Source organism: Rattus rattus, chromosome 1 (genome assembly GCF_011064425.1).
Source record: "Rattus rattus isolate New Zealand chromosome 1, Rrattus_CSIRO_v1, whole genome shotgun sequence".
Taxonomy (NCBI): Eukaryota; Metazoa; Chordata; class Mammalia; order Rodentia; family Muridae; genus Rattus; species Rattus rattus.
This window is the reverse complement of record NC_046154.1, coordinates 32,068,459-32,125,355: the sequence shown is the minus strand read 5'-3', so window position 1 is coordinate 32,125,355 and position 56,897 is coordinate 32,068,459. Positions and strand designations below refer to the sequence as shown.

At 43.1% G+C, this 56,897-nt stretch overlaps 1 protein-coding gene across 1 annotated transcript; it reads right to left on the bottom strand.

The window, feature by feature from the left end:
• Window positions 1-1,162: 1,162 nt before the first annotated feature.
• On the bottom strand, window positions 1,163-41,791 carry Thrap3 (thyroid hormone receptor associated protein 3). The gene is given in 16 exon segments (XM_032898051.1): window positions 1,163-1,947; window positions 3,320-3,463; window positions 3,869-4,064; window positions 7,508-7,695; window positions 9,207-9,291; window positions 10,406-10,517; window positions 11,459-11,631; window positions 13,149-13,844; window positions 15,171-15,412; window positions 15,414-15,478; window positions 15,481-15,739; window positions 15,742-15,862; window positions 15,864-16,067; window positions 22,092-22,245; window positions 32,504-32,589; window positions 41,696-41,791. Coding segments are annotated over 14 exon segments (2,844 nt in total). The 5' UTR covers window positions 22,229-22,245; window positions 32,504-32,589; window positions 41,696-41,791; the 3' UTR covers window positions 1,163-1,725.
• Window positions 41,792-56,897: the final 15,106 nt, after the last annotated feature.

Sequence of the window (56,897 nt, the reverse complement as noted above, 5' to 3'; positions counted from 1 at the left end):
CGGGGGTCTAGTTGGATTTCTGACAACTACTGCAAATTCTCTTTGGGGAAAGGCAGGAAGAACCAACTTTTATTAAGGCCTGGCAAGAGTCTGAAGGTTAGAGTACACCCACAAACGGTTTACCAGCTGGGCTAGGCTCACCTGAAAGTCATCTTCTAGGTGAACATACAAAGGCCGAGCCAGCTGACTGAAGCCTTGACCCCTGCCCCACCACGAAGGAAGCCAAAGTCCTGGCTTCTGGCATGGTAGTTAGGTTTAGCTCTTGGAGGTGTCAAAAGCACAGAATGCAGACTCCAGACTCCACTGAGAACAAGAGGTGCTTCTTCCCTGAGAAGGAAGAACTTCTCCAGGACCCATCTACTACCCCAGGGTCACTCACACAAGCAACACACACAGTCCATTTACATCTGCCACTTCATTTATTGTTTTTATTTGCAGGAGGAGTTGAAACAAAAATTTAAGGGTGTTTTTTTCCTCTCCCCTAAACATGAATCATTCAAGTAAAACCAATTTAACTATTGAAATTAGCAAAGTAAAGGGCAGTATGCAGGGCAACCTAAGAGCGAAGGCTGAGGAGGAGGGGTGCAGTGGGTATCCAACAGATGCACGGATGCAGTGGTTCACCTGCTGGGGACATGACGCCACCCGGAAGGCAAGCACAAGAACCCTTTAATGAGAATGCCCCCCAACATCTGAAAATGTTTCAACCCAAAACATAAGGTTAAAAAAGAAAAAAAGGAAAAACCCAAAAACACACAACCCCACAGACCACCCAGCCATAACCACCATCCTTAATCATAGGCGTCTTTTCATTTTATAAAAAGATTAATAAAAAATATTGAAAAAATTATTTTCTCATCTTATATTTGTAAAGATAATAGAATTCAGAAGTTTCTTAGAAAACCCCGTCCAGAAACTGCCCTCCAGTTTCCACTCCTTTTGCTGAAGACCAGCAGGACTACAAAGTTCGGGATGCTGGAGCTGCTGGTGAGAATGGGAAGCCCAGCCCAGGAGAAGTCAGACAAGAGCAGGGTGCACGGGGAGGCTGGGAGCAACTCCATGTTGTGATACATGGCTGTGTAGAAAGGGGGACACGAGGTGGTCAGAAAGGCCTTAAACTCCTCCTTAACATACAAAACCGGCTGTACAAAGATCCAAGCAGTTTGGTCCCAAACTGAGGTGAACACTTCAATTTTTATTCACATGCTTTGTTTTCTCTTAGGAATCAAAGTTGCCCAAATTAAAATCTTTATGCTAATATTACTACATATCCCCCGCCCCCAAAAAAAAAAAAAAAAAAAGAAAAATATAAGGACTTTTAAAAACTCAGGACAGGAAGAGACTGAAAACCAAATTCCCATTTAGTTCCAAATGAAATGAAATTAAGAAAACTTGGTTTCTAATTGGGGGTGGAGTGGGGATGGGACGACAAAACCAACACAAAGTCCAAGCATCCGCATCCTTCTCCCCACCCTGCCCCACCCCACACAAACGACAGCGGGAGCCCAGTGTGCTCTGCTGGAAACATGGGCCTGAAGGAAGCTCGGTGGCAGCGTCCTCTGTCCAGTGAGACAGCACCAGGGACACACTCTGCTGTGGTGGGATTCTGTGTGGCTAGTGGTTTGTGGGGTGGGGTTTTCAGGATCTTCTTGAGGCTCCTTGTTTAGCTCCACCAGCCTCTCCCAGTGCCTTTCTCCCCGGCAAGGGCTCCATCAAGAGTGGCCCCTACTCAGCTGAAGGTTGTAAACTGTCCTTTTCTTCTCTGTTCTCTGTCCCACTCTCATCGTCTTCAATCTCCCCCTCCTCCCCACTGAACTTGTCATGGGCCCACTTGGGGCTGGTACTGGATTTCCTGAACATGAACCGGCCCCGCCCCCGGGGGAAGGCTCCTCGGCCGCGGCCTCGGCTCATCCACTTGTCGCTGCCCTCGCCTTCCCGGTCGTCATGCTGCAAGGAAAGAAGACGGGCATCAATCAGTGCTAGCCTCTACTCTGTACCCATCCACAAAGGCCAGAGAGCCCTCTCAGCCTCCTTTCCTGCCCTTCTCCCACTCAGAACTCCCACAGGCTCAGATCCAAGAATATCATTGGTGTCCCTAAGGAGCTCTAAGGACTAAGGCAATAGTGTGAACATCGCGACAGTAACAGAGTGATGGAACACCTTAAAAAAGCAGGAGGGGCTGGGGATTTAGCTCAGTGGTAGAGCGCTTACCTAGGAAGCGCAAGGCCCTGGGTTCGGTCCCCAGCTCCAAAAAAAAAGAACAAAAAAAAAAAAAAAAAAAAAAGCAGGAAGTTTGTTGGGTTGGGGATTTAGCTCAGTGGTAGAGCACTTGCCTAGCAAGCGCAAGGCCCTGGGTTCGGTCCCCAGCTCCGAAAAAAAGAAAAAAAAAAAGCAGGAAGACCAAGAGGCATCTCATTTAATTTTAAAGTCAATCATACTAACATATGAAATGGAACCAGGCCATTAGATAACAGAAGACATACCTGGGGCTCTAGCACTTTCAAACCTTCCACCCCAGGTTGCCCTCTTGTAGCACACCCCCTCTTCAGCTGTATTAAGGAGGAAAAGCAGCCTGCACCTCTAACAATCCCTGTTCCGACAGTCTCCACAGCAGAGATAACAAAGAGGTGAGTGAGTGAAGCATTCTGAAAACCTGTACAAACCACCCCATCAGTCTACTGATCAGACTCGGTACTTCCCAGTAGAGTGCCACACCCAAGAAAGTCTTAGCTCCTGAAGGTCAGGGAAGCTGCCGGCTGCCTCGGTAAAGAACAGAGCAGATTGGCAATGCTCCTCCCTCAGGTGGCAAACAGAAGCTGGGACTGGCCTTTATAGGGCCCTTCCTTTCACAACAACCCCACACCTAGGTTTTCTAGAAGCTTCAAATTGGCTCCAAGCAACTGGGCACAACCGTCAAGAGCCACGAGGGCTTGGATGAAGCTGCTGAGTCACAGCGAGGCCGAGTTACTGCCTAGGTAACCGTCCAGAGGGGCGTGGGAGCGATCCACAACTTAGGTGAGGAAAAGCCTAGACCTGCCTTTCTTATCAATCCACTAACAGAGGGTGACAGAGACTGTGGGTAAGTGAGGAGTCTAAGATCACAGGATAAGAAAGGTAACAATAACATCTCTTGCTTGTTCTGGAATCCATAAACACCTAAAAGCCAAAACTGACTGAGCCCTCCAAAGGCTGCACTATACTAACATATCCACAGTGCTCTAAGTCCCCACACAAATTAGACAGACCAATTAGAGCCTTCAAACGAGTCACTGTGTGCAAAAGGCTCTCTGCCCCTTGCTGGTTAGTCCCAGACACCTACCAAGTAATACTTCTTGCTCTTGGGTGTGTACTCGGGATCCCATTCTTCTTCCCGGCTTCTCTTTTGGAAATCATTGTTGCTGTTGTTGTTATTGTTACCAGAATAGTTTCCTCTGCCCCAACCTCTCCCTCTTGCTCGAAATTGCTGTAGAAATAAAAGCAGCAACAGGAACAGAGGTGAGCAGTAGAAGGTCCCTTCGTTCTGTTAGAACATTTCCTGACAGGGAATGGAAAGTTGTCTCCCAGTTAAGTAGTTAAGCTAGTTTCTACCCATTCCTTTCTCTGCTCTTCCCAAGTAGACAGTCCAGGGGCTATACATAGCCAGAGGTCTTCCTTTAAATAAGATCTAAGATACAGAGGAAAATTCTGGGACGGGAAGCTATAAAAGGAGGTAATTAGAAACAGAAGCAAGTGAATGGAGAAGCTTAGGGAACCAAAGAATCTACAACTGGATAGCTCATATCAGAGGCAAAAGAACGGATACTCTACTGAGATTTACTAAGGCCTAGGAGGAGCCGGAAGCGTAGAGAAAGAGGGAGGGAGCCCTTACGAAGGTTCCCCGAGCTCTGCCGCCTCTTTCATTCGGACCCACGAAGTCTTTGGTCCCCAATCTGGATTTGTCAAAACCTGTGGTGCTCTCCTCCCTCTCCTCTGCTTCCTCAGGGTACTCCTCTGCTTTGTAGGAGTGAGACGACTGGGAAGAGGAGGAGGAGGACCTAGACCGGTCTCTTGCTCTGCGGTGCTTCCTACACAGACAAAAAGAAGGAAATCAAGACAGATAACCACTGAGCAACCAAGTCATCACCAACCTGCTCACCCCACCCAAGTAGACCTGGGGCCTCCTCCCGTTCTCCAGTCACTTTCAGTGATACAACAGTTTCAAGGCCTGTGGTAAATATGTATCACACATACAGAACACAAAACAACCTTGGCCTCCAGTGTGGTCTAACACATGAATCAACAGAGAAGGCAAGCAGGCCTGGGAGTCACACGGGCTGGCTCTGGCTCTGCAGCAAAGCCCCTTTGTTGTGTGCTGTCACTACTAGTACTCAAAGAGACGCTGTGTTGTGGGTGGGCGCAGGGGGTGGGCGGCACATCTAAGGATGAAACACCTTACTGGTAAATCAAGTTTTCAACAAAGTGACCAGGGAATTCCATATTACTCAATTTATAGGTGACAAAGCTGAGCAAGAGCCTTGATTCAAACCAAATTGTAATTAGCCCACTCCTCACCACCCTGTACTGATCTCGGATAGGCTGTGTTAAGCCCAGAATTGGCAGCAACTTTTTCTGGAGTAATTTCTCTTCCTTTCCCTTCATTGGGGGGAGAGGATTACAGACTAGACAAACTAGATGACGATGATGACTAAGTGTCTACACACTACAGAATGGTGCCAACCCTGCCAAAGGTAACAGGAGTCTACTAAATGACTCTAAAGTGTCAGAACCAAGCTTCCAGATAAAGAGACCACAAAGTATTTCTCAGTTCTTCATTTATGAAAAGCACTTTGGGACTGGAGAGTTGGCTCATCTATTAAGGGCACTTGTTTGATTCCCAGCACCCACATGACTGCTCAAAACCACCGATAACTCCAGTCCTGGGGAGCCAACACCCTCCCTTGGCCTCCTTCAACACCAGGCATACAGTTGAGAAAAAAAGACTCATACACATTAAAAAAATAAATAAATAAAATAAATAAATAAATAATAAAAAAGGTACTTTGTCCTTTGTAACTGGCTGGTTTTGTGCCAACAGGACACAAGCTACAGCCACCACAGAAAGGAGCCTCAGTTGAGAAAGGCCTCTATGAGATCCAACTGTAAGGCATTTTCTCAATTAGTGATGAACAGGGAAAGGCCCAGCCCACTGTGGATGGAGCCACCCCTGGGCTGGTGGTCCTAGGTTCTATAAAAAGGCAGGCTGAAGGCTGAGTAAGCCAGGGGAAGCAAGTCAGTGAGCAGCACCCATCCATGGCCTTTGCATCAGCTCCTGCCTCCAGGTTCCTGCCCTGCTTGAGTTCCTGTCCTGACTTCTTCCAGTGATGGACTATAGATCTGGAGAGTAAGCCAAATAAACCCTTTCCACTCCAACTTGCTTTTTGGTCGTGGTATTTCATCACAAAAATAGAAACTCGTGACTAAGACATCCTCCTACTTCCTTCAGCCCCCACTTTAATATCTACTTATGAAAAGGAGAAGCTTACATTGTTGTTGTTCTCATGAACAGAATGTGAAAATCCAACCACTCCAAAACTCAGTGCTATTGCAATTAGTTTTGAGAAGTTGGGCTCTCTCAAGAGGTCCCAATTTGAGCCAGGCCCAGCACTCAAGAGGCAAGAGGCAAGAGGTGGAGCTCTGTTAAGTTCAAGACCATAGGTCTATCAAGGATATAAACCCTACCTTGAAAAACTAAACCCAAACCAAAACAAAAAAGCCAAAACAAACAAAAAAGTTTTTACCAATTGTACAGAAACACAGTAATAAGAAGAGTCACGTAATCAAATCATTTTCCTTTGACTAGTCACTCAAGCATTCTGTGCCCAAAGGAAGCCAAAGAGGGCATTTGTTGGCTCCTCAGGACTGGATGGTTCGGAGTTGTCATATGGGTATTGGGAAATGAGTAAGTGCTTTCTGTACAGTGGGGGGCTAGAGAGTGGCTTAGTGTTTAAGAGCACTGACTGCTTTTCCAGAGGACCCAAGTTCAATTCCCAGAACCCAAATGGCAGCTCACACAGGTCCTTAACTCCAGTTCCAAGGGATCTGACACCCTTACACAAACACGGTCAGGTAAAACACAAAGGCATATAAAATAAAAAAGTAAATAAACAGAAAAACTATGGAGTACCTGAGGTCTCTACTTCTGAGAGCTTAGTTCTTCTGACACCTTAGAGTCATTTAGAAGCCCACTGTTCCCTTTCATTGGTAGGGCTGGCATTGCCCTAAAAAAACCTGCTTAAGCAACTTATTAAAAGTTACACTGCAATTCATGGGTAGGCATACTTCAGAAAGAGCCAGCGTAATTACTTATTTACGCTCGTCCTGAGGTTTTTGTGGGAATTTACCCTCTTCACCAGTAAGAATGTAGTGTACATTTATCATCCCTACCTTGGGAGGTAAATGAGGACCAGGAGTTCAGACCACCCTTAAGCTGCTCTACGGTGAATGAAGCCAGACTGGGAGACCCGAGAAAAGCCTGCCAGTTCAAGTTCAGAACAGCAGAGAGGCTGCTTTTTGAGAAGGAAAAGGCTACAATTCTGCTGTTTGATGAATGCTGACCAAACCTGTAGAACCTTCCACAGTGCACTAACGCTGAAAGCAGCTCAGCTGGACACCTGCACGGTATGCGGACTTACTCCTCAGCACCACCAAAAAAGGCAAATAGAAATTTCATGGCACCGGCACACTGTTGTCCTACATAACTCAACAATGACTACTTTAAGAAATATTTGGAGGGGCTGGAGAGACGGCTCGGCAGTTAAGAGCACTGACTGCTCTTCCAGAGGTCCTGAGTTCATTTCCCAGCAACCACATGGTGGTTCACAACCATCTGTACCTCTTCTGGTGTGTCTGAAGACAGCTTCAGTGTACTCACATAAAATAAATTCTTTGAAAAAAAATATTTGGAACACTTCTTTTGAACTGTCTGTGAAACTAGTTTAAAACAACAATCCTCTCCTATCTAGTTCTACCTGGTTATTATTTTTGTTCAGCAATAATGACTTCCTAAACAGTAAGTCCATTGAGAAAATGTTTAATGAGAAAAACCATGTCCAAAAGATCTGTCAAACAACCTTTCCCAATGAATCCCCATACCATCCTTACCAGCATTAGTTTCTTACACAAAGCCTTCTTTGGACTAAGGTAACAAAACATTACCTAGATATAGAAGTTCTATTTGCAAGTTAGAAATCCCCTTTGACTATCACATGGTATTTAAGACAAAGCTGCAAATGCTTACATTCCTAACCAGTGTACCACAAGAGTCCAAAGGAACATGTGCTCTGTGCTCTCAGGTAATCTCAACACTGGAGGGGCAGAGTGTTTTGTTCCACATAGTAACTTCTAAGCCAGCCAGGGTTTTGTGTTCAGACTGTAGCAAAAGGCAAAACCAAACCACTACCACTAAGACAGTGTAGTGTGGAAAGACTTTACTCCAGAATCTAGGGTGTCAGACAGGGGTATCACGTACTTCTGCTTCTTTGATCCTTTGTGGGTTTTCTCTGTCTTTTCAGTTGATCTTTCTCTTGAGTGGCTAGAGTCTCTGGAATCCACCGACTCTCTTGATTTACCTCGCTTAAGATCTCTCTCCTTATGTTTTTTACGGCGTTCAATATCAAGGCGAAGATCAACAGGATCATCTTTGTACTTTCCTTCAGCCTGCCAAAAAAAATGTCAAAATTACGGTTTGGGGATCCAGAACTGCTGACTCACTCATTCTCAAATGTGGTTTCTACTAATGGAAGCCCTGGGGATCTAAGAGCCTCGTCCCAGCCAGGTTTTGTTTTGCTTTTCAAAAGAACAATCAAGGTGCTATCTCTTGAAAATGCTGTATGTGAATTTTTGACTGGCTAGGTGTTCACGCTGAGATGGCCAAAATCAATTCTGGAAGGTGTTTCTATTAGTTTTATAGGAAATGCTTACTTCTCTCTACCTAAAGCAGTTACCCACTACTGTGTGGAACTACCTTAAGGTATTTTAGGAATAAGAAAAGATAAAAAAAAGCAACATTGGCCAGATCACCTCTGCAATGGCCTTCAATAACACCCAGGGAAAATTCAAGAGGGCAAATGCCTAAGATGGCTTCAGGGACATCATGCACTGGGACTGGTCTAATAGAAACAAGCCCTCGCTAACAGGAAGCCGTCTACTCTATATTAACATCTTACACACATGAACCATAGACTTCCCAATGCAATAATATTTCACTGAAATTAATAGCAAGAATGACAGGAAGGTTTATTATTTTATCCACCTGTTTCTGAGAGGATCTAAGCCAATAAATAGACAAATAAATGACAACAAAGGACAAATGCAGCCACCGCTCCTAGGCCACTAGACAGCATCACTAAGAAGCTGGCTGTTGGAGGCATGGAGCACAGATTTCTGCTGCTTCACTAGGGCCAGGCATGTGGAGACAGGGATAAGGGGTCAATACTTTCAACCAAAAAGACAAATTTGTTTGGAAAATTTTAAAACAGCATTTTTAAAAAAAAGTTTCAGCAGCACAGAACAGCCATCTTTCATTTCAAATTTTAAACTGTATATATGAATGATGGTCAATAAATATTAAGATCTTAAAAATTCCATCCATTTATTTTACAGTAAGAGACTGCATGAGTTTAAACCTCTTAGTAACAGTGTTATGTGCACATCATTGCAAATATAGCCAGGCCATTTTAAAGTAACAGTAATTGACAGATGATATGGTACAATGTTAGGAAAAAAACAAAAAAGCGCACCAGCTGTTGAACACAGTCTACTGAGTTAAGATATGAATATTTCACTCTGCTCTGACATGCATGTCTTTCTGAAATCATGGTTGGAAATAGTGCATGTAGACAGTTGATTTGATAATACTTACAAGCAGAAAAATATCACAAAAAGTTTCTTCTCTCATCATGGGCACTTGTTCCAAAACGCCTCTCTTTTTTTTCTCAAGCTCACCTCAATAGACTCTGGGGTCATTTACCATATTCTAACCACTTCACAAAGGTTGTTGATACATTTTAATAAAAATTAACCCTTTGTAGTTCATTTTTAGAATTATGCCCATCCTTAAAAGAAAAACACAAACTTAAGTAGAGAGTAATTTAAACAAACACATTTCTGTCAAGTTCATGCCCAACGCACTCATTTTGTTGGAATTACTGATCAAAGCAACAGTTCACCTTGTAGCCAGGTTCCCGTGGACTTTTCAATTCCTCATGAGTCAAACCATGCTTTCTGAATGTACTGGGGGAAATGTCTATCCTCCTAAAATTAAAAGTACAGTAATTGCATACTATTCTACACAACAGTATTAGTCAACATTCTAGATCCTAAGGTATGTAATGGAGCCATAGATGGACATAATTACTTTTCATAGCTTATCTGTTGCCATGTATATATTCCCTCACTCATTCTCTCTCTCTCTTCCCCCTCTCTGGGATTAAGATTAAGTGTATATGCCTAGCTGCACTCTATCATTAGACCTGTAGCAAAATTACACCTTCTCACCCCACACAAAATAAATAATTTAAAAATAAGTATTCATAGCCAGGGAACGCATGCCTTTAGATCCAGCACTTGGGAGGCAGAGGTAGGCAGATGATCTGAGCCTGAAGCCACCCTGGTCTACTGAGTGAGTTCCACAATAACCAGGGCTACAAAGAGAAATTTTGTCTCAAAAACAAACAAACAAAAAGTATTTGTTTATATTTGTGTGTGCCTGTGCTGGCCTCAAACTCAAGAAATCTGCCTGCTCTGGCCTCCCAGTGCTGGGATTAAAAATGTGTATTGCTGGGGGCTGGAGAGATGGCTCAGTGGTTAAGAGCACTGACTGCTCTTCCAGAGGTCCTGAGTTCAATTCCCAGCACCCACATGGTTGTCCTTCTGGTGTATCTTAAAATAAGTGTGTACAGTGTTCTTACATAAAAAAATAAATAAATCTAAAAAAAAAGTGTATTGCCACGCCCAGCAGAGCTCTGTTTCTTCCCAATAGTGCTACTTACTAGTTTGCAAAGTAGATTCAATTTTAGATTCGCTTATAATCATGTCTACTATCCTGACTGCATATGTATGTTCTGTTTAACTCAGAGCAGTTCTCATCTTGAGAATCTAAGTACATGGGTCCATTATTTCTCTGTAAGACTGGTAGTTCTAGTGAGCTGACAGACCCCACCAGATGCTATTTCTAAGACTGTTTTTACAAACATGGTCTTACCCGGTACTTATCTGATTGATTACTAAGGACTTACAGATATGATCAACTTTATTTCTACACAAGATCTCCATGTGCCTGACAAATCCCCTAATACTCATCAATGTGAGTTTAGAATCAAGTGACAATTGTTTTACCACAACCCCAGTGTAAGGTTGAGGACCTCACCTGTGTATCTCTGGGCTTTTCTTAGTTTTAGCTGCTTCTTGTTCATTCCCTCTCTTTAGGTATTTAGTAAAGCGCTCATGCAATGTCATTCCAGAGGATCCAAAGTGATGCTCTGTAAGATTCAAAGAAATACATGAATAGGCTATCAGAGGCAGGTATAATGGTCAACTCCCCCAAGAACCTGTAGCCTCAGAGATAAACACAAGTACTCACACCTAAGTAATACGCTGGGAAAAGGAAGAAAGCAGCGGGTTCACAAACAATCCCATGCTGGGTTTCTAGTTTGTTCCGGTATCTTGGGAACAGGACACAAGGACAAAGACCCTGGTGCTCACCTCCCTTTGGGGCACAGGCTCAATGACTACTTGACTCTAACTCTAGATTGGGCCTGTAACCAGCCCAGTTCAGCTTTCTCAATCATTTATTGCTCTTGGCATTTCTCAGCCTGACCACCTCCATTTTCTCAGGAGACAACAGAACTTGGCAAAGACAGGTTGCTGTTCTTCCAGAGGACACAAGTTTGCTCTCCAGCACTCTTCTCAGACAGCTCCAAACCAACTGTCAATCTAGCTCCCAGGGGATCTGATGCTCTCTTCTGGCCTCCATAGGAACCTCCCATTCCAAACACATACATAAATCAATAGAAAAGTCTTTAAAGTCTTCATACTTTTTTTAAAAAGATTTATTTATTATATATAAGTATACTGTAGGTGTCCTCAGACACACCAGAAAAGGGCATCAGATCTCATTACAGATGGTTGTGAGCCACCATGTGGTTGCTGGGGTTTGAACTCAGGACCTCTGGAAGAGCAGTCAGTGCTCTTAACCGCTGAGCCATCTCTCCAGCCCTAAAGTCTTCATACTTTGTGTTGAGAATTTTGTAATCATGACTACAGATTGTTAGCATTTCAAAACACTCATCTCTATTAAAATATGGAAATCTCTCACTGAAAGTTGTTCCTTTAACCTAACCTATAGCTTTAAAGATCCTAGAGGCTTCCCATTCCCTTGTCATCTTGTTTTAGAAAGACAAATATGCAGAAATCAACTCACCTTTAACATGATGAACAATGGTCACTATGTGCTGGGCAAACAATTCTGAGGGGCTACGCTGCGACTGAGCTGACTGTATGTGCTGGAAAATGGAACGGAATTCCTGCTCCTTTTTGTTGCTATGGACTAGATCCCGACAAAGCTTTCGTTCCTGAGCCAATAAGCCACTGGGTCTGAAAAACAAATACATGGAGATCTGGTGTAACAAGAGATACACAGAGTCCGATTCTTTAACCATAAAAATATTCTAATTCTCAAGATAGCCCCCGCCCGCCCCCAATGTAACTCAAGGCTGGTTGTGAACTTGTGATTTTCCTGCCTCAGCCTCCTGAGTACTGGAACTGCACAATTGGGCCAGCCTTTATAAGCTTGGGTGAGGGTAAAGAATGCAGGGCATCAAAGCCAGGGCCTTTGTACATACTAAATATCTGAGTTTTCCAACATGGAACCACAGCTTCCTCTTATTTTGTGCCAGGGAGGGGAGGATGAAAGAGTGTGGAATACATAAGTAAAAGTCAGAAGACAACTTGTAGGAGTCATTTCTTTCCTTCCAGATCACCAGGCTTAGTGGATCTTGCTAGCCCCTCCTTCCTTTTTTCTTTAAGACAGTTCCAAGGTTTTGTTTTGTTTTGCTTTGTTTTGGTTTTTGAGATAAGGTTTCCCGGTGTAGCCTTGACTGTCCTGGAACTAGCTCTGTAGATCAGGCTGGCCTCAGACTCAAAGATCCACCTCCCTCTTCCTCCTGAGTGCTGGGATTAAAGGTGTGCAGCACCAACTGCCCGGCAATTCCAAGTTTTAAGCCTATCCACAAATGTTCCTTCTGTTCTCTATCACATTACAACTAAGGAAAGGTTGGTCCAAAATTCACTGAGAATCTTCAAGTGGGGAAGTATTAAACCTTAGTGACCGTACTTGTTTTAACACATACATCAAACAAAAATACTGTAAACGATCAACTAACTTGGCTAGGAAGGTCATTCAACGAGGCAACATAAAGAAGTGGGGCTGGTGAGATGGTTCAGTGGGTACAGGTGACAGCCACCAAGCCAGGGCCCACAAGGCAAAAAGAAAAACTCATTCCCACAAGATGTCCTCTGACCTTCTCGTGCATGCTGTGGCATGTCTGCCCCCTCCCCGCTTCTTAAGCAGAAGTAGCAAGAGTGGATGGAACGTGTGGCTAGAACACCACTCAGGCAGAGTTCCAACTAACTGGGCAGATTATACTAAGTCAAAAAGCAGTCAGTCTGGGTTCTATCATGCTTTCCTGAAGTTAGAGGAAGAACGGAAGAGGCAGAGTCCATCAATTTGAAGTTTTCTGCTATTTAATGGTGGCAAAAAATAGATTCTGGTGACCCACGTAAAATGGAGACACGGTTCTCAAGTGTCTTCATAGGTAAAAGAAACAATGTGGGTGCGAGTTGGTTTGGAGGGAAAACAGACCAAAATAGCTGCTCCAAGTTCCCAGAAACAAAGAAAGCCAGCCACAAAGGGCTGAAAGATCCTTTATCCCCACAATGCTCATGGGCCATCATCATTTTGTAAGCCATAGTCACTCTCCACTCCAGGGACAGATATAAAGGTGCTGGCACTGACGGGTGGCAGCAAGGAACCTTTCCATCCTCAGAAAGACTGGGTAAGGAAACTATTTAGGCCATTAGTGCCCTGGGGGTCAACAAGGAGCACTCCTCACCGTGCAAGGTCCTCATCGAAGGAGTCCATCCGGACATTGACCTGGGCCTCTCGAGTAATGGAAAAGGAAGACTTCCCTGAGGAAAAGTCTCCTTTGTTTCCCAGCTTGTCACGGCTCTCAGAGGTCTTCCTTGGGGGAGGCGATGAACTTTTCTCCTGGACTGCCTTGTATGCAGTCACCCGGAAATTCTTTTCTGGCACAAAGCCCCTGTGCCCACTTTCGCTCCTCTTGGACCCTCCACGTTCCTCCTTTCGGGATCTCTCTGTGAAAGGCTCCTCCTCCAGCTCCTCTGCTTTCCTCTGCTTTTCCTTCCCTGCATGCAGGCTCTCCCACTTGCCTGACTTCTCTTCCTCCTGGTTTTTGCTTGCACCGGCTATGACTTTAGATATAAATTTGGGCTCATCATCAAACTCAGGTTCCTTCCTTCCCTTACTTTTGTCCTTATCTTGTTCATCCATCTCCTCCTTGTGGAAGTCAGCCATCTTTTTCTCAAAGTCATCCCGGAGCTTATACCTTTTGGGTGACTGGCTGCCTCGGAAGGGCTTCTCAGTGTCCGTCTTGGGAGCAAATGGATCAGATTTCATTTTGACATCAGCATCAGAGAAGCCCCCTTTCTCCTTCAGCTTCTCTTTATCAGTATTTGTTTGTTTCTGCTCCTTATCCTTCCCATTCTCCGTCTTCTGCTCTTCCAGATACCTAGTTATAAAGACACAAGGGAGACACACAAGAGACCTAAGCCTCCTGCTCTGGTTTCAAGTCTCTGAGCAAGCATACCTATCTTTCAGTATTATCAGAACTGTCTACCTGTTCTTTTCTAATCATTTCTAACAATTTATGAGCTCAGCATTTAAGAGTCAGTGGAACTGTGCCTTATAAAAACAACCAAAAACCCAGAAGAGCAAGTTATTTAGGATACTGAAAATTATTTTTTACTTACCTGCAATGTGGTCTAAGGGGAAAACAACTAAAGTCTTACCCCAACTTTCACTCATTCATTTAAAAATCTGCTTTCAGCAAAGCAAACAGAATGTTCAACCTTGGACTGTTTTGATTTTATACAACTCACATTTGGAAATACAAGTCTCAAAAGAGACTTCAAATTTGCTTCAAGTCACCTAGAAGATCTACATAATGAAACATACTGTGAACACATAAAAACAAAATACTTGTTAATGGGGGAAATTATGAAGGAAGGTGGCAAAATCATTATTCTCCTAATAGAAAAGCAGGGACCAGACTCAAACCTACACTCAGTCCTGTCAAGGACTAAAACATATACTGCAAAGCAACCTAACTGCAGACTTAGGTAATTATGGGCAATAAATGGTCAACACGAATGAACATGGCAAAGAGCCACATGACTGCCAGCACCAGAGAACGTGCTACCAGGAGTAGAGAACTGAAGAAGGAACCTCTCGCTGAGTCTCTCCTGACTAAACAGTTCTGGCACCTTTCCTATGACCTCTGACTCCATCCAATCCACACAGAAACAATTCCTTATCAAACTCACTATGCTCCCTTCCAGGGTAACACAAAGCTTGCAACTTCTACTAGGACATATACCTGCCCTGTGTTTTTAAATAACGGCTCTCCTGGACTAAGCCTTGGCCTTTCCTATTTTGCTCATTCTCCTCAGTGTGGCTCTTTATCATGATGGACCAATGTGTATCAAAACATGGCAGATGGTAGAACCTAGAGGTTTACAGTTCCAGTGGCCAGTCATGTTAGCAAAGACATATTTTTGGTAGCTGACCCTCAAACCTCTACTATTTCCTAGCTTAGATTGGTAGAATCCAAGGCAAGTGTTTAAATGAAAACACATCATTGCAGACGAGTCTAAAGAAACTTGTACTACACTACATACGCAGGAAAGCTAGAGTTAGGCTGAAGGTTTCCTGAGGCCTTTAATGAAGAGTCAAGGAAGCAGGTATTACCTTATTGCTATTAATCAGAGCAGTAACTCAGGCATTATTATTGCACTAAGCTGCTGGCCACTTGGGGATGGGGAAATGAGAAACTTACCTTTTTGTGTAGGCTGCTCCTCCCGAAGCAGCACTCTCCTCTTTCTGAGATGAACCATATGCAGAGCCAGTGGCTGGTGGACTCTTACCCACAGGGCTCTTTTTGGATGGACTCAAAGACCCAGAGCCATGGTCAAACGGACCTTGGTGTGCTCCAGACTGATATCCAGCACCGCCTGACATAGATGAGCCCATCTGGGATGCATTAGAAAGAGGAGGACTAGGTTTGGGCACAGGGCTAGGGGCGTGGTGACCTTCGCCTAACCACCACAGACTGGAGGGGGGCTTTTGAGAGCTGGGCTTTCTCCCGGGACTCAGATCAGAAACCGAGGCCCGTGATGCAGAACCAGTGCCATAGGTGGTAGCATCTGGCCATGGCTTTGAGCTCTCAGACCCTTTTATATCTTGAGAGGTGCCTCCAGAAAATGTCTGCTCCTTAGCCTCATCTCCCTGGTTATCACCAGCTGCCTGAGATGGCCGGCTATCCTTGGAAGAGGACTTTTTCTCTTTTGTAGACTTTCGCTTAGATGATTCAACTCTGCTGTGGTTGGAGGGCGACCCGGGAGGACGTAAGAGCGCCTTGACCTGTCAGAGGATGACTTATCCGAGTTCCTAGAATGGCTCTGGACCTTGGTGAAGGGACCTCTTGGGGGACGGGATCGGGAACGGCCCGACGAGGGCTGTATGCTTGCCGTAGTTCTGCCAATTAGAACGGTAGTTTCCATAGCCACCTCGGTTATACTGGCCCCATGGATAAAAGCCTCGATTTCGTCCACGGAAGTAATAGGGCCTTCTGTAGCCTCTGTTGTGACCTCGGAAATCTCGATTCTGATATACTCTGGGGTGATTCCTTTCTCTGTTATGAGCTGGAGAATATGATCTGGAACGAGACCTAGAACTGCAGAGGAAGGGAATGGGGAAATGTTTTTTAAAGAGCATTTTCAGTTAAAAAAAAATAACTGCCAACAAAAGGTAACACTGCAATCCATATGGTTCTGTATATTTGTTTTCAGTTTTGTTGTGGAAGCAATTGTTCCCTCAATTCTGTAAACTAAAGACATACAGGCACGACACTTAGCAGGTGGCCACAGGTAAAAGCTCTGTGTTTAAGTGGGTACTGGTGACGGCTCAGGATCTCTGGCTCTAGCACTCTATTCTAGTCTCCGTGGTAGATAAAGGTCTTACATATGAGACCTGAGGTTGTAAAGGCACAATTGTAACAGCTTGCCATCAGACAAAGAACACAGCCACTGAAAAGCTCAAAAGAATCTGCCAAAATTAGATCAGAAAAACACAAAACACTACTTTTGTTCTAGAGACTGGAGATGGTTTAATTTAGGTCAAATTTCTGTGGCTGAACTTGATGATCTCACTGAGGTACCACAAGGTGGCACTATCTGACTGTAAGGCACCCAAGCACAGGGAGAGTCACCTCTCCACAGTGTGAACATCTTTCAACTCAGGGGCAAGGCCAGAACTGTTTTTTATTTAATACAGGGACTGTGATAGAGCCAAGGTCCACTGAGAGAACCACAAGGACTCAAAAATAAAATGCCTTAGACGACCAGGAACCATCAAAAAGGCCAAAGCCAGGGTGGTTTATGTCATCAGAGAGCAAAGAGCCTCAATTGAGAAAATATTTCCCTAAGATTGGGCTATAGGCAAGTCTGTACTATGAAAGACATTTTCTTAAGTAGTGATTGATGGAGGAGGACATAGCCCGTTGTGGGCAGGGCCATCACTGGGCTGGTGATCCTGGATTCTAGAAGAAAATAGGCTGAACAAGCCACATAACTAACACCACTCCATGGCCTCTGCATCAGCTCTTGCCTTCAGGTCCCTGGCCCATGTTAAGTTTCTGTCCTAATTTCTTTTAGCGACGAACAGCAATAGAAATATAAGCTAAATAAACCTTTTTGCTTCTCAACTCGCTTTTGGTCAAGATGTTTCATCATGCAATAGTAACCCTAACTAAGACAGCAAAGAAGTCAGAAATGAGGGTAGTCAGCAGGAAGTCTGACAACCTGAGTTCCATTTTTGGTTTGATCTGATCTCAAGGGCCCACATGCCAGAGAACCAACTCCCACAAGTTGTCTTCTGATTTCCAGCTATGTGCTACAACTAACTAACTAACACACTAACACACTAACTAACACACACACACACACACACACCCATAAATATAGTAATTTTAAAAAGTGGTTTGTACAAATTCACTTAGTTCTCTCCTCCCAACCCCCACCCCCACCTGTGGTGGGGCAGGGACTCAGGGTAGCCCTGGCTGGCCTGGAACTTGCTATGCAGATTAAGCTAGCCTCACATTTCCAGAGAGCTGCCTCCTCTGCCCACTGAGTGCTAATATTTAGGACATCTGATGAGATTCTTAAAATACCATTTTTTAAAAAGATTTATTCATTTATTATATATAAGTAGTTACTATTTTCAGACACGCCAGAAGAGGGCATCAGATCCCATTACAGATGGTTGTGAACCACCATGTGGTTGCTGGGATTTGAACTCAAGACCTCTGGAAGAGCAGTCAGCTCTCTCAACTGCTGAGCCATCTCTCCAGCCCCCTTAAATACCATCTATTCTGCCAATCATAATATTACTATTACTATTACTAGGGGATACTAAAAAAATATTATCTCTCAAGATATAAAATAAAATCCCTTCAGAAACAATAGCATAATCAAGGTATATGGTATTCATGTATGGAAATTGATAATGAAATTCACTATTTTGAATTAATTAAAAGTCTAGCCAGCCATGCTACTGCACACCTAGTAATCTCAGCACTGGCAAGGTAAGGCAGTAGCATCAGGAAAAAGAAACAACACCCAAAGCTACACAGCAGGTCTGAAGCCACTCGGACCCGTGAGCTACTGTCTCAGGAAACAACACAAAGGACCAGGGAATGGAGGACGGGTTCAATGGTTGGTTAAAAGGACTGGAGAACTGGCTCAATGGTTAGAAGAACTTGCTACCCCTCCAGAGGACATGATCTGGTTCCCCACACCCACAGCATTTCACAGCGGGTAAGCTGTCACAGCTCTAACTGCAGCTCCAGAGGATTTGGTGTCCTCTAGCCTCTGCAGGTGCAGGCACAAACACAAAACAGAAACCTTCTGTCAAGCATGTTAATATACACAAGTGATCTTAAGTTAACCTGGGAGGCCTGGGCAGGAGAACTGAAGCTAGAGGATAGTCTAGGGGATTTAGCAAGACCTGGTTTGAAGACAAAATTTAGAAGGGACTAGGGATATAGTTCACTGGTACAATGCTTCAGTTAAAAACATGGTCTTTCTAGACCGTAAACTTGCCTGAGGCTTTTGTGTGTGCACAGAACCTTACACACACTCAGCAAGCACTCTCCCATGGAGCAACACTGGGCCATGTCTGCTTTTGTTTTGTTTTTGAGACAGGTTCTGACTATGCAGCCTTGATTGGCTTCAAACTCAGAAATCTGCCTAACTCTGCCTCCCAAATGTTGGGACTAAAAGAGGACATGTGCCAGAGTGCCTGGCTACATGTGTTTTTAAAATGATAGTTCCTGAGGCTTGCCAGATGTCCAATAGCTCATCAGATAACCATGCCTGTCACTAGGCATTTCAACCCAGGGTTCAATCCCTGGGACACACATAAAAGGGGAGTATCAATTCCTGCAATTTTCTGACCTCATGCTAATTGTGGCACTGCTTGCCCATTATATATATGTGTGTGTGTGTGTGTGTGTGTGTGTGTGTGTGTGTGTGTGTGTGTGTGTGTGTGTATATGTCTCTCTCAATCATCTGCTCTTGCAGCAGACCTGGGTCAAAGCACTCATATATTAGCTTCAGTTCCAAGGAATCTGTCACTCTCTACTGGTCTCCAAGGTCACTGTATGTATATGGTACACAAACACCTACAGGCAGGCAATAAAAAGTAATAAAGATAGTGTCTTCTCTCCTATCTTTTTCAAGGTCTTGCTTTGCAAAATCTCTTATGATAATTCAGAATCAAAAATATTAAGGGGTAAATTAAAAAACAACTAATTCTTTAGTGCCCCATTTATTTGTTGTGTGTTGGATGTGTGTGCCAAGTGTATTGTGCACAGGTGGTCAGAGGACAACTTGAAATCAGTTCTCTTCTTCTACCTTGAGGATCCCAGAGATCAAACTCCTGTCTTCAGGTTTGATACCAAATTCCTTTATCCACTAAGCCACCTAATTCTTTAGTTTACCACATTTCAACAGTTTTTTTTTTTTAAAGGTTTATTCATTTATTATATATAAGTATACTGTAGCTGTCTTCAGACACCAGAAGAGGGCATCGGATCTCTTTACAGATGGTTGTGAGCCACCACATGGTTGCTGGGAATTGAACTCAGGACCTCTGGAAGAGTAGTCAGTGCTCTTAACCGCTGAGCCATCTCTCCAACCCCCTCAACAGTTCTTATTATGGTAAAGTGTTATTAATATTCTACTTAGTTATTCATTGCTATTAATCTCTTTCTGTAGTTAATTTGGAAATTAAGCTTTATCATAGATGTATATACAAGAAGAAACATAAAACTAAGTATAGGGATCAGACCTAGCTGTGATACAGGATCCCAGATATACACAGAATCTTGGAGACAGTAACTCCCTTTAGGAAGTGTTGTTTTAAGGATTTGATAACAGTATCAGGAGAAGCTGAAGTTCAGTTTAATCTAAAGATAAAACAGAATTGGTTTTCTAGTATTGTCCATTGTTCTTAGATCTATCTACACCATAAAGAAAAACAACTAGCAAAGATGCATCTAATTGTCAATTAACAGTTGCTATCTAAGCAAAATTTAAAAGTCAAGAATAAAAACTTACCTTCTATATTTTTCATTTAGAAACAGTAACAATAAAAAAGGACAGGCAGAGGCAGGCTATGGGAAGGAGTATGATCCCACTGAAGGAGATCCATCACCAGCCCTAAGGAGGGTGTATAATTCATGTTCCCATACTTAGGTCTACTGCTGCTCCTGTTACCAATTACTAGAGTAAGGGAGGACCCTGTGGCTCCCTGCAGCCAAAGCTGTAGTCACTAAGATGCAGAAACATGAGGCTGGCTCTGCAGACTGCAAAAGTATTTAAAGTCACTGAAAAGGATACAGTCTGAAATAAAGGGGGAAAAAATGAACTTTCTCCAATTCTGTAGACTCAGCAGTTAGTTAATTTAAAGGCATGGTTTCTCAAACTCTCAGGATACTTTCCTTATAGGAGAGGGAAAACAAAAAGAAACAACAAAAGCAAAACCATGAAATAGATAAGCCAGAAATAAAAAGCTGAGCATACAGTGGCAAGCTTAATCTGCTTCTTAAAAACAGAAGTCAGGCAATAGTCAAGACAAAAAGCATTATTTTCTAGGGACAAAAAAAAAATTCTTCCATAGTTTACAATCTCCTAGGTAACAAGATAGCACTTAAATTGGCTCTAGACCTACCCAACAAATTGCCTGTTTACGACAATGCTCCTTCATTCATTCTCATGTCAATCGCCACGACAAATGTGTAGATCAGGAGACAAGATCTGCCCAGAATTCCCGCTGTTTCAGAGTTGGTTGGCATTTTTCGATTTGGTCTGTATCAGTTCAATTTTGTTGTTTAGCTTTGGCTGTTCAGTCATACTTGGCTTTGAACCACTTATTTAGCTTCCATTTACCGAATTAAATTTTAAAATGGTATCTTTCAGAACAAAATGAGCTGAAAATGAAATTTAAGTCACCTAAATCAAGACTGTGTGCAAGGCAGGACTCTGTTCCATCCCAGGCCTGGACATTAATCTCTTGAGGGATAAACATAGAATCAGTAGGTTTCCCGTCCGTATTCATACATCCCCCTTTGTCCAAGCTCTGGTCTAAAATTAATTTTGAGGCTGACTTTTCACAGATTTCACTAAGATTTAACTTACTTTTTTGTTAGGAAAAGGAAGATTTTTTTTTTTGACCAATTACATGTTTAATGTTTAAGTACTGTAGAACTACAGAAGTCATCAAGAATAATGACTTTATCTAGAAAAGGTTTAGTTTCATAATAAATTGCCAAGAAAAAGATTCTAGGTACTACTTACTAGAATTTCTAAGATGGTAAAAATGATACAGTAATACCTTGCTAATTCAATTTGGGGGGAGGGGGGAGGAACTGCACAAAGATCACCTTGAATATTTAGTGGTTCTCAAAAATTCACAAGAAAAAAACTATAAGCATTAAAATCAATCCTTAGAAGAAAATTTAAACCTTTTAACCCCAGGATTCAAGAGGCTGAAACATAAGGATCTCACATTCAGTTCCACCCTGGATTACACCATCTGTCATGAAAAGAACAAACCACCATGCTTTCAATGAATGAGAAGCCTGCCTTAACAAACCATTCAAAGAAGATGCTGGGCATCTCCTGGAAACATAACCAAAATGGAGATGTTTATTGAAGGTTTGAAAACTAAAGTATTCATTTAAAAGTATTCGTGAAAACTAAAAAAAAAAAATCATTTTTATATTTAGCAAAAGAAAACTGTTGGTTTTAAGATCTGTTTTGCTAAATTAAATCAATTTGTTAGTGATCAGCACATTAGATATATACCCATGATACCTGGTAAATCTCTAAAGTTAACTGAGTTTAGTGGATTATGGTTTCTCTCCAAGGCAATGCTATTAATAATATTAATCCTTAGTTGTCCTTTCATTGTTGATAAATAAGTTTGAAATAAGCCTTCAAAATCACTTTAACAAAAGATAATCAGCTGCATGATTTTAACCAAGGAGTTTAGACACAAATGCTCTCTTCTAAAGTGAGTGGAAGTATAGGACTGTCAAACAGAAACGAAGCAAACAGCCTCGAATCCTACCTGCCCCATGACAGGAGTCATTCAAAACCCAAATCAATACAAACACCATTTCAGCACACCCCCTTACCTCAGCCTGCGCTTCCTTGAACGAGAGACAGATCGGCTTCGGGACCGAGACTTTGAAAACGAACGAGACCGAGATCTGGATGCTGATCTTGACCGAGAAGAGCGAGACCCAGACTTGGATTTGTTTGTTTTTGACATCTTGGAAGAGTTTACACCTAATGTTAAGAGAATTCAGTCAAAAAAATTCACCAGTTCTGCAAATCTCAACTTCTCTAAGCATTTGGGGTCATAGGGGAAGACACACAACACAATTATTTAAAGCCAACTCCTAACAAGGAATTCATGGCTATGTTCATAATCCAAGGACCTGGGAGGAGAGGCAGGAAAGGATGGTTTATGTAGTTACAGGCCAATCAGAGCTCCATAGTGAGACTCCAACTCAAAACCCAAAACCTTTCATTGTGTAGATGTTGGGGGCTAGAGAGGTGCAAGGATGCTGGTTAAGAATACAGAGGACGGGGTTGGGGATTTAGCTCAGGGGTAGAGCACTTGGCTAGAACCACAAGGTCCTGGGTTCGGTCCCCAGCTCTGAAAAAAAAAAAAAAAAAAAGAATACAGAGGACCGGGGTTGGGGATTTAGCTCAGCGGTAGAGTGCTTGCCTAGCAAGCACAAGGCCCTGGGTTCGGTCCCCAGCTCCGAAAAAAAAAGAAAAGAAAAGAAAAGAAAAAAAAAAAAAAAAAAAAAAAAAGAATACAGAGGACCTTAGTTCAGTTCCTACCACATTGTGGCTCGGCTCACAGCCACATGAGAACCAATCTTTGTATAAATGATAGAGGATGTGAAATCCCCTAAATTACAGTAGACTGTTTTAAGTTGCTCGATGAAGATGCTGAGAATCTATCTCAGGTCCCCTACACAAACTAGTACAATTTCACTGACTGGGCCATTCTCTAGCCCTAGACTAGATTTCTAGCAATTGGAACTCCAGGCCTCACACTTTCATGACAAATACTTTATTGATTCAGCCATCTTCCCAACCTTACTGATTTCCTAGTATCCATATTCTTTCTGTCTGTCTCTGTCTCTCAGTTCTCCAAGACAGAATTTGTACAGCCTTGGCTGCCCTAAACTTGGCTCTGTAGACCAAAGTGACTTCAAACTCTGCCTCCCCAGAGTTGGAATTAAAGGTATGTACCAGCTAGTCGCCATATTCTTCAGAAGAGTCACACTCAAGGCCAAGTATAGTAGTATATACATAATTTAATCATCACACTCAGGAAGCAGTCAGATCTCTGTGAATTTGAGGCCAGCCTGTTCTACATACAAACTCTAGATCAGCTATGGCTACAAAATAAGACCCTATGTCCCCCCAGGCTACAAAAAAAGACACGGTGTCAAAAAAAAATAAATAAATAAAATCAAAAGATAACTTGCATATCACATCTGGCTTTTATGTGGATTCTGGGGAGCCAATCTTAGGTTGATAGGCCTGCACAGCAAATACTTTCCACAATCAGCATCCTCCTGGCCTCCAATATGTTTATGATTTATTGAATGTGTTGGAGTGTGTTTTGCATACATGCCTGTATGTGCACAAGGTGCATTCCTGGGTATCAAGTGCCTTTGAAACTCATGATCTGGAGTTATAGATGGTTGTGTGCGACCATGTGGCTTCAGGAAACCAACCTGGTGGCGTATGCTTGTCATCCCAACACTGAGAAGATGGGTAAGAGGTTCAGAAATCATGTAAAGGTCACAAAATCCTGCCTGCACCAGGGCAAGCCTATAAAACAGAAACCCTAACTCAAAAAAAAAAAAAAAAAAAGGAGGAACAGAATGGAAATAAAAAAGGGAAAGAACCCACCAGTCAAAGAGCTATTTTTTGTTATTTGCCTATTTTTGTTATTTGCCTCAGGGTAGCTGAGTAGGAAAGCAGAGCTCAGGTGAAATTTTAAACATGTTTACTATTTTCTTTGTCTCTCCTGAGACTGTACTCTTACTCTCCAGAGTAAAAGGAAGAGGGGAAAAGGGGAAACAAGAGCAGGAACAGCTGCGGCACCTCTAGGGAACACTTCAAAGAAACACACCTACTCGAGTCAAGTTACAGACCTTTCTGACACTTCTGCAATTAAGTGGATGCTATTTTGTACTCTAAATCATATAAAAATGTTCAATTCTAGGAATTTACAATTTATAATATTCACATGTGCATTAAAGAATTTCCTCAAGGCATCATCCTGGCAATTTTACTGCTGCACTTTTTAAAAATCTACATATATTATAAAAACAAAATCACAAGCTGGGCGTTGGTGGCGCGTGACTTCAGTCCCAGTACTGGGGAAGCAGAAGCAGGTAGTCTCTGTATTCTGAGTGAAAAATGTGAGCTTAAGCCCAAGTACTAGTCAGCCACTAATAACTGATGTTACTCCAGCCTCTTGTTTAGCTACTGGGAAAACAAAAACAGACAAAAAAACCCCAAAAAACCCTCTTTCCTTCTTTTCTTCTCCCTAAAAAATATCAACACTCATTTGGTGATAGGTGAAACAATCTTTCTCACTGCTACAAAAGGGTAACTAAAGGTTGAAATCCCTAACTGGTACCAAGCAAGAATCTTGGCTCCCCAAATGAGAGCAATTTTCAGAAACAAATGTTCCACCAAGGGTTCCTGTAACCCTGGCTGTCCTGGAACTCATACTGTAGACCATGATGGCATAAAACTCACAGGTGTGCAGCACCAACCACTGACTGGCTTTTCCTGCCTTTTTAAAAATCTAGCCAATCTACCTAAAAATAAAGACACTAACCATCTAGGCCACTCATCTTCTGAATGCACTGAAATGCATGTGGGGCAATATACCTACAACAAGGGCAGGAGGCACCAAGCTCCTGGGAGAAGTGGTAAGTCATAGCTCTAAGATCCCACTGGTGAAGGACACCCTGCTGGCTTAGTTTCTAGTTCTTTCACATCTTAAACAACTTTTTCCACTGTTCACTTTTTAAAGGAAGGGACTATATCACTTCTCAGTAACTAAAAAGGTAGAAAAAAGTTCTTATGTATTTTCCATGGAGCATACAAGAAAGGCAGAGGAGAACTAATTATTTCAAGGCTGATTTTCTCATTAGAATCTAGGATTTGTATACCTTAATGAAAATATTAAACACCTTAACTGATGGTGAACCTTGTCAATTGGATGGATTTTAGAACTATCATGGAAACAACTCTCTGGGTATGTACGTCTAGGAGATTTTTCTAATTAGGCTAGCTGAGGTGGCAAGACCCATCCTAAATATGGTGGCACAATCCCACTGCCTTCAGTGAGAAAGAATAAAAAGATAAGCACAAGCACTCATTTCTCTGCTTCTGACCTACCTACTATGCGACAGACCCAGAGCATCCTGCTCCTGCTACCACATCTTCCCTGTTTAAGATGGTCTGTATCCCTGAGAACCATGAGCCAAAATAAACCCATCTGCTTCCTCCAGTTGGTATCCTTTGTTATTAACAGTTATTCAAAAGCTAAACTAAGAGCTGGAAATACATTGTTCAATGAGAAGAGTTCTTGTCTAGTATACTTAAGTCCAATGCCCAACATTACCAAACACAATAGTATCGCAAAGTATGGTATATTGTTAGAGGCCCAGCTTTATTATTCTCAACATTCCCAATACCAAGGCAAGAAGGCTGGGCAAGTTTGAGATCAGTCTGAATACAGAGATTATCTTAATCAAACAAACAAACAAACAAAAAAACAATAAAACAAGCCAGACGGTAGTGGCACATCTCTTTAGTCCTAGCACTTGGGAAGCAGAGGCAGGCAGATCCTGAGTTCAATGCCAACTGGTCTACATATCCAGTTCCAGACCAGCCAAGAATATAAATTTCCAAAACAAACCGACAAAACCTAAGTTACAGATTGGAGAGAGAGCCCAACCGTTGAGAGCATACTGCTCTTAGAGAGGACTTGGGTTCCAGCACCCACACTAGACATCTCAACTTTACAGTTCTGGGGGATACAATGCCTCTTCTCTCCAGGGACACCTGTACTCGGGCATACACACAGGCACATACAGTTTAAAATAAAATACATCTAAGCATTCTTCTCATCAATTTACCCAGACTCAATGAACACTGTCCTATGTATGCCTTATGTTTAAAATAAAACTGGCAAAGTTCTCTGCCCCACTGTCATTTAGGGCAGAAAACTGGTTTTGGCAATTATGACTTGTTTTGCCAAACAGTGGTAAAAACACCAGAGATCTTTTCCAAATTGCTTCATTTCTTTTGGAGTTTTGATTTGTTTTTTTTTGAGACAGGGTTTTTTCCTTGTAGCCCTAGCTGTCCTAGAACTCACTCTGTAGACCGCTTCTGCCTCTTTTTTGCTGTTAAAAGATAACACTAATTGGTTCATTGTGACACAGAATACTAATTGTGGGTCCACTTACTTTCCCAATTACCAACAAAGAAGTTCTTGGTTTCCAGCACCCCAGAATGTTATCTTTAGGGTATAATATTACTGAGGAGTACAGTAATATCTCTAAAAACAGAATTTTGGAGACAGATATATGCAAAAAAAAAATGTAAGACATAGGGACATGGGGCTGGGGATTTAGCTCAGCGGTAGAGCGCTTACCTAGGAAGCGCAAGGCCCTGGGTTGGTCCCAGCTCAAAAAAAAAGAACCAAAAAAAAAAAAAAAAAAAAAAAAAAAGACATAGGGACATGGGGGGGGAGGACGACGACAGGGCTGACCATCCAAAAAACAAGAAAAGAGCAAATAATTCACTTGCAGCTCTCAGAATGAACCAACAACTTGTCAATACCATGACTTTGAACTTCTGGCCTACAGAACTACCAGATACCAACAACATCTATTTAAACCATATTTTGTTACAGAAGCCATAACAAATTCAATAACTCTGTACTACCTATATAATTTTCTGGGATTTTTGTTTTTGTTCTTAAATGATTTATTCTTTTACTTTTTTCTTTTTTTCAGAGCTGGGAACCGAACCCAGGGCCTTGTGCTTGCTAGGCAAGTGCTCTATCACTGAGCTAAATCCCCAGCCCCTTCTTTTACTTTTTTATATGCATGCATGCCTGTATGAAGGCGTCAGATCCTCTGGAACTAGAATTACAAACAGTGTAAGCTCCCAGGTGGGTTGTTGAAATTGAACCCTGGTACTTTGGAAGAACAGCCATGGTCTTGACTAAACAGAAGCTTTGGCAAGAAAGGGAGGAGGTCAGGGGTTAAATCTTGCCTCTGTGAACTGATAGGTAGATCCTAATATCATCACTGTACAGGAAAATCAAGGTAATTAAAGTGTCTATAAAGCCAGTTGTGGTAGTATATACCTGTAAATTCTAATACTGGGAGGTGAAGGCAGGAAGATTTAGAGTTTAAAAGTCAGGGTATGAGACCTTGTCTCAAAAAAAAGAAAAGAAAGGAAAAAATAGAAACAAAAACTGTAGCTGGTCTTTGCTACTTTGTGGGCTGTCCTTTTTCCCACCCTGTATCCTCTAGGTTTCACCTCCTATCACCAGATAGGAAAGAAAGGATCTGAGAGAGATCCTTGAATCTAATCTTTCTTATTTTGTTTCTTCTTTGAATACAACTAACCACAACCTACCACTACCACCACCACAAACCACCCACCTGCGTTTATATACCCTCTGAAAAGTCCCCAGAATTCCAAATGTCACACAATCCCAGAAACTATATCTACAGTTGGCTTAAAACCATGCCTCTGCTAGAGCACAAGGGAGATCATAGTTAGATCATAGTCAGCTGCTGCAAAGCAGTCCCATAGCCCCCCACACCTGGGATTAAAACAAAAATACATTCTTAAAATGCTTCTATGTTTTTTAAGGAAACCAAAATTGTCACTATACAAAAACAAAGTAACAGGAGCTGGAGCACTGCTTAGTCGATAAAGCATTTGTCTTTCAAGCATGAGGACCTAACTTTTAGCCCCAGAAACCCAAGTTTAAAAACAAAGAAACTGAGAATGACTGTTTCTTGCTCCATCCAAAAGAAATAGCAAATAACATATAAGTTAGGTCAATTTAAATAATAAAATAATATCTGCATAATACAATTTTAAGGTTGGTTTTTTTTAGTGTATTTGTTTTGCTTTTGTATATATTTATGCTTGGGGCCCTTGGATGCCAGAAGGCATAAGATTCCCTAAAACTGGCATAATACTTTGTTATGAGTTGCTTTGTGGGTATTGGGAACTGGACCAGATCTTATTACCCAAGAGCAGTAAGTTTTGTTTTTTTTTAATTTTTCTGTATGTGTGGGTATTTTGCCTATATATATGCCTGTGTATGCATACCTACTGTCTGTGGAGGCCAAGGCCAGAAGAGGGCATTGAGTTCCCTGGAACTAAAGTTACAGATGGCAGTGAACCACCAAGTAGGTGCTAGGGATCAAACCCAGATTACTGCAAGGGCAACAGAAGCTCCAAACCACAGTCATCTCTGCAGTCCCAGAACAGTAACTTCTAAACTGAGGAACCATCGCTCTAGTTCCTGGCACCCAGTACATCTTAAACTAGGTTTTGTTCTAGGGTGGTTAGAGGGCATATTTAGAAACTTCCTTGAGGGGTTGGGGATTTAGCTCAGGTAGAGCGCCTGCCTAGCAAGCGCAAGGCCCTGGGTTCGGTCCCCAGCTCCGGGGGAAAAAAAAAAAAAAAAAACTTCCTTGAATTTCAGAGATTTTATTTATTTTTATTGTGATTTACTTAAGTAATAAGTGATCAGATATCTTCTTATACAAAGTAAACTGCTGTGTTCTTTATTGGCTAAACTGGCTAGTATTAAACAGAAGAAATATACTAAAAGAAAAGACCCGTATTACTAAGACAGATCAAAAATATTGATGGCAGCAGTGGCCCACACTGTGAATCCCAGCACTTGGGAAACAGATAGATCTCTGAATTCAAGGTTATCCTGGTCTACAAAGAAACCTCCAGGACAGCAAGGGCTATAAAGGGAAACCATCTCAAAAAGCCACCCAAAAAAGAAAGAAAGAAAGAAAGAAAGAAAGAGAGGAAGGAAGGAAGGAAGAAAGAAAGAAAGAAAGAAAGAAAGAAGAGGTCTGATGTGGATGGGCAGAAATCAACAGCAAGCTAAGGGGTCATTCATTTAAAACTTTCCTTACAATAATATCCCCAGTGTAAGCAGCTTGTGTATCTTCTCTAGATCTTCTCTAGAGAATTTACTCAATATAAAGGGTCTACTATGATATGATCATCTATGCAATTAATTTTTCATCAGTAGGGAAAGAGAATGAACTACAGAGGTGGTAGTTTAGACAATCTTTGACTCGCCCCAGAGGCTCCTCTCTATGTCCCTCAGCGAGAGTGATGGCAATTTCAGTATGCATTTTAAATGAGTATGCATTACCATGGGAATATTTACTCACTCAAAAAAACTTAGCTTTTCTGACTTAACTAATGGCCTATGGTGTCCTTCCAATTTTCATTATTAAACTAACTTGGCAGCCAATTGTTATATTAGCCATTTAAAAAAACTTCACCGTGTATGTATACACATGCACCTATTGCACGGTTGCCTACAGAGGCCAGAGCAAGGTATCTCAGATCCCCTACAAGTGGAATTACAAGTACTTATGATTTGTTCAATATGGGTGTTGGGAACCAAATCTGGTTTGGTGCAAGTGCTCTTAACCACTGAGCCATTTCTCCAGCTTTTCTTAAATAAAACTACTAGGTTCAGGCGCAGTGGGGCAAACCCAGAAATCCAGCTATTGGGGAGGCTGAAGTGAAATATTCCAAAGGCCAGTTAGGTCATGGTCTCTACAGTATATAATCATGCCCCTGAACACTGATATACATAGCCATTCATTTCTGTGGATTTTTATACAAAGCCTATTCACAACTGTATTAGGAGTGATAATATGGCAACTTGAATGAGAATGAGCACCATAGGCACAACTTTGAACATTTGGTGTCCCGAGCTGGTTAAACTATTTGGGAAAGATCAGGAATGTATGGTCTTGTTGAAGGAAGTGTGTCCATTGGAGTGGAGTTTAAGGTTTTAAAAGCCTGAGTCATACCCAGTGTTTGTGTGTCTCTGCTTATTGCTTGTGGATCTGGATATCAGCTCTCAGCTCCTATTCCAGTGCCATGCCTGATAGCTTGCTTGCCTGATAGCTTGCTTGCTTGCTTGCTACAATGTTCCCCACCATGATAGTCATGGAATATACTCTAATCCTTTGGAACCTGTGAACCCCAAATTAAACTCTTTCAAGTTGCATTTGAAAATTTTATATTTTTCCCTCCAGACAGGGTTTTTCTGTGTAGCGCTGGCTGTGGCAGTCCTGGAACTCTGTAGACCTGTTGGCCCTGAACTCAGAGATCTTGCTGCTTCTGCCTCCCATGTGCTGAGATTAAAGGTGTGCCCAGCAGCTTCACATTTTATACATTTATGTTTTGTTTTTAGGGTTTTCAGGGTACTGGGATTAGAGGCATGCACCATCATACCTGACTACACTTTTTTAAACATCAAGTCCTCTTCCTACAAGTTTATCACGGAGATTTAGAACAAGAAAAACACGTAAGAAAAACAAAACAAAAAAAAAGAAAAACACGTAAGTATATTTATTTTTATTTTGGTTCTCTGACACGGGGTCTACTCTATCTAGCTGAAGCTAGCCTTGAAGACCTTGATCCTGCCTACTCCCACCTCCCAAATGCTTAGATTAGCAGGCATGTATGATAATATCTGGTATGAATGTATTTTGTAACACTAATTTATCATATGTTTGTAACATCTCAACCATACTATTGTCTGGTCCAGTTATATTTTGTCCTTATCCAATCTCTGTACCTCTGTACTCGTCACCAATCCCTTCCTTCCCAAGCAGGTCTTGTTTTTGTTGTAACACAGAGGGGGGAAGGATTTGTACATGCTATATACACGCTCTAACACTAAGATATAGGCTTGATTCCAGCAGTTTGAATTTGTTTTTTTGTTTGTTTGTTTTGTTTTGTTTTGTTTTTCGGAGCTGGGGACCAAACCCAGGGCCTTGCGCTCGCTAGGCAAGCGCTCTACCGCTGAGCTAAATCCCCAACCCCGCAGTTTGAATTTGTAAAAGTATTTTTATTACTTTGTGGGATTTTTTTTTTTTGGTCTGCATGTATGTATATGCACCACATGCATCTCAAATTGGAGTCACCATATGGATACTGGAAACCAAACTCTGGTAAGTGCTCTTCACCACTGAGCCATCTCCCCAACCCCAGAGCAATAGTATAATCTCTTGGAGTTGTACTTGCTACCCAACTTTCTTGTGCTTTCTCTGTTCAAGAAACTAACACAGAAAGGTGCTCTTAAATCAAAACAAACAAAAAAAGAGAAAAAAACAAACAAAAATACCCAGAATAACCACGGACTGGCAAGACATGGCTATAAAATTCCATACTCAAAACAGATTAAAACAAGAAGATAGGAGAGTTCAAGTCCAGCTTGGACTACAAAAGATCCATCTCAAAGAAATCAGGAGGGAAAACAAAAACAAATCTGTGCTTATAGATTTAGTTTCATAGTTCTAGTTGACAAAACAAAGTTTTCCTTTCTGCATTTTTTTGGAGGATGGGGGAGTATACATAGTCTGTAACCCAAACTGACCCCAGAATCTAATCATTCTGTCTCAGCTTTCTGAGTACTAGATTTACAGGATCATATAAGCCATGTCCTGACTTTGATTTTTCTTTTTCTTATTTTGGTAGGAAGAGATTGGGTCTCCAACTCAAGCTATCCTAAAACTCACTATGTAACTCTTACTTTCATTTCCCAAGAACTCAGATTATCATTATAAACCTAACCCAAGACTTCTTAAATTACAGGGCTGGGCATGGTGGTTTATGCCTTTAATTCCAGCACCCAGGAAGCAAAGACAGACGATATCTCTCTGAGTTTGAGGAGAGACTGGTCTACAAAGAAGTTCTAAACAAACCAGGGCTACATAGTTTAACACTGTCTCAAAACAAACAACTATAGAACCCAGGGGCTAGAGAGATGAGTCAGCTCCCAGCACCAGTATTAAGCTGAGCATCCCAACAACACCTGGAATACCAGTGTGAGGAGGTGACAAAAGAACCTTTGAGGCCTAGTGAAACAACAAGAGCTCCAGGTTCAGAGACTCTGCTTCACAGGAATAGACCCGAGTAAAAAAGAGACACACCCAATGCCTTCTCCTGGCCTCTGCATGAACACAGGCATGTGCAGACACATGTGTACACACACATACACATTACAACATAGAATTGAGATTTAGAAATCTTATGGATTTAGAATGCTACTGGATAAAAATTCAATATAACAGGTGGGTGGAGGTAGGGGTGTGTTTTGAGACAGGGACTCACTATAAAGCCCTGGCTGGACTGGAACATAAATGTTCCTTAAAATGAGTGTGCTTATTAAGATTCTTTTACCACAAGCATTTACCTTAGAATTAATGATTCAACTTCAACTGTCTCCAAAAAACACCAGCAGCACTACTGGCTTCTCCAATTTACAGTCAGGGTATAACTCTGCAATGACAAGAAATGATAAAATGTCTACTACACCTTGAATCTATTATTGCTTAAAACCCACAGCTGGAGAGATGATTCATTTATTAAGAGTGCTTGCTGTAGTCAGTCGTGGTTAACATATGTCTTTACTCCTAGTACCTGGGAGGAGAAGACAAATAGAGCTCCAAATTTAAGGTTAGCCCGGTCTATACAGTGAGTACCAGGACAGTCAAAGCAATAAATTGAAACTGTATTAAAACAAAACAAAAAGACAAACAAACAAACAAACACCAAAAAACAACCTATCCCAACTGTTTGCTATTCAATCGTGGGAACCTGAGTTTGAATCACCAGCATGCAAATAAGAGCTGGGTGTGTGAATGTGTGCACCAGCATGCATGCATGTGGATTTCCCCAGCGTTAAAAGACTATCTAAAAAAAAAAAAAAAAAAAGGAGAAGGATGAGGAGAAAGAAGTATTACAGCACTAATAGAGGGATATCTATCTGCTGGTAATGCTAACTCTGAGCTGATGTTAAAATGGAATTCTATTCTTAAACTGGGAGGGGTGGTACCTGCCTAGAATCAACATTTATGAGGCTAAGATAAGAAAACCGTCAATTTAGAGTGAGCAAAATTCTGTCTCAAAAAAACTGGGGAGAGGAGTATACCTTCACAAGATGTAAGGGCACTGGATGTCAAGACTGGCCTGAACTCCCAAGATCCACAAAAGACTCCTGAAAGTTGTTTTCTGACCTCAACAATCTCTAGTCCCCCTTTCATAGATACAAGCACATGTAATAAAAATTTTCTGTTTCAATAAAGTGAGGGGGACTAGAGAGATGGCAGTTAGATCTCTGTGAGTTCCAGGACAACTATGGCTATACAAAGTACCTTGTTGCAGAAAAAAATAAACAAAAAGGTGGGGAGAAAGATGACTGAGAATCCAGTTTAGTAGCCAAGGACATAAGCAGCAGCATATTCAATCCCCAACAGTTTAAGCCAGGTAGATATGCTTACATGCATGCCGATAAATCCATCACTATGGAAACAGAGACAGCAGAGATCAGAAGTTCAAGGTCTGGGCTGGTGAGATGGCTCAGAAGTTAAGAGCACTTGCTGCTCTTCCTGAAAACCCAAATTTGGTCCCCAGTTATGACCCACACACACTATGTAGTCTGAAACAAGAAAAGTGGTTCAAGATCATCTGCAGCTACCTAGTTTGAGCTAACCTGGACTATAACACTATCAAAACAAAACAACAACGAAAACTAAAGAAACAAAGATTGAGAAAGCTGTCTAGAAAAATCAGACAACAAAATTAAAAGTGTATTTGCCTATTGTGCAGGATGCAAGTGTACGTCAATCTCTATTAACATACATACGCAATTCTTACCCAGAAAAATCAAAAGCCCATGTGTGATGGCTGTTCCTGGCTATCAACTTGACTACATATATAATTAACTAAAACACAACAGCTGAGCACTCATGTGAGGGACTTTTATCTTTTTTAAAATTATATATTTTGTATTTAGAGTTATGTTGTGTCTCCAGTCAAAGACAGCAGCAAGCCACCAACTATGTATGTAGGTATTAGGAACTGAACCTGGGTTCCCTGGAAGAGCAGACAGTGTTCTTAACTAACGAGCCAGCCATCTCTCTAGACCAGAAGAATTTTTTAAAACAATTAAGTCATTTAAGTGGGAAGATCCTCTTCTGATCTGATCTTTGAAATAGTTACACTTTTAATCCAGATCTTTTTTCTAATCTCCCTGCTGCACCCCCAAGACAGTCTCACTTTGTAGCTCTGGCTATTCTGGAACCTGATCTGTAGACCAGACTGGCCTTGAACTCAGAGATTCACCTGTCTCTGCCTCCTTAGTGTTGGGGATAAGGGCCTGTACCTCCACTGCTCAGCCCTGGTTGGAAAATTATTCACTGTAATAACTAAATCTAAATGCAGCACAGGACAAATGCATTTGAGAAGTTTTAGTGTGGTCCACTAGCACTACTTTGTTCTCTATCAAACAAAGTAGTAGGAGTTGGGGATTTAGCTCAGTGGTAGAGCACTTGCCTAGCAAGTGCAAGGCCCTGGCTTCGGTCCCCAGCTCCGGAAAAGAAAAAAAAAACAAAACAAAAAAACAAAACAAAAAAAACAAAAAAACCCCAACAAAGTAGTAAAAGTCCTTACTGCCATTTACTATTAAAGAGACAGAATGACTAGTAAGTGAAATGAGTAAAGTGTGTGGCTGTTTCATTTTAAGCTATAGTAAAGTTTCAATGAAATATTGATATTTTTTCTACAATATACATGCATTATTTCTATTACTGTCAAATGTATACATATTATTTTCAAAACAGAAAAGAAATGAAAAATATTTCTTCCAGAAGTTCCAAGTAATTTGTATTCAAAGGTCTACTGAAGCTAATAAAGTTCGGTCAGTTTAATCCTAGCACAGAAGGCAGAGGCCTTCTTCTCTGAGTTCCAGAACGGTCAGGGCTACACAAAGAAACCCTGTCTCTAAAACAAAAAAGCTGGAAAGATGGTAAAGTGCTTGCCCTGTAAGAAGATGCCCAAACCCTTAGAGGCAGTTATGTGCAGTTGTGAACCACCAAACATGGGTGCTGAGAATGTAACCTGAGTTCTCTTAACCTGAGTCATCGCACTGGTCCCTTCTTTTAGATACAGACTTTCACTGTGTAGCCTTGACTAGCCTAGAACTCACCCTATAGCCTAAGATGGCATTAAACTCTAAAAATCCACTTACTTCTCTACCTGTGGAGTGATGGGACCAAAGGCATGGACCACTCTGATCAGCAGAATCTCATCATTCTCAAAGTTTTGTTTTTCAAACACACACACACACACACACACCAACTTGCAGAAGTCAGTTCTCTCCTTTCACCATCTGGGATTTGGGGATCAGACTCTGATCATCAGATTCACTGGTAAGCACATTTCTTTCTTTGCTAATATTGGTTAAGGCTCCAAGATACTAGTTTTACTATCTTTGGTGCTAAGGATGAAAGCAAAAGTCTCCTGAGGTAATGCTGGCTTTCTCACAATGAAATTTCCCGAACAACTTTAGGAGCACCCTCATCTCAGTGAGCCACTCTATCAATTCTCCATAACTCAACTCTCTACTAAAATAGAGGGAAGTCAGTTATTAATCATTAACCTCAAAGAAAAAGAATTACTAAAAGCAAAGCAATAGCTTTCACAGATGTGTATTAATTTTAAAAATGAAAATTATCAAAAAACTCTCAGTGTCACTTAGAAGTTACCACCACTCCTGAATGTGTCCACTTTCTTTCATAGGAGCTTCCTGCCCCTTCTCCACGTAGTCACTCACAAATGATACTGTTTTTCCTTTCCTATCACCACCCCTTTCCTTTGGGCAGTTGCCAAGTCTTATGGCTTACCTGCCCAGTCATTTCTCTCATATTAATAAAGAGCAGTGTGAGCTGGGTAGCAGGGACTCACATCTTTAACCCCAGAGCCCAGAGGGGTGGCGGATTTCTGAATTTGAAGTCAGCCTGGTCTAGTCTACAGAGCCAGGACAGTGGGCTACAGAGAAACTCTTTCTCAAAACAAAACAAAATCTAATTCAAGGGTTTTTGTTTTGTTTTACGCAGTACTAGAAATTGAACCTAGAGCCTCTGAATGCTAAATAGGCTTTCTACATCCCAGAGCCCATTATGTTTTTTGTTTGTTTTGTGGGTTTTTTTTTTTGGGGGGGGGGTTGTCTTGCTATGCTTTGCTACCAGGACTTACTTCAGACTTGCTATGGAGGGAGGGCTACAAAAGGCCTTGAAAGAGATCATGACCCTCAGCTTCAGAAGCCATTAGAACTAAAGGCTATTCCCACACAAGGCAAGCTCTGGAGAATCTCAAGACAACCAGTCCAAACTCTTGGACGTGGCCTCTCCCTTTGTTTGGCCTTCTAAGACAGACCAAGCTTGCAGTTACATTTCAGATGCTACAAGCAAAGCAAAAACAAAAAACAGAGACTTTGAAAATAAGTCAGCTAGGGCAGATGACTATCATTTTAAAGGCACTGCCTTCTGGGGCTGGAGAGATGGCTCAGCGGTTAAGAGCACTGACTGCTCTTCCAGAGGTCCTGAGTTCAAATCTCAGCAACCACATGGTGGCTCACAACCATCTGTAATGGGATCTGATGCCCTCTTCTGGTGTCTGAAGAAATCGACAGTGTACTCACATACATAAAATAAATAAATCTTTAAAAAAAAAAAAAAAAGGCACTGCCTTCTAAAACTCCTTGTGCTTCAGTTCCAAAATAAAGTATTTCTGTGTTTTAGGGGACCCTCCCTTTAAAAAAAATCTTTCTAAAAAATGTTATCAGGCAAGATAGCACTTAGGAGGCAAGTGGATCTCTATGAGCAGGCCAGCCAGTTCTACAAAGTGAGCTCTGGGAGAGACAGGGCTTTGTAGAAACCCTGTCTCAAAGGGCTGTTATCAAGATACATTGTGAAAAAAATTTTTTTTTCAACAAAAGAAAAAATTTCAGAAAACAAAAGTTAAGGTAAATAAAGCCCAAATAAATAAAAGTCACCAAGGAAATAAGGCTGAACTCCTGATCCTGCTGGTACTTCTGCCAGGATCCAAAGCCAGCCCCACCATGCCCAGTCACAGAACATTCAGAGACCTGCATCACAAATGCAAAATGGGACAGCAAATTAAAATGCTTGTAATAAACAGACAAGTAGGACACTGCTCCAGTCAGGGATGCCCAACAGGCTGTGGTGAGAAGGTCTGTGGCAACCAGGAAAGACACGTCTCAATCACAAGAGAACTAATTTTTCAAGAGCTGCCCGAATCTATCTATCTATATATATATATCCCTTTCCAAATGCTAACAATTCAATTTTAACTCCATGTAAGCCAAACAAAACCAATCTAGAGACTGGATTTAGTCCAAGAGACTTAAATGTTCAACTACCACCATAAAAGGAAAACAGGTTCCACTGGCACCTAAGGCAGATGTCTATCCTATGCTTCCAATAAAGCACACTTTTTAATGCAAACCTCAAAACCACCTGTTCTCACACCAGACTTTCCACTTCTGCCACTAAAATAAGATCTATAAACAAAATCTAAAACGAGTAAAACGAGCCAGTTGAGCTATCCTCAGACAGTTGCCAAGTTTAAGGACAGCCTGAGCAACCAGTCAGTCTTTATAAAAATTTAAAAAAAAAAAAAAAAAAAAAAAAAAAAGACTACAGGTAGAGGTGGCACATGCCTTCAACACTCAGGAGGCAAAGGAAGGAGGAACTTTGAGTATGAGGCCAGCCAGGTCTACGCAGAAACTGTCTCAAAAAAAAAAAAAAAAAAAGAGAGAGGGAGAGAGAGAGGGAGAGAGAGAGAGAAAGGGGGAAAAAAACACAATGAAAACAAAACAGCAAATTAACTTATGTGAACTAACTTTTAGCTTCCTCACATCTTCAGGACAAAAGGAAACTAAGCATATCTAATTTCTGTGGCACATCATTTAATTATTTCTTCAAAAAAAGAAAAGTTTCTTTAAAGACTAATAAGACAAACTTTTAGGCCTTTATATTTTTATAGGTTATAATTCTACACTACAGGGTCTAAAGCAAGTGTTCTTTGGTGTTTAATTTACTAGGAGTTTCATCATAATTTTTGGGGGGTCAGGGGGTTCAAAACAGGGTCTCTGTATCGATGGCTGTCCTGGAACTCTATCTGAACCTCCTTAGCCTCTCACAAACCTAAACTTTTTTTTTTTCTTTTTTCTTTTTTCAGAGCTGAGGACTGAACCCAGAGCCTTGCGCTTGCTAGGCAAGCGCTCTACCACTGAGCTAAATCCCCAACCCCAAACCTAAACTTTTTGATATTCATAACTATAATGGAGACACTTCTAAAACTGCATAAAAATTATACAGAGATCTTTGCCTTCTTGAACTCTGAATCATACAGTAATAATATCTGGACTCTAGAGAACATAAAGCTAATCCTTAGTCTATGCTATAATTCTATCCTACACCTCTACCCATTATTCTACACCAGGCAAGTGCTGTCTCCAGCCTCTTCATTACCCTACAGTGCACTACACCGAGCCCTGCAATAATGATCTAACCCACAACCTAAGTCACAAATCTTTCCTCTTCATCTGTACCAGTGAGAAATCCCTTCACCAACCTCCGCATCTCTTAACTTACTTTAAAAGTCATGCCTGTCCTCCGTACTTGGCCTTCTTTAAAAAAAAGAAAGAGAGCAAGAAGGAAATCTATCCATTCCTGTGTGAGCACCTACTACTCCTTCCTCCTGAATACTCTCTGCAATACCCCACAAAGCTGGTTCCTCAATTGTCTCCCAAACAACTCAGGCCAGGCATGCGAACTCTAGTCCAAGCGCTCAGGAGAAGAGGCAGAGGCCAGCCTAGTGCACATCAGCTGCCAGGGAGGCAACTGGTGACCACACTGCCTTGGCTTCTTGCACGGTACTCACAAAGCCTAAACACATGCTGGGAAGATAGGCTGCCAGGCACTACTGAATCATTCACCCACTCAGAGTCAATTAGTTCACTGACCCTAGAGATTTATGAAGCAATCCACCAAAATCTAGTATTTGACCGAAAACATTAATTTACATTTCCTTCAATTTAGATCTCATAATTCTCTAAAGAGCCATGGTAGCATTCTAAAAATCTTTCCAATCTAAACTATATAAAAGCCAGGCATGGTGGCTGGTGTCCTTGAGACATCACCAGGACAGCCTAGACTCAGAGATCCTGTCTTGAGAAGGGGGCTCTAAAATAAACTTTAGTTTGAGCTCCTCAGACAGCCTAGTACCTCTTTTGTGCAAATCTTAGACACACTCCATGGGTTTCTTCCAAAAACTAACTAATACAAAGCAGATCACTTTTCATAATCTAGTTTTGGTTTTTGGAGAGAATATCTCTGCACAGGCCCAGCTGCCCTAGAATTAAGTAAACCAGGCTGACCTTGAACCTCTGTCTCTGCCTCTCAAGTCCTGGGATTAAAGATTCGTCCTACCTAGCCCAGCTCTTCGAAGTTTTCCTTTCTTCTGCTCGAAGGAAAACCAATATTTAAGAGTACTCAAAGAAAGCACTCAATCACGGAACTACACCCCAGGAATGTGATCCCTGATTCCACTAACTAATCCAAATTCCAAAATGCCCATACTTGATAGCAAAGAAATATACTGGAGCATTAACAATTACCAGCACCCCATTCAAACAGAACTGTACTTAGTCTGCAGACTAAAATACCAATCTTACTAAGTGCGATTATTCATCTCATCAGTCACCAACACTCAGGAGACAGAGAGGCCCTACCTAGAGACTACATCAGTCAATCTCTAAAACTAGAGATCCTACATGGGTACTAAAAGAATTGAAAAACAAAGAAATGATATTTTTAGTAAGTCTCTCCCAACCCCCAAGACAGATTCTCACTATGTAGTTCAGGCTGGCCTGGAACTCAGAAACCTGTCTACCCGTGCCTTGGTATGATTAAAGACAAGAACCACCACACCCAGCCATTCAGCCATATAGTAACCTTCAACCAGTTCTTTTTACAAAATTTAATCACACCGCAGAGTGGTGGGCTCACCTTTGGGAGGCAGGAGGCTGGGATCCTCTCCAGCCAGCCAGAGATAAACAGTAGGCCCCTGTCTTTAAAAAGACAAAACACACACAAAACAAAAGCAAACAAATAAAAAAACCAATAGGGGGCAAAAGCCCATAAAAAATCAGCACTGAGGTAGAGGCAGGAGGCTCAAGAGTTCAAGGCCAGGATCAGCTACATACAGAGTTTAGAGGCCAGCCTGGACCTTGTTTCAGGGGAAAAACAAAAAGAAAAAAATGCAATCATGCCGAAATACTCTACTTTTTAGCTCACTAAGTACTAACATTAATTCAGGATACATGTTTGCAAAGAAAGAACCAAAAAATACAAAGAACTGTTTTTTTTCACAAGTTTCAAAGTAACAGCTGTCTAACATTTATACAGAATAATATATATTTAAGCTATCTAAATAATAGGATTGACTACTGGACAGTATTTCCACAAACAAAACTAGGAAAAATCTGAAAAATGACAGTATAATACAAGCCTTTTGACTCAGGACCCACAATCAAAACTCCCATACACGCTAACAAGGGGCTAATCTTCAGTTAATTTCATTGAATATTTACAATAACCCACTAAAGGTAGCCAGAGCTGTGCACTGCCATTTTAAGGGGGACGTACGTGGAAGTAAAAACTGAAATTTAAAATCAAAAGCTGGTAAAGCCGACTTTATTAGCTCTGTCCTATTGCGTCCTTGCCATATCCAATTAGCAACCTCCCCGTTAACACAGTACTCTCACCGATGGCTTCCAACTTCTGGGCCACCAATGTTGCCGCCACGCTCCACCCGTTAAGATTCAGAAAAGCGAATAGAGAAAAGTTGTTTAAGTGTGGAACACAACTGTTTCTCATAAGCAGGGCACACGCCAATCACCAAAGGAATGCAAGTCAGCCTCACTTGCAACCAAAGAAAGAAACTGGGAACTATTTTTCCGATAGGAAATAAACTTGGACTATGTCTCTTTCGGCCACAAGGTAGGAGAAAAACAACAAAACAAAAAAAAAAAACCAAAAAAACAAAAAAGCAAACAAGAAAAAAAAAGAAACGGAAGGAAATATTAACATTTAGTGTGTTATCATCCACATGCGCTCTAAAAGACAGAACCAGGCCAATTGAGACTAGGTGGGGGAAGGGCGTTCAAGAGTTCCCGGAAAAAAAATTTTTCAAATAATGGGGTTCGCCCAGCCAGGGGAGGGAGGATGTAGAGTTGGTGGGAGCCGTCGGTTCCGCACAGTGCACAGAAGTGTGCAAGAGAGAAGGCGGCCGGAGCCTGGAGAACTAGGCCGGAGCGGAGGGAAGCGCTGAAGGGCGGGGAGGGGGAGGAGCCGATCGAGGAGGCCCGCTCAGAGCAGGCCCGGGCTGAGCGTGGGGGAGCCGCCGCACGCTAGGCCTTCCCCTCGCCGGGGAACAGCCGGCGCCGAGAAAAGAGAAAAACCCCAAAATACAGAGATTAGTTGAAGTGTCCTAACTCCCATCAGCTGCGTTCACTCACCTTGACCGGCCGAAGCGACTACAGCTGCAGTCTCGCAACGGCACAACCGGCCCGAACCTCGCCCCCGCCCGATAGCGCGCCCCGCGTCCCCGCTCTCCGACGACGCCTGCTACCGCCTCGGTCTGCTACCTCCTGGGAAATGTAGTCCTATGCTCCTCTCTCCTGGCTCACCGGACGTCCTCTCAAACTCTATTTCCCACAAAGCAAAGCGAGCGTTGGGCCCGCCGCTTTGCGTCACGCGCCCGAAGATCGGCGGTCACGTGGGCAGCTGCGTTGTGTCTCCATCCCCCTCCCCCCACTCCAGCTTGGGTGGCCTGAGGAAGAGGGAGGGAGGTGGACGGAAGGGGCCGGGGCATTGCTGACGCCACTGCCCCCACCATTTTGGAGAGGCCTCTCGCGGGGACTGAGGGAGGGCCTGAGCCCCACCCACTGGACTGCTTGCTTCCGTCCCCAGAAAGTCTCTGGTTTTGTGGCTACCAACCAGGCCTCTTGGCTTTCATTCTGTACCCTACCCTTTCCCCGCTTTCTTGACCTTGAGCAGATCATTTGTGTATAGAGTGAGGTTCATAATTTGTACCTCACAGAGTTGTTGAGAGGCCCGGATAAAGGAAGGCACGTAATGATCACCCGGAATCCAGAAAATGCAACGCAAAATGGAGAAGAGTTCTTGTTTTTATAGTGTGACCTCAGGGGACCCAGAAGCCTGGTGGATCTCGCTCTCTCCTACAGCCGCTTCCCATCCCATTTAATGACAATAAAAGCCCAAAGAAGTTTATAGTTTTGGTTTTTTGTGGGGCGTGGGGAACAGGGTTCTAACAGGGTTTCTCTCTGTATCCCTGATGGTCCTAAAACACTAGACCAGGCTGGCCTCAAACTTGGTCCAGAGAGGTTTTTTAAGAGCATGGGCCTAGGAAGTATGTCAGTACTCATTGAACCACAAATGTCCTGGAATTTGTGTCTTCTTCTTTTTTTTTTTCCCCGTAACTTTAATTTTTAGAATAGAATCTCCCTTTGAATGCCAAACTGTCCTGGAAATCACTAGGTAGCACAGGCTGGCCCCTAAACCCAAGGCAGCCTTTCAGTCTCAGACTCATGACCGCTGAGATTACAGATGTAAGTCACTAGGCTGTTTCTCACATAATCACACCAGGTTTTACAGCAGGCTGGTTTTCTCTGCAGTTGCTTGCCCTAGTGAATCCTGCACTTATATGCATTCAAATGTCACCTTTTCTGTTGTTCATTTACTAGCTACTCCTATCTCTATACTGTTGTACCTACTGAAAATGTTCCTGTTCAGATGGAAGGGTATCCTGGGATTCGGAAAACCCAGGAACCACACAGCTCTGAGAGGAAGCCTCCTCAGCAGAGGTGGTGCAGCTCGGGAGCCTCAGCCCTGATTCTTCTTCGCTTTTTCTCTTCATTGCTTCTTTTCTCCTTGGCTTCTTCCAATGAGAAAGTCACACCAGGCAGTAAATCTCATAAAAGAAAGTTATTGGGAGGGTTCAGGGTACAGAAAGACAAATGCTGAAGTGGCTGTCTCTGCTCCTGGAAGTGACCAGCAAGCAAATGAACGAAGGACAGGGCTTATATAGGATTTATTTGGGGGCGGGACTTTTCAGGGCAGAGATTTCCAGAGTAACGATTGGTGGGATTTCAAGTCCTGGACCACAGGGATTGGTGGTTTTTTATCCCCATCCTTTTCCCTGTATCAGGTCCATGGATTAGGATAAGAAGACCTTCCCAGCTGCAGGCAGCTTTGACTGAAGTGCCATCACCGCTGAACTGCTTACAGAGGCTGGAGAGTTGATGCCACAACTGTGGTGGTATCTCAAGATGGCTGAGACGGGAAAGCAGTTGCCGCCATTTAGACTGTCCCTTTGATGTGCTGCTCAGGGACTCCACCTATAATACCTGTTTTGTCATCAACAGACTGTGAGCTCTTTGAGAACAGATGTTCGGTTGGTCTGAGTTGGTATTAAAAGCTAAATTCTGTACCCCAAGATCTGGTTGTCCCAAGAAGAGCCAATTCTCATGTACACCAGCTTTTGTCGTGCACACCAACACCAATGGCAGCACCAGACTAACCCCAACAGAGATGAGTCTTGATGAATTTCTCCACACACCAGGTCAAAGTAGACAAAATACACACATCGGTAATCTGCTTGTCAAGAGAGAAAAGTTGCCAAGGGAAACTCAACCCATAAACTCTCTGGTCTTAGCAGTATTCTGCTACTAAATTCACACTTCCCCACTTCTGAAGCATTTCCTGCGAGCAGAATACTCTATAATTCCTCTTGAGCCATTCGGTTTCGATTTAAATTAAAGTTTGCAGGTTTTCTGGGTATCTACTACAGAGTCATTCTCAGTGCAAAATACTGCAAATACAGTGATAAGTTAAATGCCTTTTCTCTGGCACAGAAACTATCCCATGGGTCTGGTCCTCGCCCTCTCTTCTCATCCAGTCTCATCGGGTCCCTGCTCTCCTCCACTGATCCCGTGTGCTCTCGGAGCCTTTACATCAGTCCATTGTTTGAGCTGTTTAACTCATTTCTAAGGTCATCCTGTTACAAAATAAGTTTGAAGAGTCTGGGGCCACAAGAGACCCTGTCTCAAAAAAAGAAAAAAAAGAAAAAAAGAGTCTTACTATGTCGTCTAGGCTGACCCGTATCTCAGAATTCACCTGACTCTACCTCCTACGTGTTAGGACAACAGGGTTGCACTGTGGCACCCAGTTCTATCGTATCTTAGGGTTTCTATTGCTGTAATAAAAGTCCAGGGGTTGGGGATTTAGCTCAGTGGTAGAGCCTAGGTTCGGTCCTCAGCTCCGAAAAAAATAAAATAAAATAAAAGTCCATGACCAAGACAACCTAAGGAGGAAATGGTTTCTTTCACCTCAAGTCACACTCTGTCAGTGAGGGAAGTCAACATAGGGCTGTAAGCAGGACAGAGATCAGGAGGTAGGACCGGAAGCACAGGGGGCCATGAAGCGCAGGAGGACGGCTGCTTATGAAGAACTCCCAGTGGCTCACAGGGCCCAATTTTAATAGTTCTGGGCCAGGAGCTATTACCCAGAGAGTAGCATTGTCCTCAGTGAGCTGGACCCTCTCACATCAATCACCAACAGTAAGATGTACCACAGGTTTCCTCTTCCAAATGACTCTGGCTTATTTAACATAAGAAGACCAGGGGCGGGGCTGGAGAGACGGCTCAGTGGTTAAGAGCACCGACTGCTCTTCCAGAGGTCCTGAGTTCAATTCCCAGCAACCACATAGTGGCTCACAACCATCTGTAAAGAGATCCGATGCCCTCTTCTGGTGTATCTGAAGACAGCGACAGTGTACTTACATATAATAAATGAATAAATCTTTAAAAAAAATAATTTTTTAAAGAAAGGCTTTCCAAGTCATTGTGTGACTATAAAGCACATTTCTACCTCTCAGAAGTATCAGTAAATTTGATAATAAAACCCTGCGGATTAAAAAAAAACTATTATTGGGGTTGGTAGAGCACTTGCCTAGCAAGCGCAAGGCCCTGGGTTCGGTCCCCAGCTCTGAAAAAAAGGAAAGAAAAAAAACAAAAAAAAACCCTATTATTTATATATTTTACTGCTCATGTGAACATTCTCAGGATTCCTATAACAGAGGATGTTTTAATAAGAAAAATGTGCTAGGGTTGGGGATTTGGCTCAGTGGTAGAGCACTTGCCTAGCAAGCGCAAGGCCCTGGGTTCAGTCCCCAGCTCCAAAAAAAGAAAAAAAAATCCTGTCCCTTCTCTTTAAGAGCTGACTTCCAACCTGGCAGACAATATTAAGACTCCTATCGCAGTCTGGTGGTGGTGGCACACATCTTTAATCTCAGCACTAGGGAGCCAGAGGCAGGCAGACTCCTGTGAGTTCCAGGCCAGCTTGGTCTACAGAGCAAGTTTCAGCACAACCAGGGATACATTGTCTCAAAAAACCAATAGTAGTAATAATAGTAGTAGTAGTAGTAGTAGTAGTAGTAATAGTAGTGGTAGTGGTAGTGGTGGTAGTGGTAGTGGTGGTAGTGGTGGTAGTGATTGGTAATGGTGGTAGTGGTGGTAGCAATGGTAGTAGTGGTAGTAGTAGTGGTGGTGGTGGTAGTGGTGGTGTAGTAATGGTAGTAATGGTAATAGTACTAGTGGTAGTAATGGTAGTAGTAGTGGTGGTAATAGTAGTGGTGGTGATTGGTATTAATAGTAATGGTAGTAGTGGTGGTAATGGTGGTGGTGGTGGTAGTAATTGGTGAGTAATATGGTGGTAATTGGTGGTAATAGTAGTGGTGGTGATTAATTGGTGGTGGTGGTGGTGGTGGTATTGGTAGTAATGGTGGTGGTAGTATTGGTAGTGGTGGTAATTAGTATTAGTAATAGTGGTGGTGGTAGTAATAGTAATGGTGGTAGTAGTGGTAGTAATAGTATAGTAGTAGTAGTGGTAGTAATAGTAGTAGTAGTAGTAGTAGTAATAGTAGTAGTAGTAGTGGTAGTAATAGTAGTAGTAGTAGTGGTAGTAATAGTAGTAGTAGTAGTGGTAGTAGTAGTAGTAGTGGTGGTAGTAATAGTAGTAGTAGTAGTGGTAGTAGTAGTAGTAGTAGTAGTGGTAGTAATAGTAGTAGTGGTAGTAATAGTAGTAGTAGTGGTGGTGGTAGTAGTGGTAGCAGCAGCAGCAATGGCATCCTATCACTAGTATAACTGCTACTATGTAAGTGAAATACAGGAAATGGTATGCCTTGATAATATAGAACAGTGGTCACATGATCTCATACCAGCTAAGAAGAACTCCAGCCCATCTCCTGTTTCATTTGGCAATAAGTTAAGATGACTTTTAACGTTTTTAAGGAGTTGAAGAAAACTCAAAAGAATATATCATGGCAGGCTGAGGGGTGGGAGGGTGGCTCAGTGGTTAAAGCTTCTAGCCATCCAAACGTGATGTGATTCCAGGACAGATCCTTGGCACAAGCTGGCGAGGCAAACTAGCTTCATCTTTAAGCTCTGGGGTCAGTTGAGAGGCCCTGCCTCAATAAGTCAAGGGGACTTTAAATCAAGGGGACTGTGATTGAAGCAGACCCTGAGGTGGCTCAGTAGATAAAGGCACTTGATACCAAACCTGACAACCTGAGTTAATCCCCAAGACCTACCCTGTAGAAGGAGAAATGTTGGTGTAACCAAACCCAGTGCCTTGTGCTTGCTAGGCAAGCACTCTACCACTGAGCTAAATCACCAACCCCTGGTGTAACATTTTTATACAGTGTATAAAGGTATGTTTCCATCCTTTCTCACCCAAGGCATTCTCTGGTTTGTTTGTTTTTGTTTTTGTTTTCTTTTTTTCCGGAGCTGGGGACCGAACCCAGGGCCTTGCGCTTGCTAGGCAAGCGCTCTACCACTGAGCTAAATACCCAACCCCGGTTAGTTTGTTTTTAAAGAACTTTTTATTTTATATACGTGAATACACTGTCGCTCTCTTCAGATACTTCAGAAGAAGGCATTGAACACCATTACAGATGGTTGTGAGCCAACCATGTGGTTGCTGAGAATTGAACTCAGGACCTCTGGAACAACAGCCAATGCTCTTAACCACTGAGCCATCTCTGTAGCCCTATGACTTTAATAAAAAGCCGACAGCCTATAACTAAGAGGGAAAGGCAAGGCAGGACTTCTAAATAGAGATACAGACTGTGGGCATAATCAGACACTGAGGAGTTTGCAGCTGGGACACAGAGGAAGTCAGATGTACCCGGACTGATTGAGGCTATGGGCCATGTAACAAACTGACAAACATGGACTGGAATTAGTTATGTTAGAGGCCAACTGGGAGGTAGTCAGTAAAGGCCTAAGCTTAATAAGTAATAAGTCTCTGGGTCATTATGTGGGAGCCGTCTGTTCAAGACAGTCCAGACACCGAGAAAAATGAATCCTGCAATTTATACTTAGACCCCACACACAGCACATACTCAATCACAGGCAGTCTCTCTCTCTCTCTCTCTCTCTCTCTCTCTCTCTCTCTCTAGCTCTCGCTCTCACTCTCTCATATACACATAGGGTTTTTTAATCTTTAAATTTATTTATTTCATGTGTACGCATGTTTTGCTTGCATATATATCTATCCTCCACTTGTGACTGAGGAGATCGGGAAAGGGAATCAGCTTCCCCTGAAGCTGGAGTTAGAGGCAGTCATGAGCCACCACGCGGGTCCTGGGCATCCATACCATGTCCTCTGCAAGAACAGCGAGCACTCTTTTTCTTTTTTTTTTCTTTCTTTTTTCTTTTTTATTTCTTTCGGAGCTGGGGAGCGAACCCAGGGCCTTGCGCTTGCTAGGCAAGTGCTCTACCACTGAGCTAAATCCCCAACCCCAAGAGCACTCTTAAGCACTGAGCCATCATCACTCCAACCTGAAAAAGAAGTTTTTTAAAAATACTAGTTCGGGGTTGGGGATATAGCTCAGCGGTAGAGCGCTTGCCTAGGGAGCACAAGGCCCTGGGTTTGGTCCCCAGCTCAAAAAAAAAAAAAAAAATACTAGTTCATGGCCAGGTGTGATGGCACACACCTGTAATCCCAGCACTTGGGAGGCAGAGGCAGGCAGATTTCTAGGCCAGCCTGGTCTACCGAATGAGATCCAGGACTGTTGGGGTTTGATTCGTGTTTATGTGGAAATCCGTTGCAGGTCCCTGCCAACAATTGGTTTTGTGATGGGTCAATAAAGAGCGAACAGCCAATGGCTGGGCATGGGGACAGAAGCGGGACTTTTAGGATTCCCAGGCAAGAAACACAGAGGGCGAGAAGGCGCAGAAGCACCCATGACAGAAGCCAGAAAGATCAGACTTAAGAGCCTGTCACCGACAGTAAGACAGAAAGCAGCCCTAAGAGCCCTTCCCCCTGATTGAGTCTGGGGTAGCAGAGACGAAATATAGATTTATCAAATATTAACTCAGGAATATCGGAGGGGAGTGTTAGCAACGTGGAGGTTCAGGAATGGCCCAGCCATTGAGCTAGTAAGGCATATTAAAAATAACGTCGCGCGCGTGTCTTTCATCCATGAATCCAGAGCTCTTGGACAGGTGCAGGACCACGCATGCATCAGCCAGGAGCATAGACTGACTTTTAAATATTTACCGCAGCGGGTTGGGGATTTAGCTCAGTGGTAGAGCGCTTGCCTAGAAAGCTCAAGGCCCTGGGTTCGGTCCCCAGCTCTGAAAATTAAAAAAAAAATTAAATATTTACCGCAACACAAGACAGCCAGGGTTACACAGAAAAACCCTGCCTCGAAAAAAGCAATGATAAAAACAAAAAAGTCTCAGGGCTGGAAAGAACGGTGCAGTGACTAACAGTGCTTACGACTGTTCTTCTGGAGTGTGCGGGTTGACTTCCCAGCAGCTGCACTGGGTAGCTCACAGCTGCATATAATCCGGATACCCTCTTCTGGCCTCTGCTGGCACCCGCTCATAGATAGCTTACACTCGCGCAAATACATGCACATGTAAGTCTTTGAAAAAGGAGGCTCAGGCTGGAGAGATGGCTCAGCAGTTACGAGCACTGACTGCTCTTCCAGAGGTCATGAGTTCAAACCCCAGCAACCACATGGTGGCTCACAACCATCTGTAATCAGATCTGGTGTCCTCTTCTGGCCTGCAGGAATACACGCAGGCAGAAAGCTGTATGATGTATACATAATAAATAAGTTTAAAAAAAAGATAAAAGAAAAAGGAGACTCAAACTATCCTTGTTAATTTTTTTGCTGTTTAAGAAATTATTGCATGACTGGCAACCAAGAGGCAAAGGCAGGCAAATTTCTGCATTTGGAGGCTTGGTAGGTCTACAGAGTGAGTTCCAGGACAGCCAGAGCTATGTTTGAGAGACCCTATCTATAAATAAATAAATTAAATAGCCACCATTCATATATTTGCTTGTGAAGAGTCAAGGGCTTACTTACCAAAGGCTCTATGGTCTGCAAAGTCTGCAATATTGACCTGTTGGCGCCTTACAGGAAAGGCTTACTGGTTCTTGGGGTAGGATCTTCAGATCCTGTCATGGACTAGCAGGTCAGGGGACATCTTGCCAGCATGTACCCATGCACATGATGCTCTCTCAGCAGAAGGTGGTTGTAATTTGCATTTTGGTCTCCTTGATGTGGGTAAGGTTTCTCCTTCCTGCCTTGGGGGATGGGGGATAAGGACTGAAGTTGCCAAAGGCTTAGGGGTTGCCTGGTCAAAACCAGAAATTGCTAGGCACTAGAAGACATCTGCCAGCCAGGGCTATTGTTTACCAAGGCCAGGCTCCAGGAGACTCGGAGTTGGTTTATTCCAGAGCCTCGGTGGGGCTTCCAGATGGGGAGAGGATAAAGTTAAGTTAAGTTGAGTCCAGCTTTCCTTGTCTGTATCTCTGCCCTCGAGTCACGAGGCATTACATAGCTGTCCACAAAAGAAACCGTTCTCTCTTCAAAAGGGGTGAGGTATCGTTTATTCTGGAATCAAATATGACTCTGGATGGGGAAACCTGGATTTTTAGATCAGCCCAAATTCTATGCCCCAATGTGTTAAGAGTTTGAAGTTTTTATAGTAACAGAAGAAAGTTGTAAATCAATAGATTTTTCAAATTTATTTATTTATTTATTTATTTATTTATTTTTGGTTCTTTTTTTCGGAGCTGGGGACCGAACCCAGGGCCTTGCGCTTCCTAGGCAAGCGCTCTACCACTGAGCTAAATCCCCAACCCCGATTTTTCAAATTTATTAATGGTGGTACCGCACACCTTTAATCCCAGCACTAAGGATGCAGATACAGGTGGATGTCTGTGAGTTCAAAGTCCAGCCTGGTCTACAGAGTGAGTTCCGGGACAGCCAGGGCTACACAGAGAAACCCTGTCTCAAAACAAACAAACGAACGAACAAAACGAAAATTCAAATACATCGGTGGAAATGTTAAGCATGCAGTTATAGAAAAAGAGGGACATATCAGCTGTAGGTCTCCATCTGATGACACTATTAACCTTTCAATCAGCAAGAAGAAGGGCTTTGTGAGGTTGACACATTTCTAAATGTTTTATCTGTTAGTCACAGGATATCAGTTAGGTCAGACATAGAGGTGGGCAAGGAATGGCTACTTAAGGAACTACAGAGAGCCCAAGATAATTGAATTAGACCTGGATCTGCAACATTCCAGCCTTCTATCAATCGTTGAAGTTTTTTTTTTTTTTTGGTTCTTTTTTTTTTTTCGGAGCTGGGGACCGAACCCAGGGCCTTGCTCTTCCTAGGCAAGCGCTCTACCATTGAGCTAAATCCCCAACCCCTGAAGTTTTTTTTTTTTAAGATTTTATTTATTTTATATAAGTGAGTACCCTGTCACTCTCTTCAGACACACCAGAAGAGGAAATCAGATTGTGTTGCAGATGGTTGTGAGCCACCATGTGGTTGCTGGGAATTGAACTCAGGACCTTTGGAAGAGCAGTCAGTACTCTTAACCTCTGAGCCATCTCTCCAGCCCCTTGTTGAAGTTTTTTTTTTCTTTTCTTTTTTTCGGAGCTGGGGACCGAACCCAGGGCCTTGCGCTTGCTAGGCAAGCGCTCTACCACTGAGCTAAATCCCCAACCCCCCTTGTTGAAGTTTTTAGCCAGATATTTAGTTTGAAAATAAGAAAATAGGGCTGGAGAAATGGCTCAGTGGTTAAGAGCACTGTCTCTCTTCCAGAGGTCCTGAGTTCAAATCCCAGCAACCACATGGTGGCTCACAACCATCTGTAAGGGGATCCGATGCCCTCTTCTGGTGTGTCTGAAGACAGCTACAGTGTATTTGTATATGATAAATAAATAAATCTTAAAAAAAAAAAACAAAAAAAACAAGCCAACAAACAAAATACGTGTATGTCACTATAAGTACCCTGTACACACACCCCAGGGCTCATCTTTCTTCTCTCAAAGAGAATGCCCTAGTACTTTACAGGGTACACTGCTACATTTTCTACATGGAATGAAATAGATGCTTCAGGCCTCTAAGCCCCGCATTGGAGAAGCAGAGGCAGACAGATCACCGAGTTCAAGGCCAGCCTGCTTCCCTGACCTGTCTAAGAATAAATATCTTGTTCCAGGTAAGCAATGGTGATGAACACCTTTAATCCTTTAATCCTAGTACTGGGGAGGTAGACACAGGCAGATTTCTGTGAGTTCGAGGCCAGTCTGGTCTACAGTGTGAGTTCCAGGACAGCCACAGAGAAACCCTCCCTTGAAAAAAAAGTGTGCTGTGTGCATGTGTATGCAAGTCATAAGTAGATATAGATATAGATACAGATATAGATATAGATATCTTGTTTCAAAGTCAATAGGTCCTAACTCTCTAGAACCCGGGTGCTAAAAGAGAAACTCAGACAAGCAAATCTTTTTTTTTTTTTTAAGACTTTATTTTATGTGAGTACACTGTAGTTGTCTTCAGACACACCAGAAGAGGGCATCAGATCTCATTTCATTACAGATGTTTGTGGGCCACCATGTGGTTGCTGGGATTTGAACCTCTGGAACAGCAGTCAGTGCTCTTAACCGCTGAGCCATCTCTCCAGCCCCAGACAAGGCAAATCTTAGAGAACACAAAGTCAAGAGTTGCCAAGCTGTATTTACTGACCCCTCACTCCCAGCCTCAATATCCATTTCTCTCTGTGGGCTTTCCAACTCTTATTTACTCTCTGACCTGCTTCTTTGGTCCGTGTCTTTGGTGACACCCCTGTTTGTCCCATTTCTCACTCTGCGTCTTGCCGTCTGCTCTGGTAGGATCCTTGTGTTCTGAGAGCAGCCCGTGCCTGAGGCATGCATACTCCTCACCCACAGAAACTGCTCCAGCCACTTCTGCCTGGGAGCTGAGCCAAGTGGTAGGCAAAGGGGGTGGATAAAGACAGGAAACATGGAAGGTCTCCACTCTTCCCACCCACCCCATCTTTCCCTAACTGTGAGGGACCCCTAAGAGGCCTGGACCATACCCAGGCTTTTATCTCCAGGACCTAGGATGAAGTCTATGTGTCCAACCTTCTGTGCCCTCTCCACCTCTTCACTGATCTCACGCTCGCACGCACGCACGCACACACGCACGCACAGCAGCTCCCTAATGTTTTCCTCTAGGCTTGTCCAATAGCTATTATAAAACAACTGAGAACTAGGCAGCTCCTTGATCTTGGCCCCACCTTGGGTACCAATTGATGCAAAACGAGGGTCATATGACCTGAAGCCTGTGGCCTCTGCCATGGGCCTAGTTTTCAGAACCCAGAGTGTAGCGTCCAGAGCCAGGACATGGTTTCAAGTGTTGAATCCCAGGACTTACACCCAGCCTAATGGCCAGTTCTTGTCACCAGGGCCCAGCCTTCAGAGCTGCCTACTCCATCCCTCCCAGTCCTCTCACCTCACAGTCCCTAGGGGCTTAGGCTACTGTGTGTTAGGCCAGTGTGGTGCAGGGGCAAGTATCAGCGAGGCCTGATACTGCATGGTACACATTCAAGGACTGAGCCATATCCTAGGCCCTAAGGACTTCTGAAGTCCAATCTTATTCAAACAAAAAAGGTAAAACCAGGGGAAAGGGCTAGTGAGGTAAACGGAGAAGGATGAAGACAGAGCACTGGGGGGTGGGGAGGGTTGCTGGATAAGATGGAGGGTGCTAGGTCTGGTTTGAGGTCAAGAAACCAGCAAACGATTTTATTGTTTTTTGAGACAAGAATTTCACTGTGTACCCCTTTTTTGACCCCGAATTTACAGTCTAGACTGGGTTGGCCTTGGGATTAAAGGTTAAGAGCACTGACTGCTCTTCTCGAGGTCCTGAGTTCAACTCCCAGTCAGCCACATGGTGGCTCACAACCATCTGTAACGGGATCTGGTGCCCTCTTCTGGTGTGTCTGAGGACAGCAACAGTATACTCATATACATTAAAGAAAGAAAATAAGATTTATTTATTTTATATATGTGAGTGCTCTTAACTGCTGAGCCATCTCTCCAGCCCCGAATAAATAAACCTTAAAAATAATGATAATAATAAAGTTGAAGGCCAGCCTGGGCCCAGGCAGGCATGCACGGTAACCCACACCTTTTATCCTGGCACTCTGGTGGGAGAAAGAGGCAGGCAGATCTCTTTGAGGCTAGCTTGGTTTGCAAAGCAAGTCGAGGCTAGCTAGACCAGTTTAAATTGGCCTTGAATTTGAAATTCTGCTGACGTTTCTCCTCAGCCTTCTGAATACCAGGACTATATCTGTGTGCCATCATGTTGGCCCAGGATGTTTGTTTTAATGTGTTCAGTTTGGCAGCCCTAGTAGGGGATAATCAGTCCTTTCCCATGGATCTCGTTCCCTAGTAGCTATAGGTGGGGACACAGGGAATATGTCTGACACTGCCCACATTGGGGTAAGGACAACCTTGGGGGGGGGTCTTTATTTTATTATTCTCACTTACATCTTCAGTTTTTGCTTGTTTTTCGAGACAGTGTTTCTCTGTGCATCCCTGGCTGTCCAGGATACTCTTTTTTTTTTTTTTTTTTAAGATTTATTCATTTATTATATATAAGTACACTGTAGCTGTGTTCAGATACACCAGAAGAGGGCATCGGATCTCTTTACAGATGGTTGTGAGCCACCATGTGGTTGCTGGGAATTGAACTCATGACCTCTGGAAGAGCAGTCGGGTGCTCTTAACCGCTGAGCCATTTCTCCAGCCCCAGGATACTCTTTGTAGACCAGACTGGCCTCGAACTCACAGAGATCTGCCTGCCCCTGCAGTTTTTTAATTTTAAGCTTACAGGTGTTTGCCTGCACCACTGTCTGGACACCACATGCATGCAGTACCAGAGGCAGCCAGAAGAGGGCATCATCGGACAGAAGTTCCAGACAATATGAGCTGCCAGGTAGATGCTGGGGCTAGAACTCAGGTTCCGTAGAAGAGCAACCAGGGCTCTTTACTGTCTAGCCCTCATTTGATTTATTAGTGTGTGCGTGTGCATGTGTGTGCGCGCCTTCCAAGGTGTGCATGTGGAGATCAGAGGACAATTTATGGAGTCAAAGCTCTGCTTTTCCGGGAAAGGGAATAACACTCGAAATGTATATAAGAAATATTCAAGGGTTGGGGATTTGGCTCAGTGGTAAAGCGCCTTGCCTAGCAAGCGCAAGGCCCTGGGTTCGGTCCTCAGCTCGGAAAAAAAAAAAAAAAAAAACCAAAGAAATATTCAAGTTAAAAAAAAAAAAAAAAAAAAAGCTCTGCTTTCACCTTTCTGTGGTCCCAGGAATCAAACTCAGATCGCCGGGTTTCCTGGCTCATCTTTACCAGCTGAGCCTTCTCATTGGCCAGATTCCTATGTTTAAATAATATTTATTCGTGCCCAGTGTGGCAGCAGGCAGATTTAATCCCAGTGCTTGTGAGGCAAAGGGAGGTGGATCTCAGTGAGTTAGGCCAAGCGTAAATTCACAGTAAGAACCTATCTCAAGGGGTTGGGGATTGAGCTCAGTGGTAGAGCGCTTGCCTAGCAAGCTCAAGGCCCTGGGTTCAGTCCCCAGCTCCGAAAAAAAGAAAAAAAAAAACCTGTTCATTTATTTATGTGTAAGAGAGTGCAGGTGTACTACACAGTGCGGGATAAAGGTTGGGTCTCTGCCTTCCATCTTGTTAAGCTAGGAGGGCCTCTTCCGTTTCTGCTACTGTGATCTGCATTCCAGACAGCTGGCCTGAAGGCTTCTGGGAAATTCTGTTTCTACCTCCAGTTTTGCACTTGCCACCGAGATCTGCCTGCCTCTGCCTCCCGAGTGCTAGCATTAAAGGAGTGTGCTATTACCAGCTGGTCACCCAGCTTTTGAGGTGGGTTCTGAGGGTCGAACTTGGGTCGTCCATGGCTAGAGCTTCGACCTGCTGAACCGTCTCCCTAACCGTAGAGTTTAACTTTTTAGATAGGAGTCAGCATTAGAGCAGTTTGGTATCGATGGTTCTAGCGGGTGGGATGTGGAAACTTTCTTGCTGTAGATTCATTCCTATCTTCCTGTCTCCAGTCCAGCCACCTCCCTTTCACCTCCCTTTCTCTCTCTCCTCACCCATAGTCAGTTTTCTACAGCAATGATTTCTCATCATGAGAGAGGGAAAGCAAGCTTCCTGACTTAACAGGACACAGCACAGTAGGCGCGTGGCCCCTGCCTCGCTCCTGGCATCTTCCCCTTTCACGGTGCACAGTCTGCTGTCTCCCAGGCTCTACAGCCTCTTCTGGCTCCGGCTGCATTGCTCATGCTTCTCGCCTGGACTTTATTGCACAGAACCTACTGCATGCCAGCCCTGGGCTGGGACGGATGCTGTGGATTGCCAGACTGGTGCATTTCTGTTGCTATGACTCACATTCTGGCAGAGGAGCGTTGCTGGGCAAACAGCGACAAGGAGGTGCTTGTTGTCCTAGGGTGATCTGGAACCCTGGGTGAAAGAGGGCCTCCGGGAAGATGGGTGAGTTAAGATTTGAACCGACCACCAGATAGTGTCTCTGGCACAGGGGCAGATTGTCAAAGGCTCTGAGACTTGGAGAGGAGTCTTTGTGAGCTTGGGAGGTGCGTGTGTGTGTGTGTGTGCGTGTGTGTGTGTGTGTGTGTGTGTGTGTGTGTATGTGTGTACAGACACATGCATATAGCACATGTGGCAGTCAGACCTTGTATGTCTTACCAAAAGAGCAATAGTGTTTTATATGGGATTCATATAAAAGCTGTGTCCAGCTTTTACATGGGATTCTGGAGACTTGAACTATGGTATCTGATGCTTTGGGGGCAAGCACTTTACCCATTGAGCTGTCACTGCAGCCTCTGTACAGAGATCTTGAGTCCAGCGTGGTAGAAACACGCAGGAGAGAGCAAAAGAGCCACAGGCGGGAAGTCCCCTGGAAGCTGCTCCACTGACCCTGGAGCCCGCCTTTGTGTCTGAGAACAAGGAGGAAGACTGGGAGGGACCTCGTGAGGGGTAGCCACGCAGCCTGTGGATGTAGTGCAGAGACGAGATTGGAGAAGCCTTGCCTCTCTTCCTAGGACGGTAGAAATGACGACAGCCTGGGGTAAGATGAAGGCACTGGGGCCAGAGTCAGAGATGAGGTGAGACAGCCATGAGGGTGATCTCTCCAGGGTCCGGCTTTTGAGGGCTAGTGGCTTCCGGTCCTGTTCTCTGGAAGGGACTTTTTAAGTTCAGGTTTGCTAAGTGCTTCAAAGACACACGGGTCTGCCT